At 46.7% G+C, this 72,089-nt stretch overlaps 1 protein-coding gene across 1 annotated transcript; it reads left to right on the forward strand.

Annotated features, from left to right (window-relative positions):
• The first annotated feature begins 25,258 nt into the window (after positions 1-25,258).
• Positions 25,259-32,036, forward strand: LOC125543894 (coatomer subunit beta-2). The gene is made up of 4 exons (XM_048707391.2): positions 25,259-27,411; positions 28,190-28,699; positions 31,302-31,387; positions 31,483-32,036. The coding sequence occupies exons 1-4, from the start codon at positions 25,360-25,362 to the stop codon at positions 31,685-31,687; spliced, it is 2,853 nt and encodes a 950-aa protein (XP_048563348.2). The 5' UTR covers positions 25,259-25,359; the 3' UTR covers positions 31,688-32,036.
• The last annotated feature ends 40,053 nt before the right edge of the window (positions 32,037-72,089 follow it).

Here is a 72,089-nt window from a genome sequence, read left to right on the forward strand (position 1 = left end):
GCTTGCTGCTCCTACTTGCAATTATTATGAGAGAGGAACTATATCTCCACCTCTCTATGTTTCTAATATGACAAAATTGCATGAAACTGTTTATACTATGCATTGGCCTTTACTATGTGTGCATGAATTGTTCTTTTATGACATGCCGATGCATAGGAAGAGAGTTAGACTTCGTCACTACATGATACATGTTACCTTGTGCTCACCACTAAATTACAAATCATTGTTAATTAAAATTGGCTTTGATATACCTTGGGATCCGGGTGGATCCATTACTTGAGCACTATATGCCTAACTTAATGGCTTTAAAGAAGGCGTTGCCAGGGAGACAACCCGGAAGTTTTCGGGAGTCATTTATTTCTGTTGAGTGCTTTCATATAGTTTAAAAACAACAAAAATAAAGAGGGGAACCCAAAACTTTTTCAAAAAGGAAAGCAAAAGTGAGTAAGACAAGCATTGTTGAAGTGGGAGCTAGCCCTGAACTTTGTTCATGCTCACGGAAACTTTGTGAATCTTGATTACAGAAACTTTTCAATAAAAATAATTATCCCCTTGTACAATTCCATTGTATTATAAAAATAATGTGCCAAGGTTTGCCTTTAGGATGTTTACATTTGCTTGATGATTTGTACGATGCAGGACAGAAACTTTGGCTGTAGTGCGCGATTTTACATTTTTAGCTGGAACGTCAAATGGTTCTGATTATTTTTGCACTGTCTTCCTATACAAATTTTTTATTTTACCTAATTTTGGTAGAATTTTTCAAGTATCGGAAGTATGGTGAATGTTCAGATTATTACGGACTGTTCTGTTTTAGACAGATTCTATTTTTGATGCATAGTTTGCTTGTTTTGATGAAACTGTCAATTTATATCAGTGAATTAAGCCATGAAAAAGTTATATTACAGTAGACACAATGCAAAAACAAAATATGAATTGGTTTGCAATAGTACTTAGAGTAGTGGTTTTCTTTATTATACTAACGGATCTTACCGAGTTTTCTGTTGAAGTTTTGTGTGGATGAAGTGTTCGATGATCGAGAAGGTCTCGATGTGAGAAGAAGGAAGAGAGGCAAGAGCTCAAGCTTGGGGATGCCCGAGGCACCCCAAGTAAAATATTCAAGGAGACTCAAGCGTCTAAGCTTGGGGATGCCCCGGAAGGCATCCCCTCTTTCTTCAACAAGTATCGGTATGTTTTCAGATTCGTTTTGTTCATGCGATATGTGCAATCTTGGAGTGTCTTTTGCATTTAGTTTTCATTTTTATTTTATGCACCATGCTGGTATGAGATAGTCCTTGGTTGATTTATAGAATTCTCATTACACTTCACTTATATCTTTTGAGTATGGCTTTATAGAATGCTTCATGTGCTTCGCTTATATCATTTGAAGTTTGGATTGCCTGTTTCTCTTTACTTAAACAACCGCCATTTGTAGAATGCTCTTTTGCTTCACTTAGATTTGTTAGAGCATGGGCATATCTTTTGTAGAAAGAATTAAACTCTCTTGCTTCACTTATATCTATTTAGAGAGATGACAGGAACTGGTCATTCACATGGTTAGTCATAAAATCCTACATAAAACTTGTAGATCACTGAATATGATATGTTTGATTCCTTGCAATAGTTTTGCGATATAAACATGGTGATGTTAGAGTCATGCTAGTGGGTAGTTGTGGATTAGTAGAAATACTTGTGTTGAGGTTTGTGATTCCCGTAGCATGCATGTATGGTGAACCGTTATGTAATGAAGTCGGAGCATGAGGTTTTATTGATTGTCTTCCTTATGAGTGGCGGTCGGGGACGAGTGATGGTCTTTTCCTACCAATCTATCCCCCTAGGAGCATGCGCGTAGTACTTTTTTTCGATGACTAATAGATTTTTGCAATAAGTATGTGAGTTCTTTATGACTAATGTTGAGTCCATGGATTATACGCACTCTCACCCTTCCACCATTGCTAGCCTCTCTAGTACCGCACAACTTTCGCCGGTACCATAAACCCACCATATACCTTCCTCAAAATAGCCACCATACATACCTATCATGGCATTTCCATAGCCATTCCGAGATATATTGCCATGCAACTTCCATCTTCATCATATACATGACTTGGGCATTCATTGTCATATTGCTTTGCATGATCATAAGATAGCTAGCATGATGTTTTCATGGCTTGTCCGTTTTTTGATGTCATTGCTACGCTAGATCATTGGACATCCCGGTACACCGCCGGAGGCATCCATATAGAGTCATACTTTGTTCTAGACATTGAGTTGTAAGTAAATAAAAGTGTGATGATCATCATTATTAGAGCATTGCCCCAGTGAGGAAAGGATGATGGAGACTATGATTCCCCCATAAGTCGGGATGAGACTCCGGACTTTACAAAAAAATAAAAGAGGCCAAAGAAGCCCAAATAAAAGAAGAGGCCAAAGAAGCCCACCAAAAAATAAAAAAATAAAAAAAATGAGAGAAAAAGAGAGAAGGGGTAGTGCTACTATCCTTTTTCCACACTTGTGCTTCAAAGTAGCACCATGTTCTTCATATAGAGAGTCTCTTGAGTTATCACTTTCATATACTAGTGGAAATTTTCATTATAGAACTTGGCTTGTATATTCCGATGATAGGCTTCCTCAAATTCCTCAGGTCTTCATGAGCAAGCAAGTTTGATGCACACCCACTTAGTTTTAGTTAAAGCTTTCATACACTTATAGCTCTAGTGCATCCATTGCATGACAATCCCTACTCACTCACATTGATATCTATTGATGGGCATCTCCATAGCCCGTTGATACGCCTAGTTGATGTGAGACTATCTTCTCCTTTTTGTCTTCTCCACCATCATATTCTATTCCACCTATAGTGTTATGTCCATGGCTCACGCTCATGTATTGCGTGAAAGTTGAAAAGGTTTGAGAACGTCAAAAGTATGAAACAAATTGCTTGGCTTGTCATCGGGGTTGTGCATGATGTGAATATTTTGTGTGGTGAAGATGGAGCATAGCCAGACTATATGATTTTGTAGGGATAACTTTCTTTGGCCATGTTATTTTGAAAAGACATGATTGCTTTATTAGTAGGCTTGAAGTATTATTGTTTTTATGTAAAATGACAGATTATTGCTTTGAATCACTCGTATCTTAATATTCATGCCATGATTAGATATGTGATCCAGATTATGCTAGGTAGCATTCCACATCAAAAATTATCTTTTTTATCATTTACCTACTCGAGGACGAGCAGGAATTAAGCTTGGGGATGTTGATACGTCTCCGTATCTATAATTTTTGATTGTTCCATGCCAATATTCTACAACTTTCATATACTTCCAAACGGAATAAAAACTGACGGAGATTTTTTTTGGAATATATATGATTTTGGGGAAGAAGAATCCATGCGAGACGATGCTCGAGGGGCCCACGAGGTAGGGGGCGCGCCCTGTGGAGGCAGGCGCGCCCCTGACCCTCGTGGCCACCCCGTAAGGCGGTTGATGCCCTTCTTTCGCCGCAAGAAAGCTAATATCTGGATAGAGATCGTGTTAAAATTTCATCCCAATCGGAGTTACGGATCTCCGGGAATATAAGAAACGGTGAAAGGGTAGAATCTGAGAACGCAGAAACAGAGAGAGACAGAGAGACAAATCCAATCTCGGAGGGGCTCTCGCCCCTCCCATGCCATGGAGGCCATGGACCAGAGGGGAAACCCTTCTCCCATCTAGGGAGGAGGTCAAGGAAGAAGAAGAAGGGGGGCTCTCTCCCCCTCGCTTCCGGTGGCGCCGGAATGCCGCCGGGGGCCATCATCATCACCACCAACACCTCTGCCATCTTCACCAACATCTCCATCACCTTCCCCCCTCTATCTACAGCGGTCCACTCTCCCGCAACCCGCTGTACCCTCTACTTGAACATGGTGCTTTATGCTTCATATTATTATCCAATGATGTGTTGCCATCCTATGATGTCTGAGTAGATTTTCGTTGTCCTATCTGTCGGGGATATACCCCGCGGTATGACCCTGCCGGAATCATGACCCGGCCGGGCTTGGCGACTCACCAAAAACCTGGCTGGAGCTTGGCGACTCACTGGCGATCCGCCCGGACATGGCGGTTTACATGTAACCCGCTTGGACATTGTGACTCACTGGAGACCCGGCGGGCGGATCAGACGGACGACAAGGCCCAAGACCCAGCAGGCCAACTTATACTCTGGTGGGCCGGCTTAAGAGGAAAGGGATGACGAATATTTCCTTTATGAGGAAGCAAGACCCGGACTTGTATTCAACTTATGAGAAAGGATAGACTAGTCCTAGTCCTACTAGGACTCCACATGTAACCCGCCCCTTCAACATATATAAGGAGGGGCAGGGCTCCCCAAAGAGGGACAAGAAAATAATTTCTAGGGCTAGACACAAAGAGCCGGCTTACCGGCAACTCCCTCATGATCATAATGAGACCTAGCCACAAACAGCATGTAGGGTTATTACCGGATGATGTTTCCCAGGGCCCGAAGCTGTCTAAACCCTTGTCTTGTGTTGCGTCTCTTGATTCCGCTCAACCCCTCTCAAGCTACCACATAGATGCATTGGCCTCGCGACTAAGTCCTCACACTAAGGACATCTGCCGTGACAATTCCACGACAGTTGGCGCCCACCGTGGGGCTCGCGCACTGTGGTGTTGAGTTCTTGAAGGGATCTTTTCTAGGGTTCGAGAAGCTCGCAATCATAAGGATAATGAAGAACCGGCGCTGAAAGTTGCACATCAACAAACAGATTTTACGTGTTCGCTGTGAAGATTTATACAGTCAACGAGCCGTCGGAACAAGGTTTAAAAAGATCAAGTTCAAGAGAAGCTAGGGTTTCATTGTTTAGCCGACAAAGGTGACGAGATCCGTCAAAACCACCCCTACGCCAAGTCCGAGATCAACAAGAAGTTAATCTGTTTTATGTGTGTGGTCAAAATGCTGCAAGGTTACGGCTGGATCTGTTGAGTTCTGTCTGTCGTTTTTTTGCTATCTACGAGATCAAGTTTCACCAAAAAAACAAAGACCAAAAACAAAACAGAAGGAGGCCACGACCGGGAAGACACGGAGAGTCAAACCGACAGCGACCGAGAAGAGGATGTGGATAGGGATTGGACTCGAACTCCACCATGACCGATCTTGAGCCACCGGCCGCCGTCGTCACCTACACAGCTGCTGCCGCCTCATCGCGCTGTGCTGAGCCGCCGGTCACCTCCGCACCGTTCCACAGTTGCGGCCTCTTCCGACGCATCAAACCGCTACGGCGGCGTCGCCTGGAGACGCTTCCTTCTCGTGTTATCTCCAGGCCGCCTCACATCAACCTGCCGTTGTGGCATGTCCCGGCGCGATTCCACGGGCGAGTTTGCTGGTCTCCGTCAAGTCGCCGGCGCGCCTCTATGTCACTCCGAACAGAGCTGCCACACTCCAGCCGCCTAGCGCCAAGCTGCTGACGCCCGTCTGTACCCCGAGCGGCCCTGCCATAGGTGCTTTGACCCACCTCTATGAGTCGCCGCAATTGCGACCTTGCTGAGCCGACTGCGGCCTCGTTTTCCTCCAGAGCAGCCGCTACGGTCCTTGCATCTGAGTCGGCTCTCGCTACCCCTTACGGGCGGACTCCGAGTCGCCCCGGCCGGATCACCGCCACCGTGTCCAGATACGACCCGCGTACGACCCCCGCTACTGGCTCACCGTGCTTCGCTCCTGTTTCTGCTCTCCTCGTTTCTGCCCGGGCTAGGTACCAGCTTTCTTATAGGTCAGCTGGCCGTCGTCTTGTCTCGCGCGTCGCGGCTGGCTATGATGGTGACTCTCTGTCGCAAAGATGCCCTTGCCATGAGTAGTTGCAGCAGTTATGCATCGCGTCATATCCATCCATGTCAACATTCGTGAGTTTTGCGAAGACCAAATCCTAGGCGGCTCCATAAAGCATCTGCTAAATTGCTGCAGTCGCTGTCGTGGTTCTAAGTATGATAGTAGAATGGGGAGTAGGAATGCAGAGGCAAGATCCTAGCTATGGAGGAGTTGTACACGCGAGTTTTACAAGTTCAGGCCCTTCTCGGAGGAAGTAACAGCCCTACGTCTCGGAGCCCGGAGGTGGTCGACTGGATTATGCGCGTGTGTGTTACAGGGGGTGCGAACCCTTGTCCCTGAGGAGGGGGTGGCTTATATAGAGTTCGCCAAACCCCTCCCGCCCTCAGTTACAAAGGGTTTAAGGTACATAAAGGCAGAGACGTTACTGGTAACGCCTGTAATAAAAGTATATAAATGACCATTAAAGCTATGACTTAAGTCCCGACCGTTGCAGAGTGAGTGGCTCTTAGTCTTCTGGTAGTCGAGTGATTGTTTGTATGGTCGAGTGTCTTCAAGACTGTCGAGTGGAACGTGGCTTTATGGTCGAGTGAACGACGATTTTTCTTCGACTGCTTCTGGTTCTTTAAGGGATGTCCTTGGGGAGGGTATCTTGATCAGATCCATGACCCTACCCTAGGTACGTGAATTCATCATTAGCCCCCGAATGGATCAGGGTTTGAGTGAGGAAGGAGTTGAGAACACTTCCGACTAATTCTTCGTGCTATGAGTATATCTTGCTCTAGATCAATGAACTGAGGGAATAACATCAACTTCTTTTTCAGTTGCCTTGGTCCATTCTTAGTTTTTGTCGAGTGAACTTTCACGGTAGAGTTCCGAATGACGATTTGGAGGATGTTTTCCGTCTGACAAGTTGCTCTGCTCTCTGCGGATTTCATGGGGTTCGAATTTTGGGAAGCGCGTCGAACGGGTGAGGCCGTGGTAATCGGAACGGATTAGGCAGGTCGCCTCGATCCCCGCGCCACCTTTTTTGCCACGTATCGTGTGCGTGACTATTGCGGGATTTGTTTAGATCGTCTGGGCCTACAAGTCAGTCACTCGGGAATGACCTTATAAAAGACACCGGGTCGGGCCTTTGAACTATGCGCTCTCATTCTCTTCCTTCTTCCTCAGACTTCTCCGCCGCGCCCGCTTCCGTTCTCGGCGTCGCAACCTCGGTCGGACTCGATCCGCCGCCATGGGAAAAGAGAAGATGGTGGCATTGGAGCGCGCAAAGAAGGCGACCGCGAAGGCGAAGGGCAAGAGGACCAATCGGGCGGATCCTCGTCCAGATCCAGCCTACCGCCGGGCTGGATCCAGGGTGACTGGATCCGCTCGACGATCAGCCAGGACGACCTCGACGACATGGTGGAGGGGGGACTGATCCCCCACGAATCGGCGCGGCTCCCGGGGAACGAGACTGAGCCGCAGTTGCGAGAGGGTGAGTGCGTTCTCCTTGCCACTCACGTCGACCGCGGGTTTTCTTTGCCTCCCCATCCTTTATTTCGTGGCTTTTTGAACTTCTTCGAGGCTCAACTCCACCACTTTACTCCAAACACCATAGTTTATCTGGCTGCCTTTGTGTCAATGTGCGAAAATTTCTTGGGTTGTCGACCGCACTGGGGTCTCTTCAAACACATATTCACCTGTCGCTCCCAGTCGGTCAGAAGGCCAATCCGAGTGATGAGAGGACGCACGTGATCCAGATGTGCGGGGGCCTCGGGATCCAGATGAGGAACAAGAGCACCTTCCCAGCGATGATCCTTCCCGACTCGGTCCGGGGCTGGCAGTCGACTTGGTTTTACTGTAAGGACCAGCCGACCCCGGGTCAGTCGACTGGACTTCCCCCCTTTTTCCTGGCTCGAGTGGAGAAGCCCTCCTCCTTGAGGGTGATCCCAGAAGAGAAGGCGCAGGTCAAGGCGTTGGTCGAGCGGGTCGTCCAACTTGTCCGTGATGGAGTGACTGGGATGGACCTGCTGGAGGTCTTTCTCAGTCGACGCATCCAGCCGCTTCAGGCCCGTGATCATCCGATGTGGATGTACTCGGGACTTGAGGACTCCACTCAGATCCACCCGGAGGACGTCAGCGAAGACACGGTGGAGAAGTGGCTGAGGGGAATCACCACCAACAAAGACAACCCCCGGGGGTCTAGGAGGGTGATTCCATTCGACCACTCGCGCCAGCCGGAACAGGTATGATTCCACTTTTCCAAGTATCTTCTTGATTCACTTTGTGCACCTTGTTGATGGTCGACTGTATTTCCTTTGCTCGTTGTCCTTTCAGGCCCTCATTGATATGTACTTGATGCCCAATGGAGTGAAGGAGCAAGGCGTCGAGGAAGGAGCGAGCGGGGGCGAGAGCGGCGAGTGGCACTCGGATGCCGAGGAGGACGGGGAGAGCGACGACTCGAGTGATGACGAGGAGGTCGACTCGCCTCCTCACAGAGAGAGAAGATCCAAGCACGCTCACAACCCGGCGAGCACCCCGGTCCTGGCGACCGCGCCGACTGGGCAAACTTTGAAGCGCTCCCGGAAGCCTTCCCCAGCGCCGATTGAGAAGGCTTTGAAGCAGCTCAAGGTCGTGCTGCCTCCTACGCCAAAAACATCGAAGGCCACCACCTCCAAACCACCAAAGGCTTTGCCCAGAATCAAAGTGACCATCTCCGAGTAATCATCTGACCTGTTCTTTTCGTCGATTCGAGCAACAGAACGTAACCGACTGAGTGCGAACATTTGCAGTGCTGCTACATCAGGAACCTCTTCCTATCAGTACCGAGTCGAGGAGATGGAAGATGCGGTTACCTCCAACCCAGGTAAAAACTCTTATGATCTTGTTCTTGATTACTTGGTCGATTGAATTCTAGCGGATCACCTGGGGTCGACTGAACTTCTCTGCAGCTCCACCCAACGTCGTCGATCTCCTAGATGACGACAAAGACGTGGCTCCCAGGCCCAGAAAGAGCAAAAAGGTAGCGGCTGGTAAGACGTCTCAGCAGGGACCAACGACAACACCAACCGTCCGTCAATCTAAAGACGCGGGCGGGGCCTCTGTAACTTTCGTTGTACCCTTGTCGAGTGAGCGCCCCGCACCGTCGACTGTACCAGTGTTCCCTTCAGTCGTCCAATCTCCCGCCCCGGAGCTCCAAGATGTTGCACCTGGGTCGTTTGCCTCCTTCTTCACTAGCTACCCTGTTCCAGAAAGCCAGTCGGATGTGGCTGCGGAAGCCATCCATCAGGCTAACGTGATGATGGAGCGGATGAAGATGGTGCATGAGGTAGCCAGGCTGCTTACGATGCCAGCGCTGCTCTCCGGGCCAATGTCCAAGTAACTAGACTTTCGACTGACCTTGTTCTATTAGGATATGCTACCCAAAATATCTTCTTCCATACATTCTCCTGTTGTTTGCGTCGAATCTGTACACCCACTGGGTGTTTTATTGTCTTTGGTATTTGCGCTCGTTCACTCGGTCTGGGCGAGTAGGATCTGAACCGGTGGGGGCGCGCTAAGTGCACCCACTAGGTGTAGTCCCCGAGACCGCAGTCGACTGCTGGCAGTCGACTGGGGTCTGAGTTCTTTCTTCCTTTCTTTTCTTCCACTCGACCCAGACGGACCGGTCGAATGAGATCTGAACCGGTGGGGGCACGCTAAGTGCACCCGCTGGGTGTAGTCCCCGAGACCGCAGTCGACTGCTAGAAGTCGACTGGGGTCTGAATAGTTTTTTTTACTTGACCCGGGCGGACTGGTCGAGTTGGGTCTGAATCAGCGGGGGCACGCCAAGTGCACCCGCTGGGTGTAGTTCCTGAGACCGCAGTCGACTGCGTGCAGTCAGCTGGGGTCTAAGTGAACTCTTTAAGTTTTGTTCACTCAAAAGTAAATAACCTTTGATCTTGTCGATTGACACGTCTTTTGCCTCCTGCAGAAATCTTGTACTCTCATTTCCAAGTTCCCTGAACTTGAGGAGAAGCAGAGGCAACTCAACCTCGACTTGGAGCTAGCCCAACAGAATTTGAAGAAAGCTCAAGATGAAGCTGCTGGTATGGAAGGTAATTGCCTGTCGACTGTTCACGTCGATCGTCTTTTAAAATATTTCTTCAATCTCTTGTTTGATCCGATTGCTTCTTTTGTAGAGAAAATGAAGTTGGCTCTGGAGAAAAAGGACTCGGACCTTGCAGCTGCACAGAAGGAAGCCCAGGATAAGACTGCCCTTGCAGACCAGAAGCTGGCTTCAGTCGGAGCGCTGGAAGGGGAGGTGAACAAACTGAAGTCCTATCTCAATGAATCTAACCAAGAAGTGAGTCGTCTGAAGAAGGATAAAATTGCCCTGAATGAAAAGCTGGAGTCTGCGGTCCACAAGAGGAATGACACGGAAGCTTATCTGAGAACCCTTGCCAAGAAGCTCTATCTTAGGCTGGAAGGGACTTCTTTTAAACCGACTGTGTTGATGCTTGCAAACGAATCCTGTCCGGTCGACTCACTAATTTTTTGACTGCAGAATTCTATCAAGACTTTGACGAGGAAACCGGAAAGGTCGAGACGGGTCTGGACCCTATCGCTTCTCCAGTTTGCGACGAAACTGCTATGAACGTGCTCCGACTGGAGTCTCGTGTCGCTAGCGTCACAAGTTACCTTGCACGTCTGAAGGTGGCAGTCTCACGAGTCGACTCATTGCTCTGGCCACGGGCGACGCTTCAAAATGACCTGGAATCTATGATGGCTCGACTCGACGAAATCCCCGATCGAGTGCAAGAATGGAAGAAGTCCTCTGCCCGGTGTGGTGCTGACGTGGCGCTGTCCTTGGTACGAGTCCACTACAAGGAAGCCCGTGAAGACAAGCTGGCGGCGATCAAGGTCGCCAACACCAAAAGGCATGACTTCCAGTCCTTTATGGTGACTTTCATCGCTGCTGCCACTAGGATCGCAGATGGGATCAACTTGGACGAGTTCGTCGAACCAGCCAGCCCTCCTCCTGCCGAGTGAACAAACTTGCGAGATTTGAATCTGTCTTAAATTTGCCTCGGAATGCCGAGTGATTGCTATAACCGTTAAACTCCTTTGGGCTTGATGCTCGAATACTTTTGATTTGATGCTTGGAACTTTAGAATTTATCCGAATTGCTTTTGAGGTCTGCTCCATTGTATATGTGGCGTAGCTCAGAGGAGAAGGCTACAGTCGACCTGCGCTTCGCCGTCCTTGCGGACAAGGATGGAGCGTACGTTGTAGTTGTGGCGTAGCTCGGAGAAGAGGGCCGCGGTCGACCCGCGCCTCGTCGTCCTTGCGGACAAGGATGGAGCGTATGTTGTACTTGTGGCGTAGCTCGGAGAAGAGGGCCGCGGTCGACCCGTGCCTCGTCGTCCTTGCGGACAAGGATGGAGCGTACGTTGTACTTGTGGCGTAGCTCGGAGAAGAGGGTCACGGTCGACCCGCGCCTCGTCGTCCTTGTGGACAAGGACGGAGCGTACGTTGTACTTGTGGCATAGCTCGGAGAAGAGGGCCGCGGTCGACCCGTGCCTCGTCGTCCTTGCGGACAAGGATGGAGCGCACGTTGTACTTGTGGCGTAGCTCGGAGAAGAGGGCCGCGGTCGACCCGCGCCTCGTCGTCCTTGCGGACAAGGATGGAGCGTACGTTGTACTTGTGGCGTAGCTTAGAGAAGAGGGCCGTGGTCGACCCGCGCCTCGTCGTCCTTGTGGACAAGGATGGAGCGTACGTTGTACTTGTAGCGTAGCTCGGAGAAGAGGGCCGTGGTCGACCTGCACCTCGTCGTCCTTTCGGACAAGGATTTTATAAACTTAGGTGAGTGCTGGACTGTGCTAAGCCTCCCGAGTGGGAGGATTGCTCACCACTTGGTAGGATTTTACAAACTTAGACGAGTACTCGACTGCAGCTAAGCCCCCGAGTGGGAGGATCGCTCACCACTCGGTAGGATTCAACAAACTTAGGCGAGTACTGGACTGCAGCTAAGCCCCCGAGTGGGAGGACCGCTCACCACTCTGTAGGATTTTACAAACTTAGGCGAGTACTGGACTGCAGCTAAGCCCCCGAGTGGGAGGACCGCTCACCACTCGGTAGGATTTTACAAACTTAGGCGAGTACTGGACTGCACCTAAGCCCCCGAGTGGGAGGATTGCTCACCACTCGGTAGGATTTTACAAACTTAGGCGAGTACTGGACTGCACCTAAGCCCCCGAGTGGGAGGATTGCTCACCACTCGGTAGGATTTTACAAACTTAGGGGAGTACTGGACTGCAGCTAAGCTCCCGAGTGGGAGGATTGCTCACCACTCGGTAGGATTTTACAAACTTAGGAGAGTACTGGACTGCAGCTAAGCCCCCGAGTGGGAGGATTGCTCACCACTCGGTAGGATTTTACAAACTTAGGCGAGTACTGGACTGCAGCTAAGCCCCCGAGTGGGAGGATTGCTCACCACTCGGTAGGATTTAACAAACTTAGGCGAGTACTGCACTGCAGCTAAGCCCCCGAGTGGGAGGATTGCTCACCACTCGGTAGGATTTTACAAACTTAGGCGAGTACTGGACTGCAGCTAAGCCCCCGAGTGGGAGGATTGCTCACCACTCGGTAGGATTTTACAAACTTAGGCGAGTACTGGACTGCAGCTAAGCCCTCGAGTGGGAGGATTGCTCACCACTCGGTAGGATTTTACAAACTTAGGCGAGTACTGGACTGCAGCTAAACCCCCGAGTGGGAGGATTGCTCACCACTCGGTAGGATTTTACAAACTTAGGCGAGTACTGGACTGCAGCTAAGCCCCCGAGTGGGAGGATTGCTCACCACTTGGTAGGATTTTACAAACTTAGGCGAGTACTGGACTGCAGCTAAGCCCCTGAGTGGGAGGATTGCTCACCACTCGGTAGGATTTTACAAACTTAGGCGGCTAAGCCCCCAAGTGGGAGGATTGCTCACCACTCGGTAGGATTTTCTTTCGAGCTTAGGCGAAACGGATTCGCGGCTAAGCCTCCCGAGTGAGAGGCTTGCTCATCACTCGGTAGGATTTTCTTTCGAACTTAGGTGAAACGGATTCGCGGCTAAGCTCACCCACTGGGGGATTTTAGAGGTAAGTAAAAACAACAACAATCGTGCGTCAAGACTGAAAATCTCTTGTCTTTGATGAACAAATTACAAAGGTACTTCTTATTACATTTTATTCAAACAAGTGCTTAAGTGTAAAAGGGGTGAAGAAGCTCCGCGTTCCAAGCCCGTGGCTCGTCCTTCTGATGCTCAACGCTGTAAAGATGGTATGCTCCATTGTGGAGAACTTTTGCGACGATGAAGGGGCCTTCCCAAGCCGGGGCAAGCTTGTATGGTTTCTGTTGATCCACTCGAAGAACCAGGTCTCCTTCTTGAAAGGTTTGACCCCTCACGTTTCTGGCGTGGAATCGACGCAAGTCTTGCTGATAAATGGTCGACCGAATCAAGGCCATCTCTCTTTCCTCCTCTAAGAGGTCGACTGAATCCTGCCGGGCCTGCTCTGCTTCCTCTTCGGAGAAGAGCTCGACTCGGGGTGCGTTGTGGAGCATGTCACTTGGGAGAACAGCTTCGGCTCCATAGACCAAAAAGAAAGGAGTTCGTCCAGTCGATCGATTGGGAGTTGTCCTCAAACCCCAAAGAACTGACGTCCATCGACCCAAGCGCCTGCTGCATGTTTGAGATCATGCATCAGTCGGGGTTTTAGTCCTTTGAGAATTAGGCCATTCGCTCTTTCTGCTTATCCATTCGACTGCGGGTGAGCGACTGAAGCATAGTCGACTCGTGTGCCTTGAGAAGCGCAGAAAGCTCTAAACTCATCAGAAGCGCAGAAAGTTCCTTTCTGAGGATGTACGCAATGTACGGCACTGTCCAGTCGGGAGTAATGACCAGAACCTCCATGATTAGGTCGACCACGGCTGGGACCTCAACTTCAGTCGGATCTGTGGCGCTCTTAGGCTGTGGGGGCTCTTCAGTAAAAGGATCTTCTTGAACTATCAATGTGTGAATATGTTCCAAAAACACATTGCTGGGAATGGCTTCTCTCTTGGAACCTATCTTTGCCAAGTCATCGGCTGCTTGATTTTTCAGACGGGGTATGTGATGGATCTCTAACCCCTCAAACTTCTTTTCCAACTTCCTCACCGCATTGCAGTAACCAGTCATGGCTGGGCTTCTAACGCCCCATTCTTTCATCACTTGATTGACCATCAAATCTGAGTCGCCATAAACCATAAGGCGACGGACGTTGAGTGAAATGGCCATACATAACCCATATAGGAGTGCTTCATATTCTACTTCATTATTGGAGGAATCAAAGTGAATCTGGAGGACGTATCTGAGCTTGTCTCCTCGGGGGGATACCAGTACCACCCCAGCACTGGACCCATTCAGCATTTTGGACCCATCAAAGAACATGGTCCAGTGCTCCGGGTGAACTTGAGTCGGCAGTTGCTGTTCGATCCACTCGGCGAGGAAATCTGCTATCGCTTGGGACTTGATAGCTTTCTTTGCCTCAAACTTGACATCTAAGGGAAGGTGTTCAATTGCCCACTTTGCCACTCGACCAGTTGCATCTCTGTTGTGCAGAATCTCCGACAATGGAGCATCGCTGACGACTGTAACAGAGTGATCAGAGAAATAGTGTGCAACCTTCTTTGTGGTCATGTAAATCCCATAAACAAGCTTCTAATAGTGTGGATATCTTTGCTTTGACGGAGTCAGAACTTCAGAAATATAATAAACCAGGCGCTGAACTTTATAAGCTTTTCCCTCTTCTTTCCGCTCGACCACAAGTACTGTACTGACGACTTGTCCAGTGGCTGCTATATAAAGCAGTAAAGGCTCTTTGCTGATTGGGGCAGCAAGCACCGGCTGGGTGGAAAGCAGGGCTTTTAGCTCTGCAAATGTTGCATCAGCTTCAGGAGTCCACTCGAACTTATCTGATTTCTTCATCAGTCGGTAAAAAGGCAGTTCCTTTTCACTGAGGCGAGAAATGAATCGACTTAGGGCGGCCAAACAACCAGTAAGCTTCTAGACATCATGAACATGCACAGGGCGTTTCATCCGGAGTATAGCACCCACTTTCTTTGGGTTAGCATCGATCCCTCGTTCGGAAATGAGAAAACCGAGTAATTTTCCGCCTGGAACTCCAAATGTGCACTTTGATGGATTAAGCTTGATATCATACCTTCTGAGGTTGGCAAAGGTTTCAGCAAGGTCAGTCAGTAGATCAGAACCTTTACGTGACTTGACCATAATGTCATCCATGTGTGCTTCCACATTCCGACTGATCTGAGCGAGCAGGCACTTCTGAATCATCCGCATGAATGTGCCTCCAGCGTTCTTCAAACCGAATGGCATAGTGACATAACAGAAGCATCCAAATGGGATGATGAAAGCTGTTTTTATCTCGTCGGGTCCGTACAGACGGATCTGGTGGTACCCGGAGTAGGCATCCAAAAAGGACAAACGCTCGCACCCCGCGGTCGAGTCGACTATCTGGTCGATGTGAGGGAGAGGAAAGTGATCTTTCGGGCAGGCCCGATTGATATGTTTGAAGTCGATGCACATGCGAAGTGAGTCGTCCTTCTTTGGGACCATGACAACATTGGGTAACCACTCGGAGTGGTAAATCTCACGGATAAACTCAGCTACCAAAAGCCGAGCCACCTCTTCACCGATTGCCTTCCTCTTCTGGACGGCAGACCATCGAAGATATTCTTTGACTGGTTTCACTTTTGGGTCGACTCGCAAACGGTGCTCAGCCAGTCCCCTGGGAACACCTGGCATGTCCGAAGGTTTCCATGCAAAGATGTCTCAGTTCTCACGGAGGAACTGGGTGAGCGCTTCTTCCTATTTGGAGTCGAGTGTCGTTGAAATGTGAGTCGGAGCAGCATTGGGATCTGTCGGGTGAATGTGAATCGACTTTGTTTCGCCAGACGACTGGAATGCTGAATCCGTGGCGGGCTTCTTGGCTCGCAACAAATCACTCGGATCTGCATTTTTTTGATATTCTTGCAATTCTACTACGGCCATCTGTGCATCGGCGATCTTTGAGCCCTTTTGGAAGCACTCTTCCGCCTTCTTCCGACTACCAGTGATAGTGATCACCCCTTTGGGACCAGGCATCTTCAATTTGAGGTACACGTAACATGGTCAAGCCATAAAAGCGTGCATAAGCCGGCCTGCCCAGAATAGCATGATAGGCACTCTGGAAATCCACAACCTCGAATGTCAACTTTTCTCTGCGGTAATTATTGGAATCACCGAAAACCACGTCGAGGGCAATCTGGCCGAGTGATGCAGCCTTCTTGCCAGGAATGACCCCATGGAAACTCATATTACTTTCACTAAGTCTGGACATCGGAATGCCCATTCCTTTCAACGTCTTTGCATACAGTATGTTCAGGCCACTGCCACCATCCATCAGAACCTTAGTCAGTCGGGTGCCTTCGACTACTGGGTCGACCACAAAAGCTTGCCTCCCAGGGGTGGCTATGTGCGCTGGGTGATCGGACTGGTCGAATGTAATGGCAGTCTGGGACCACTTCAAATAACTGGGTGTCACCGGAGTGACCATGTTCACTTCTCTGTTGATGACTTTCAATCGACTTTTACTCTCAACGTCAGCAAAAATCATCAGAGTGGAATTCACATGGGGATAACCATCGTCATCCTCTTCCTCATCCTCAACCTTGTTTGCTTCTTTCTCCTTTTCCTTGGGATGTTTCTCTCGGAATTGTTGGATTAGGAGTCGACACTGCCGAGTGGTATGCTTCGGGTAAATGAAATTACCCTCTTCATCCTTTTTGGTGTGGATGTGGCATGGCAAATCCAGCACATCATTTCCATCTTGATCTTTTACTTTCTTGGGGTTCCACGGTCCCTTGGGCTTCCCCTTGAACTTTCCTTGAGTCACGGCTAAGGCTTCACCAGGAGCAGCCGGCTCGGCCTTGCGCTTCTGCTTCCGACTGGAGTTTCCTCCTCCGATTTCATGGGCGACTATTTTGTGCTTGCCACTCCGGAGTCGGCCTTCTTCTTCATCGTTGGCATATTTGGTGGCAATTTCCATCATCCGAGTCAGAGTCATATTTCCTGTCTGACCGAATTTCATATTCAACTCCCGATACTTGACGCCTTCTTTAAAGGCACAAATTGCCTGATGATCAGACACATTCTCCACCGTGTGATGCAATGTGATCCATCTCTGGATATAATCCCTCAAAGACTCATTCGGTTTCTGAACTCAACACTGTAATTCGGTCAGCACTACCGGCCGTTTGCAAGTACCTTCGAATGTTCTGACAAATACTCGGGCAAGATCTTCCCAAGTATAAATACTGCTTGGTGCTAACTGATTCAGCCATGCTCTAGCCGAGCCCTCCAGCATCAGAGGAAGGTGTTTCATGGCCACTTCATCATTGCCGCCACCAATCTGGACAGCCACTCGGTAGTCTTCAAGCCAAGTATCAGGCCTGGACTCACCAGTGAACTTACTGACTCCAGTCGCCAACCTGAAATTGGGGGGAATCACTGCAGCCCTGATGGCTCTGCTGAAGCACTCCGGACCTGAGACATGCACCCTGCTGCTGGTTGGTAGATCTCTGTCATGACCCTCTCGGTGAGCTCTGTTTCTGTCGACCAAGCCCTGAACGAGAATAGATCTCGCATTAAAGACTGGCTCTCTGGGGTCGACTGGAATCCCTCGCCCCATACTGTGAGGGCGCCTGCCATCATGTTGCAGAGGCACGTACGACCCACTCCTTGGGGGAGGTGTGGGCACTCGACGACGATCATCGCGATCGACTCGGTGATCATACTGCTCACGGTTTCTGTACTGATCTCGTCGGTCTCCACGTCCCTCACGCCTCAGGGGCGATCTTGGGCTGTGAGCCGACTGAACTGTGTCTGCAACCACGGACCTGCTATGGACCCTATTCCGCGACTGAGATACTGTTGTATTCTGCTCTCCTGCCGTACGGAGCAAAGCTCGGATTTGCACCAAACCTCAACCAGCTTCTGACTGGGAAGGTTAGATCGACTCCGCTATCCGGGCTGCAGCTGCGAGATTCTGGATCGGAGTTCGGTATACCTGAGTCGGAGGCGAAAAGAGTTGACATCGACTGGATTCAGGAGCACGCTGTCAAGCATGCTCGTCGAGTGCGCGCTGGAGATTCTCCAGTCGAGTGCGCTCAGCCAAGTTGGCCAGGCGCGCCTCCTCCAAAGCCTGGGCCTTAGGGGTTTCTCCAACGATAGGAGTGTGAAGTGCATCCATGTTTCGGCGGCGAAGCTCCTCTCTCCGCTGCGAGGAGAGGGGTTCGGGGCGGTACTCTTCATGAATACACGACGGATCGCCGCCCCCATCACCTCCGTCTTCACGGGTGAAGCCAGGAGGACTGCGCGGTCCATTGACCATCAAAACTTCTGCCGCGGGGTCGCTGCTATCGCACTCGGATGCAGTCTCTACGGAGCCAGTCGACAGATCAAACAGACCGTAGAGGGTTTTGTCAGGCTCGATTGCCGTGACTTGAGGGGTGGCCGACTGGCGAGCCACCGCATGCTTCACCCACCGCTGAAGCCTCGATCGACCGGAACATTTGCTCCGGTGGGCCGCAGGGAGGGGGGAAAGCCATAGGAGCCGACCGATACTAGGTCGACGGCTGCCGCAGGAGGACGCCGCGGACGCACGCGCGAAAGTGCGTTGCCCCGCGGACGGGGAGTGCGTCGACATCGAGTGGAGCCTCCTGAAGCCAAGCGGAGTCGTCGGCGACAAACACGAGCGCGCCGAGACGGATCTCGCGGCCCTCAGCCAAACCTCCGCCTGAAACCATGATGAAGGGGATCGGAAAAACTGCAACTTCTCCAAAAAGTCGCTAAGACACCTGCCCCAAGGTGGGCGCCAACTGTCGTGGTTCTACGTATGACAGTAGAATGGGGGGTAGGAATGCAGAGGCAAGATCCTAGCTATGTAGGAGTTGTACACGCGAGTTTTATGAGTTCAGGCCCTTCTCGGAGGAAGTAACAACCCTACGTATCGGAGCCCGGAGGCGGTCGACTGGATTATGCGCGTGTGTGTTACAGGGGGTGCGAACCCTTGTCCCTGAGGAGGGGTGGCTTATATAGAGTTCGCCAGACCCCTCCCGCCCTTAGTTACAAAGGGTTTAAGGTACATAAAGACAGAGACGTTACTGGTAACGCCTGTAATAAAAGTACATAAATGATCATTAAAGCTATGACTTAAGTCCCGACCGTTGCAGAGTGAGTGGCTCTTAGTCTTCTGGTAGTCGAGTGGTTGTTTGTATGGTCGAGTGTCTTCAAAACTGTCGAGTGGAACGTGGCTTTATGGTCGAGTGAACGATAATTTTTCTTTGACTGCTTCTGGTTATTTAAGGGATGTCCTTGGGGAGGGTATCTTGATCAGATCCATGACCCTACTCTAGATACGTGACTTCATTAGTAGCGCCGTTCCACATGAGTACTAGTTCTACTTCTAGTACGTACATGTGTGTGTGTGTTACTGTTCGTATAAAAACACCAAAAGGAGAATATGAGTTACTGAGCCGCCAGGGTTTATACATTTGCCAAAGTCACGAGGGAGCTACTCCTCATGGATGAGTTGAAGCCTGTATATGGGCAACCAAACCAAACATATGCATCTGGCAATAAGGCATCAAGTATTCACCTGGAAGATCAAGTCAAAAGGTCAACTATATTGTCAGGATGTGTGCATTGGCAGTTTTTTGATGGAACGATCACATACATGACTACTGTCAGAGAAGATGCTAGCCGTACCCGGGATGGATTTAATATTGATCAGTGTATACATACCAAGAATTGCGAGCATCTACGACCCGCCCGCGGTTGACTTCAGCTTTACCACAATGATCATCAAATTCTGCTGTGGATAATTTCCGGCAAAACGTATCAGGTGAAATTAATCCGGCATATTTTCATTGATACATCTTTCTTTTAAGAACAATTACTTGGTCTATGATATTTTTTCACAGGACCATTATTCCTTTCAAAAAGGTGTTGCAAAAGGGGCGTGAGCAAATATTATTTTTGCACTAGCGCTCATCCTGCAAAGGTTGCTATCCCCGCTACATGAATACACGTGATTAACTTATTGTCCGCCCCCACGGCCGATTCTCCCGCCCGCACCGGTTTACAATGCCGCGGTCGACTCTCCCGTCCACACCGGTTTAAAATGCCACGGCCGACAGATCTGTCAGCACCCGCGGCCGACTCGGCCATGATTGATTTCAGTTTCACCATGGTGATCATTAACTATCGGTGGTTTGATGAATTGCTATGATTGATTTAATTTTCTTGTGGTTATGTTGCTGTCCTTTGGTGCCCATCATATGATTGCGCGCGTGGATCACACCATAGGGTTAGTTGTATGTTGATAGGACTATGTATTGGAGGGCAAGAGTGATAGAAGCTTCAACCTAGCATAGAAATTGATACATATGGGATTGAAGGGGGACCAATATACCTTAATGCTATGGTTGGGTTTTACCTTAATGAACATTAGTAGTTGCGGATGCTTGCTAATAGTTCCAATCATAAGTGCATAGAATTCCAAGTCAGGGATGACATGCTAGCAGTGGCCTCTCCCACATAATACTTGCTATCGGTCTAGTAAAGTAGTCAATTGCTTAGGGGCAATTTCACAACTCCTACCACCACTTTTCCACACTCGCTATATTTACTTTATTGTTTCTTTATCTAAACAACGCCTACTTTTTATTTACGTACTCTTTATTATCTTGCAAACCTATCCAACAACACCTACAAAGTACTTCTAGTTTCATACTTGTTCTAAGTAAAGCGAACGTCAAGCGTGCGTAAAGTTGTATCGGTGGTCGATAGAACTTGAGGGAATATTTGTTCTACCTTTAGCTCCTCGTTGGGTTCGACACTCTTACTTATCGAAAACTGTTGCGATTCCCTATACTTGTGGGTTATCACAATCTCGCCGATAGTAAAGTCGTGGATCCACCTGTCCTTCCAGAATAGGATTTTGTCCCCAACTCCCAGTGTGATCTTGATGAGGTTGTTAAACACGAGCTTGGCCTCCTTGTCTTCTACCATTGGAATACCCTGCCATGGCCTAGAGAGATCCGATCTGCGTAACCACTCCCATCTAACGCGCAAGGCAATAGTCTTCAATCGGAGATCCTTCACTCCCAGCCCACGAAGGGATGTGGGAGACACACCGTGTCCCAAGCAACAGAGCACACACCACCATTGACCTTCTCCTTCCCTGCCCAAAATAAGGTGCGCATCCAAGTGTTAATCTGCTCGAACACCCAAAGCGGGGCGTTGAGGACCAGTAGCTGGTGTATTGGCTTCACGGAGATCACTGATTTGGCTAAGATCAAACATCACGATCTTTGAATGAGTCTGTGTTGCCAAGCTGGTATGAACTTCCTCACTTGGTCCAGCAGTGGCTGCCAATCCACCCGCGACAGTTTCTTGATGGCCAGCGGGATACCCAGGTACGGCAGGGGAATTCGCCCAATCTATAGTTCAGAATTTTCGTGATTCCGGCTGCATCCACTTCGGTGCCCCTAATGATGGTGGCCGCGGATTTATTGTAGTTGATTCTAAGGCCCGAGGCACCTACGAAAATGTCTAGCAGCTCTCGGATGCAAATCAGGTCCGTCCTCTATGGTTTGATGAACATAGCCATGTCGTCGGCATAGACGGACAACCGCTGCAGAGGACTGATTCCACGGAACGAGCTCATTGCCCCTTCGACCGTGGCCTTGCACATGATTGAGGATAGAGCGTCCATGGCTATCACAAATAGCGGGGGGAGATCATGTCCCCCTGCCGCAGTCCTTGGGCATGTGAAATTGATGTTCCTGGAGCCCCGTTCACAATTATTTGGTGCTCGCCTCGGCCAGAAGGGTGGTCACCTAGAACCTCCATTTACTGCCGAACCCCCATGCCCTCAACACCTCCATAAGGAATGGCCAAGATAGGGAGTCGAAGGCCTTAGAGATGTCAAGTTTGAAGAAAATTCTGGGCACCTTGGAGCGTGAATTTTTCGCGCCACTTAACATACCAGCAAATAGTTATCGTGGATGCTCCTGCCTTCGAAGAATGCCGACTGGTTGACGCACACAATCTCATGCATCTTCTTGCGAGCTCTCATCGCTAGCGCCTTGGCAAACAGTTTGGAGAAGCTATGCGGGAGGCTGATCGGTCTGTAATCACCAACATCCATCGCCTTATGCCGTTTTGGGGATAAGCACGATATGCGCTTTGTTTAATTTGCCAAAACCCCGCCCATCGCCAACGAAGAGCTTGAGTAGGGCTGCCATGATATCATTCTTTATCACATGCCAAGCTTTGTGGTAAAATATTCCAATGAATACGTCCGGTCAGGGAGCTCTATCCGGAGGTAGTTCTTTGATGACTTGCCAGATTTCGTTTTCTGTGAAGATCTCCTGAAGCTCAGTGAGGTCAAGTTGGGACATGCCCAAGTAATCTAGATCAAGAGTGTGATCCCGCGCAGTTGCCTTGCCCAGCAGGTTGTCGTAAGCCTCCAAGAAAACCTCCACAATTCTACCTTGCTTAGTAATGATCTCCGAGTCGTGTCGTACTTTAGGAATGAAGTTTTTAGTTCTTCGACCATTGGCCACTGCCTGGAACAGTTATGTGTTCACATCTCCCTCTTTGAGCCATTTGACGTGTGAATGTTGTCGATCGATAGTCCTTTCTAGTGACGACAATCCGAGGAGCGCTAACTTGAGGGGTCTCCTTAGCCATAGTTCCTGACCAGTAAGATGCTAAACTTCTTGTGTTTGGTCGAGCCTAAGTATCACCAAGTTCACCACCGCCATCAATGTCTTGATGTTTCCAACCTTGCATTGACCCCACGCTTGGAAGAACTTCGTCGTGTTTCTAAAAAGAGCGTCTAGCCTTTTGAAAGGTTCGACAATGTCGCTATCACATTGTCATGCCTCTCGGAGGGCCTCCTCAAAGCCTTCCACGCAAGAATGAAATTTTATTTTTAACTCGTACCCATTAGAGCATCTCCAATGGACGGTCCATATATATAAATAACTAACTTTTGGAGCTTCGAGAGAAAAAAACGTTGCTCCAACAAATGGTCCATATGTAAAAAAATTACATCACCGCCACCTGGAGATGTAAAATTGAAAACTTCGTGATGCAAATTTACATCATGAGATACAAGTGATGTAAAACCGCGCTGCCCGCGAAACGACCAATCGCTAGTTCATTTGCCTTCTCGCCCGCGACCCGCCCGTCCGCCGCCCCCCGCCCCCCGCCCTAGCCAGTTGCCACCGCGTCGACGGTTCCTACAAAGGCGACTAAGGCACGAGGCGGAGGAAAACGACCGGCGAATCGTGGCCGGAACCCGGCCGAAAGTGCGGCTCCACCAGCCAAAATCTCGAAGGCAACCGCGGTGGCTCGGGCCGCCGACTCGTAGCCACGGCCGGCGGCGCCCTCGAGCAGCCAAGGAGCCGTTACTTCACCTCTGCCGCTGCCACCGCCGGCCGTGGAGGAAGATGTGGCCACGCCGACGGCCACCGCCTCCAACATGTTCGATGATATGTCACAAAGGTAAAAAATTATATTTTGTGCTCTCGTTTGTTGTTTCAAATTGAATGTGATGTTGAATGTTTGTATTAGTCTTGATGATGAAGCTTGTTTGCACGTGACAAATGTGGCAAATGATGATTATTTGTCGCACGAGTATGTGTCACAAGAATATGAAACCCAATGAAGGTGCTTTCGGTCGTGCTCTCGGCAACAATACTTCACCGCTCCACAACGTCGACAAAGAAGCCGGTGATGATGATGATCGTACCACGGTTCACAACGATGGTGGTGTTAATGACCCGCATGAATGATATTAATGTGCATTTTTAATTTGTAAGCCGAAAAACTTTGATTGGGACGTTGCACTTTTGGTAGAGGGATTTCAAACTATGATGATGATGATGCACTTTTGTTATGATTTGAACTATGATGATGATGAACTTTATTTCAAATTTTAAGTGATATTTGAGTGCAAAACCACGGCTGTACAATGGTTAAACAACAACCGCGTGGTCGCCGGCCGGTTTTACATCTTTGTTTTGGATCATCTGTTGGAGTTGCTCTTTTATTTACATCTCCGTTTTGGACCATCTGATGGAGTTGAGCCTTTTTCAGAGTTGTAAAAAGCATTTTTTGATGCTCCAAATTTTTACATCACTGATTTGTAGCACCAAAATATACATCATCTATTGAAGATGTTCTTACATTTCGTTCCATACCAAACTAAACACAGCTGATGGCATAGAAAACAGGAAAAATGGAGGATTCGATGGCCATGACATAGCCAAACCTATGGATTTTTCCAGAGGTCGGACCTCATATATAAATTCCTTTGGAATCAGCACTTTGGGGGCCCAATCCTGAGGAATTTTAATGGCCCAATTCTCTGATCCAAATGTGTTCCATAGGAAATAATCCCGAGGATTGATATCCCGTGAAAATCCTCCAATCCAAAGAAGGCGTAAGGGTGGGAATGAGCTGGCTGCTTTGAGATTGTGATGGCCACGTGTTATGCATCCAGACTAAAAAAACGTGTTGTGCATCCGGATGGGTTAACACTCGCAGCATGTTTGGTTGGGGGTAGTTAGAGCTAGGGAATGGGAATTGAAGGGGTACGAGACTTCAAATCTATTGTTTGGTTAGGGGGATTGGGAATTGATAAGGGAATAGTCATGGGACTTGAGACTCCAACTCCCACCGTTTTATTAACAGGGGAGGGGGTGGGAGTTGGAAGGGAATTGTTTTAGTGAGTCAATCTTAGCCCTTCATCATAACTTACGTTAATTTTCCTTGTCTATTTCCTTGTCAATTCCCACGAACCAAACACGGGAATACAATTTCTCATCAAACTCTCACACATAATTTTCATCATGCGCCAAACAGAGGATTGGGAATAAAACGACTCATCCCATGTCTAATCTCACAGCGTGTTTGGTTCAGGGGAATTAGAGATGGGGAATGGGAGTTGAGGGGTAAGGAGATTAAAAATCCACTGTTTGATTAGAGGGAATGGGAGTTTAAGTGGGAAAGGGACTGGGAGTTGGGGAAGCCAATTCCCACCGATTTCTTCCCAGGGGGTACCCTGTTAATTCATGAGGAGAGTTTTATCCCACGCCAATTCCCATCATATGTCAAACAAGGGAATGGGAGTAAAAATCTACTTCCCATGCCTAATCCCTTCATAAACATCCTTGTGCAAACTCCCATGCCCAAGTATTTACCAAACAGGCTGTCAATACAACTCCTATATTAAACTCCCATTCCCCTTCCCATTTTTTGCCAAACACGCTGTCGAGAGATTTGGACCCGGTCTCATAGAACCCCCCCCCCCCCCCCTCTCCCGCTCCCAGATCCCGATCCACCTCCGCCGCAGATCCAACCACCAATACCCCACCCGCCATCGCCCTCCGGCGCGGGTGCACGGCAGATCCGGCGCCATGGACAAGCCGTGCACGCTGCTAGTCCACTTCGACAAGGGCTCCGCCGCCATGGCGAATGAGATCAAGGCGGATCTGGAGGGCAGCGACGTCGCCGCCAAGGTCGAGGCCATGAAGCGCGCCGTCATGCTCCTCCTCAATGGCGAGACCCTGCCGACGCTCTTCATCACCGTCGTCCGCTACGTCCTCCCCTCCGAGGACCACACCATCCAGAAGCTTCTGCTCCTCTACCTCGAGATCATTGACAAGCGCGACGCCGCTGGCCGCGTCCTCCCGGAGATGATCCTCATCTGCCAGAATCTCCGCAACAACCTGCAGCACCCCAATGAGTACATCCGGGGCGTCACGCTGCGGTTCCTCTGCCGCCTCTCCGAGCCGGAGGTGCTTGAGCCGCTCGTTCCTTCCATTCTCGAGAATCTCGAGCACCGCCACCACTTCATCCGCCGCCACGCGCTCTCCGCCATCTCGGCAATCTACCGCCTCCCACACGGCGACCAGCTCATCCCTGACGCTCCCGAGCTCGTTGAGCGCGCGCTCGCTTCTGAGCAGGACGCCTCTGCGCGGCGGAACGCTTTCCTCATGCTCTGCCTCTGTGGTCAGGAACGTGCTGTTGCGTACCTATTCTCCAACGCGGAACGTGTTACCGAGTGGCCCGATCTCCTGCAGATGGCCGCCGTAGACCTCATCCGCAAGGTCTGCCGCTCTCCAAACCGTGCCGACAAGGGCAGGTATATCAAGATCATAATATCCCTTCTTTCTTCTCCCAGCACAGCTGTTGTTTATGAGTGTGCTGGGGCGCTGGTGTCGCTCTCCTCGGCGCCCACTGCTGTGCGCGCTGCTGCCAACACATACTGCCAGCTCCTCTCATCGCAGAGTGACAACAATGTCCGGCTCATTCTCCTGGACCGTCTGAATGAGCTGCGCATGGCACACCGGGATGTGATGGTGGATGTAGTGATGGATGTGCTGCGTGCACTTTCCAGCCCGAACTTAGATGTCAAGAGGAAGGTGCTGGATTTAGTGCTCGATCTGCTCACTCCTCGTAATGTGGAGGAGGTGGTGCTTTACCTCAAGAAGGAAGTGGTCAAGACACAATCAGGGGAACTTGAGAAGGGTGGTGAGTACCGCCAGATGCTGGTGCAAGCGATCCATGCATGTGCTGTAGAGTACCCAGAGGTAGCTGGGTCGGTGGTGCACCTCCTCATGGACTTCCTTGGTGACACTAATGTCGCGGCAGCAGTTGATGTTGTTTTGTTTGTGCGTGAGATCATTGAGACTAATCCCAAGCTGCGTGTGTCCATGATCCAGAGACTGAGTGATACCTTTTATCAGATCCGTGCATCCCGTGTCTGTTCAATCGCTCTCTGGATTCTTGGTGAGTACTCCCTGTCATTATCGGAGGTCGAGAGTGCCATTACTACCATCAAGCAGTGCCTTGGGGATCTACCATTGTTCACTCTCTTAGAGGAAGGCGAGACAACTGATTCCTCCAAGCCAACCCAGCCGATGGTGAACTCTGTCACTGTGTCTTCCAGGCGGCCTGTTGTTCTTGCAGATGGCACTTACGCCACACAGAGTGCTGCTACTGAAGCCATTTCGACTCCACCAGTTACTGCTGGATCATTGGCATCGACTCTGAATCTCAGATCACTCATTCTGTCAGGTGATTTCTTCTTGGCTGCAGTTGTTGCCTGTACGCTTACCAAATTGGTATTGAGGCTGGAGGAGGTGCAGCCATCAAAGGCTGAAGCAAACAAGGCTTGTACTGGGGCCTTGCTGGTCATGACGTCCATTCTGCAGCTGGGGCTATCCTCATACCTTCCCCAACCGATTGATAATGATTCATATGACAGGATTGTGCTTTGTGTGCGGCTGCTTTGCAATACTGGTGATGACGTGAGAAAGATTTGGCTGCAGTCATGTAGGCAGAGTTTTGCCAAGATGCTTGCTGAGAAGCAATTCAGGGAGACAGAGGAGATGAAAGCCAAATCACAGATCTCTCATGCCCAGCCAGATGATCTTATTGATTTCTACCACCTGAAGAGCAGAAGGGTAAGAGAAACTTGCTTACTAGTTGTTGCTTTTGCATTATGCAAATTGCAACATTTATCTTTGTCTAATGCATGCTCGCAAGCTAGCCTATAAGCGTTCAATCATTCTGTTCTAAAATGAACAATAAATTCATTACTTGGTGCTTGCATTACAACTCTATTGACATATATTCTCAAGTTACTGCATATTACATGCAATAGGAGCATTATCTTTCGTTCTTGCATCTTGCAACAAACTGTTACATTCTGTGGCTTCTCTCATGACCTTAAATAATTTCTGAAGTTCTAAATAATAGCTGTCGTGGTTTTTCCTGTCCTTCAGTCTTACTAGTATAATTCTGGGACTTTCCCTGTGTAACCAGTTCTTAGATTTTTTTATTTCCACTAGAATCTCGTGGTGTAATATTGTGAATGTTACTTGACTAGTCTATGTTTGCGTTTTGTGCCGTTGCTCAGTTTGAGCAGCCTTGTTATAACATGAAAGGTTTTGGCATGTTTGTTGGATTTGGTTTCTCGTAGATATGTAAGATTAGTCAGATCTTCAGAAGTTTGTATCCTTGGCTAGAAAGCTTTTTTTTGTTTTGATATTTGGGCAGAGGAAAAGCTGGTAATTGTTTCAACAGCATTATGAGCATGTGTAATAGTGATAAACGTGAACCATATTGTTGCTTCAAGAATACGGATGATCTAGTAACCGTCAAAAAAAGAATATGATTTAGTAAAATGCTCTTCTATATCTGTCCCTTCTGTTCTCTAAATTGTCGATTTTTGTTTCCTAGGGCATGAGCCAGCTTGAGTTGGAAGATGAGGTCCAAGATGATTTGAAGGCTGCAACTGGTGGATTCAGTAAGGAAACAGATGATGCAAACAGGCTTAACCGCATTCTTCAGTTGACTGGGTTCAGTGATCCTGTATATGCTGAAGCGTTTGTGACAGTTCATCATTATGATATTGTACTTGATGTTACTGTCATAAACCGTACAAAGGAGACACTTCAGAACCTGTGTTTGGAATTAGCTACAATGGGAGACCTCAAGCTTGTTGACCGCCCTCAGAACTATACGTTGGCTCCTGAGTCAAGCAAGCAAATTCGTGCTAATATCAAGGTTTCTTCCACGGAGACTGGAGTCATATTTGGGAACATAGTCTACGAGACTTCCAATGTGATGGAAAGATCAGTGGTTGTCCTGAATGATATTCACATTGACATCATGGATTATATCTCACCTGCTACATGTGCAGATGTTACTTTCCGGAACATGTGGGCAGAATTTGAGTGGGAAAACAAGGTAATTGGCTTCTTTCTACAATTCAGTCATTGCAAAACCTTTTTGCAAGATGTTTTCCTTTCCAATTGCAAAATGTCTAGCTGAAGCTGTTAAATCTTTTAAAAGTATGCTCAATCAGACTTCTTACTTTTCAGTTTGGTTCATGATGTTTGTCTAGTTTTGCTTTGGAAACTGTTTGGAATAAGGGTACTGTTGTCATTGCACCTGGTTGATATGCAATTCTATGTACCTATAAATAGTTGATCCACACTAACTTTAATTCTCTCACCATGCAACTATGCGAACCCACCAATGCCACCATACATGGTAAAAGACCCACATTTAACATACACCATGCATGCTACTCATATTAAATAAGTATTCTACAACTAACTTGTATGCATTTTTGTTAGAGTACGTAATGGGCCTAATGGCCTGGGCTGCCAGTATAGCCTGTTAGTCTTAGGGTTAATTAGAGATAAGGGTCGCTTGCTTAGGGGTCAAGCAAGCCTTGCTTGGGAGTCAAGTAAACCTCTCTATATAAAGAGAGGAGATGCATCAATCTATTCAAGCAAGGATTAAGAAGGAAATCCCTTCCCTCTTGCCCGGCCGTGGGCAAAAAGGCCCCCGACCGGCCCTCTCGCGCCCTCCTTCTAGCAGTGCCATAACAATTTGGTATCAGAGCTGCCGCACTAGGCGGCCACTGCCGCTGCAGCTGCCATCCACCACCACCACCGCCCCGCCCTGGCTGCAGTGGCAGCCGCCGCTCCTGGCGGCCTCCGCCGCGCCCGGCGCTCCGCCACAGCAGCCACTGCTGCTGCCCCAGGGCGTCCCCCCGCGCTTGCCGGGCCGCTGCAGCAGCCGCTGCAGCTGCCATCCACCGCCACCACCGCCCCGCCCTGGCTGCAGTGGCAGCCGCCACTCCTGGCGGCCTCCGCCGCGCCCGGCGCTCCGCCGCAGCAGCCGCCCGCTGCTGCCCCAGGGCGTCCCCGCCGCCTCGCCAGGCTGCTGCAGCTGCCGCTGCAGCTGCCATCCATCACCACCACCGCCGCGCCCTGGCTGCAGTGGCAGCCGCCGCTCCTGGCGGCCTCCGCCGCGCCCGGCGCTCCCCTGCAGCAGCCACTGTCGGTCAGCTCCGGCCCCGCATCGACCGCGCCGGCGGGAGTCCCGATCCACCAGATCATGTTCCTGCCGTCGCCATCACCGCTTCCCCAGGGCGTCCCTATTCAGCAGATCAAGTTCCCGCCGTCGTCGTCACCGCTTCCGGCTTGGATCACTGCCCGCCACGTGTCGGCGGCAGTGAGGCTACAGGCTGCTGCGTGCGGCCTCCTAGCGTGTCGGCGTGTGCGGGAGATGCGTGGTCTGCAGCTGCCGCTCCTCCAAATTGCCCTTCGCCGCGCAAAGGACCTCGATCTCGTCCATTGCGTCGGGGATCTTGGGCATACGGTTTCCCCCACGGGCGGCGGGCATGCCGTTTTTCCTGCGGGCAGCGACCTCAAAGTCTACGACATCGGCGGTGGGGGGGGGGGGGTCCTCGTCATTCTCCATCGCAAGTCCACCACTCTTCCCTGTGCGGTGCAGACCAATAGCCGTCCGGCGGGGAGAAGGCAGGGTGTCACCGACAGGAGCACACCGCGTAGCACCACTGCATTCCGCCGCCGGCCGCCGCGAGGGCGCTTCTGTTGGTCGCTCTTGCGACCACTTCCAGGTGGCCATACACATGCACTCCTTTTGTCCAGGTGGTGTCCATGGGATCTAGGTGGCTGTACACATGCACGTCCGACATGCGGATGGTGTCCACTTTCTGTTAAGGGGTCCAAAATAAAGCGTCCCAGTCCATTTCAGGTTGAGAGTAATAAAACAAGCCGAGATGTAAAAGGCTTGTTTTTAGGTGTTAGGTTTGTGTTGCGTCGAGTCATGGTTATAAGTTGGTTAGGCTGCAGCTCGAGGACAAGCTGCATGTCCAGGTGGGGTGTAGTGTTAGAGTACGTAATGGGCCTAATGGCCTGGGCTGCCGGTATAGCCCGTTAGTCTTAGGGTTAATTAGAGATAAGGGCGCTTGCTTAGGCCTTGTACAATGGAAGGTGCTTAGAGAAATAAACCAGATTTTCCTTAAGCACCGGTGCTTATTTGTACAGGATAGACGCTTAACTAAGCGCCTTTCCTGTAGAAATAGGCACCGGTGCTTCAGAAAAACCCGGTTTATTTTTCTAAGCATCTCTCTAAGCACCTCCCATTGTACAAGGCCTTAGGGGTCAAGTAAGCCTTGCTTGGGAGTCAAGTAAACCTCTTTATATAAAGAGAGGAGATGTATCAATCTATTCAAGCAAGAATTAAGAAGGAAATCCCTTCCCTCTTTGCCCGGCCATGGGCAAAAAGGCCCTCGGCCGGCCCTCTCGCGCCCTTCTTCTAGCAGCGCCATAACAATTTTAGTTTCAGTTCTCATATTGACAATCTAATCATACAACCAAATCTAATCGAAACAATCGCAACCAATTCTCACTGCAATGCATGATGTATCATCTCTAGTTTATTGAGTTGTCTTGTCACACTGCTTCGTGTTGATGAATCTGTTGTTGCTCCTTATTTCAGTTTATATAACAACTATTTCCTTTTTGTCCAGGTTGCCGTTAATACAGTAATTCAAGACGAGAAGGAATTCTTGAATCATGTTATCAAGTCAACAAACATGAAGTGTCTAACACCACCGTAAGTTGCAGTCTTCCATCTTTATTCCAGGCTTTCTCTTCCTTATCTGATTACTGATGGAGTTACCTACTTCTGAAACGGTAACCTGATATCAGGTCTGCGCTTGATGGTGAATGCGGTTTCCTTGCCGCAAATCTTTATGCGAAGAGTGTGTTTGGAGAAGATGCTTTGGTGAACATTAGCATTGAGAAGCAAGTTGATGGCAAGCTCAGCGGTTACATCAGAATAAGGAGCAAGACTCAAGGAATTGCGCTCAGCTTGGGAGACAAGATTACCCTCAAGCAGAAGGGAGGCAGTTAAGCTGTGACACGACCTGTCGCAATTGTCATGTAGGAGATCCACTTTGCCAGTTTCATACCATCGGTACAGTGGGCTAGTAAAGATGTTTTTAATGTACAAAAGATTAAAGAGAGGGATGAGAAGAGGAAGCTCGCAAGGAAATCAGTGTTGAGACTGAAAATGGATCTTCAACTAGTATCCTGGAGAGATGCAATGATATCTCCCAACTCCCTTCCAAGATGAGGCCTTTTTTTTGACAAAAATGGTGGTGTAAGAATAGATGTGAGGTTTGTGTTGTTTATTCATGATATCGGCGGATTGAGATATTGTATTACGGGTCCCTTTTAATGTCTCGTGCTTTTGTCTTTCAGCCTTACATGTTCTACGTTGCCGTACTTTTCTTTCAGTGTTGCATGTTGTATCGCCCTTTCGCTTGCTGTCAATTTCTTTGTTATCTCTCTGATGGAACCAAACAATTTCCATTATCGATTGATGTATTCCCTCTATTTCTTTTTAGTTTGCATATAAGATTTGGTCAAAGTCAAATTTTGTAAAGTTTGATCAACTTTGTAGGAAAAAATATGAACATCTATAATACTAAAGTTATATGGTATGAAAGTTAATTTTATGATGCATCCCACAATATTGATTTCATAATGTGAATCTTGATATATTTTTCTATAACCTTAGTCAAAGTTAATAAAGTTAGACTTTGATCAAATCTTATATGCAGACTAAAAAGAAACGGAGAGAGTATTTTTATTCGTGTAGGATTCCTAATGTCATGACACTATATGCTTTCTATTAATCCTGGAAACAAAAGGCCCTTAATAGTCCGGTCAATGAGCCAGTACTCAGTCTTGTTGATTTAGTACTAAGTTAGTTCAAATTTTGAGATGGAGGAAGTACATATTTAGTGTCGCTGATTTAGTATTAAATTAGTTCAAATTTTGAGACGGAGGGAGTACATATTTTGATGACCGTTTCTTTGGCCTTGTATGCCTTGTGCTTGAATTGGCGCATCCTGTATGCTTGCAGGAGCGAGCGAGGCCTTTCCGTTATGGTGAGCATGTTGCTCATGCTTTTGGGTGGTGGAGGATGCTCTCGACAACTTCCTCTTGGAGCTTTCCTTGAAGGGGCTTGGTGCATCCGCGGTATGCTTCGACCATCTTTAAGCACTTGGTGTCTCTACCATCTTCGTGGGAGTGTAAGTGGCATGCGTTGACATCAATGTGATGAATTGCATGATTTTTGGTGCTCTGCCATATCACATGACATACTGGTAGTGTAGAGCCATGGGCTCGTTACGACTTCGGCCACTTTGGGAGTCCTTTCTTTGTACCGATGACATGTCTGGTAATGTGATTGCTTTAGCACTTTTACCTTGCCTCATTTTTGTATTCCGGTATTGGTTTTGTCATAGCCACGGAGGATGCCGCCTCTTGGGGGGTGGCATGCTTTCTTCTTGGCGTTCCCGCCTTGCCGGAGGGGCTCTTCGCATCTCGGGAAGATGCTGTCTTTTGGAGGCGGCTTACTTTCTCTCATGGGTGCCCAACTTGGTTGGCCTCACTTTGCCCGAGGGGCGTTTCACATCTTTAGAGATGCGGGTTTTGCTATGGTTTTGGGAGGTTTCCACCTCCCAGAAGTGAGTGCGCATGTCTTCGCATCTCCACTTGTCGATATGCGGTCAGTTAATATCCCTAGGGATCCCAAGGCGCTTCTTCGTGGGCAACACTATCTGGATCGCCTTCGTGGGGAGCACTACCTGGTGATGGAGTCGAATCCGACAGATCTCAGGTAGCGGGTCCCGAGCTGGTAGTCTTGGCATGATGGTAACATGACATGAGGGGGAGACGATGTTTTACCGAGGTTCACGTCCTGCTTTGTTGTACTGATTGTGGATGGGGTACATATTACAAGTTGATCTATCTTGAGATCGTGTATGATTGAGCCCCTCTCTACTATCTAAACTCCTCAGCGTATATAGACACCAGGGTACCTAGGTTTACACATAGGTCGGTTGCATCTAAAGATAAACATGCCTAAGATTGCATTTGTGCCTTGGAGTATGCGTCACGTTTTCGAAAGATTTCATCTTGATTCCTCCATGAGGCTTGACGAATGTGGCCCATTGGTTGGTCATCTGGGGGTCCTCGGCCCAACCCATGTCTTCTGGGAGTTGACAAGGTTAGCACCCATTTATCCAAGAGACCATCAGTACCCCTTGAACCGGTCTTCAAGCCAAGGACTTCCTCTGGCGGCAATCCTCCATCTATTGTTTTCGGCCTTGCAAACTGGCTCAACATATTCTTTGCGCGCCTTCTTCCAAAGCGACCAGAATCTCGCTCGAGGAATAACAGACCTCGGATGTCCGAGGAGCCCCGATCAAGCTTCCCAAAAGGTGTTTTGCTTTCATCGGATCCAAATACCCTCTCAATGTAAAGTTATCTTAGCAGCAAACTATTCCCGTGCCGGGATGAGGGTGCCGATTGATACGTCTCCAACTTATCTATAATTTTATATTGTTTCACGCTATCATAGTATCAATTTTGGATGTTTTATATGCAATATTATATCATTTTTTAGGACTAACCTATTAACCTAGTGCCCAGTGCTAGTTGTTGTTTTTTGCTTGTTTTTGGCCTTTCAGAAAATCAATATCAAACAGAGTCTAAACGGCGAAAAAACTTTGGATTAATTTTTTATGGACCAGAAGGGAACCACGAAGGTTCGGAAGAAGACCTGAGGAGTCACGAGGGAGCGACAAGCTCGGGGGGCGCACCCCCAGACTTGTGGGTGAAGGAAATATGTCCAAGAGGCAATAATAAAGTTATTATTTATTTCCTTATATCATGATAAATGTTTATTATTCATGCTAGAATTGTATTAACCGGAAACTTAGTACATGTGTGAATACATAGACAAACAGAGTGTCACTAGTATGCCTCTACTTGACTAGCTCGTTCAATCAAAGATGGTTAAGTTTCCTAGCCATAGACATGAGTTGTCATTTGATTAATGGGATCACATCATTAGAGAATGATGTGATTGACTTGACCCATTCCGTTAGCTTAGCACAATGATCGTTTAGTTTGTTGCTACTGCTTTCTTCATGACTTATACATGTTCCTCTGACTATGAGATTATGCAACTCCCGAATACCGGAGGAACACTTTGTGTGCTACCAAACGTCACAACGTAACTGGGTGATTATAAAGGTGCTCTATAGGTGTATTCGATGGTACTTGTTGAGTTGGCATAGATCGAGATTAGGATTTGTTACTTAGATTGTCGGAGAGGTATCTCTGGGCCCTCTTGGTAATGCACATCACTATAAGCCTTGCAAGCAATGTGACTAATGAGTTAGCTGCGGGATGATGCGTTATGGAACGAGTAAAGAGACTTGCTGGTAACGAGATTGAACTAGGTATTGAGATACCGACGATCGAATCTCGAGCAAGTAACATACCGATGACAAAGGGAACAATGTATGTTGTTATGCGGTTTGACCGATAAAGATCTTCATAGAATATGTAGGAGCCAATATGAGCATCCAGGTTCCGCTGTTGGTTATTGACCGAAGATGAGTCTCGGTCGTGTCTACATAGTTCTCGAACCCGTAGGGTCCGCACGCTTAACGTTCGGTGACGATCGGTATTATGAGTTTATGTGTTTTGATGTACCGAAGGTCGTTGGGGTCCCGGATGAGATCAGTGATATGATGAGGAGTCTCGAAATGTTCGAGACGTAAAGATCGATATATTGGAAGGCTATATTCGGACATCGAAAAGGTTCTGAGTGGTTCGGATATTTATCGGAGTACCGGAGAGTTATGGGAATTCGCCGGGGAGTATATGGGCCTTATTGGGCTTTAGGGGGAGAGAGAGGGGCTGCCCAGGGCAGGCCGCGCCCCCCCAAGGCCTAGTCCGAATTGGACTAGGGGGTGGGGCGGTGCCCCCTCCTTCCTTCTCTTCTCTCTTCCCCTTCCTTCTCTCCTACTCCTACTAGATGGAAGGGGGGAATCCTACTCCCGGTGGGAGTAGGACTCCCCAGGGCGCGCCATAGTAGAGGGCCGGCCCTCCCCCTCCTCCACTCCTTCATATATGGGGGAGGGGGGCACCCCATAGACACACAAGTTGATCACTGATCTTTTAGCCGTGTGTGGTGCCCCCCTCCACCATAATCCTCCTCGGTCATATCATAGCGGTGCTTAGGTGAAGCCCAGTTCCGGTAGCATCATCATCACCGTCATCATGCCGTCGTGCCGACGAAACTCTCCCTCGAAGCTCTACTGGATCGTGAGTTCGCGGGACGTCACCGAGCCGAACGTGTGCAGATTGCGGAAGTGCCGTACCTTCGGTGCTAGATCAGTCGATCGTGAAGACGTACGACTACATCAACGGCGTTGTCATAACGCTTCCGCTTATGGTCTATGGGGGTATGTAGATGATACTCTCCCCTCTCGTTGCTATGCATCACCATGATCTTGCGTGTGTGTAGGATTTTTTTTTGAAATTACTGCGTTCCCCAATAGTGGCATCCGAGCCAGGTCTATGCGTAGATGTTATATGCATGAGTAGAACACAAGGAGTTGTGGGCGTGGGTATATACATATTGCTTCCCGTCACTAGTTGATTCTTGATTTGGTGGTATTGTTGGATGAAGCGGCTCAGACCGGCATTACGCGTACGCTTACACGAGACTGGTTCTACCGACGTGCTTCGCACACAGGTGGCTAGTGGGTGTCTGTTTCTCCAACTTTAGTTGAATCGGATTCAATGAACAGGGTTCTTTCTGAAGATCAAAAAGCAATCACTATACCGCGTTGTGGTTTTTGATGCGTAGGTAAGAACGGTTCTTGCTCATCCCGTAGCAGCCACGTAAAACTTGCAACAACAAAGTAGAGGACGTCTAACTTGTTTTTGCAGGGCATATTGTGATGTGATATGGTCAAGACGCGATGAGATATAAATTGTTGTATGAGATGATCATGTTTGTTAAAGTTATCGGCAACTGGCATGAGCCTTATGGTTGTCTCTTTTATTGCATAAGATGCAAGCGCCATATAATTGCTTTACTTTATCGCTATGCGATAGCAATAGTTGCAAAAGCAATAGTTGGTGAGATGACCATGTGACGACACATTGATAGAGATCAAGATGATGGAGATCATGGTGTCATGCCAGTGACGATATAGATCATGACGGTGTTTTGGAGATGGAGATCAAAGGCACAAGATGATGATGGCTATATCATGTCACATATTTTGATTGCATGTGATGTTTATCCTTTATGTATCTTATTTTGCTTAGTTCGGCGGTAGCATTATAAGATGATCTCTCACTAAATTTCAAGGTATAAGTGTTCTCCCTGAGTATGCACTGTTGCGACAGTTCGTCGTGCCGAGACACCACGTGATGATCGGGTGTGATAAGCTCTATGTTCACATACAACGGGTGCAAGCCAGTTTTGCACACGTGGAATACTCGGGTTAAACTTGACGAGCCTAGCATATGCAGATATGGCCTCGGAACACTGGAGACCGAAAGGTCGAGCGTGAATCATATAGTAGATATGATCAATATAGTGATGTTCACCATTGAAAACTACTCCATCTCACGTGATGATCGGACATGGTTTAGTTGATATGGATCACATGATCATTCAGATGACTAGAGGGATGTCTATCTAAGTGGGAGTTCTTAAGTAATATGATTAACTGAACTTTAATTTATCATGAACTTAGTCCTGATAGTATTTGCATAACTATGTTGTAGATCAATAGCTCGCAATGTAGCTCCCCGTTTTTTTGATATGTTCCTAGAGAAAAACTATGTTGAAAAATGTTAGTAGCAATGATGCGGACTAGGTCCGTGATTTGAGGATTATCCTCATTGCTGCACAGAAGAATTATGTCCTTGATGCACTGCTAGGTGACAGACCTATTGCAGGAGCAGATGCACACGTTATGAACGCTCGGTATGATGACTGCTTAATAGTTTAGTGCACCATGCTCTATGGCTTAGAACCGGGACTTCAAAAATGTTTTGAAATGTCATGGAGCATATGAGATGTTCCAAGATATGAAATTGGTATTTCAGACTCATGCCCGAGTCGAGAGGTATGGGACCTCTGACAAGTACTTTGCCTACAAGATGGAGGAGAATAGCTCAGCTAGTGAGCATGTGCTCAGAATGTATGAGTACTACAATCACTTGAATCAAGTGGGAGTTAATCTTCCACATAAGATAGTGATTGACAGAGTTCTCTAGTCACTATCACCAAGTTACTAGAACTTCGTGATGAACTATAATATGCAAGGGATAACAGAAACGATTCCCAAGCTCTTCGTGATGCTGAAATCGACGAAGGTAGAAATCAAGAAAAGCATCAAGTGTTGATGGTTGACAAGACCACTAGTTTCAAGAAAAGGGCAAAGGGAAGAAGGGGAACTTCAAGAAGAATTGCAAGCAAGTTGCTGCTCAAGTAAAGAAGCCCAAGTCTAGACCTAAGCCTGAGACTAAGTGCTTCTACTGCAAAGGGACTGGTCACTGGAAGCAGAACTGCCCCAAGTATTTGGCGGATAAGAAGGATGGCAAAGTGAACAAAGGGATATTTGATATACATGTTATTGATGTGTACTTTACTAGTGTTTATAGAAACCCCTCAGTATTTGATACTAGTTCAGTTGCTAAGATTACTAACTCGAAACGGGAGTTGCAGAATGAACAGAGACTAGTTAAGGGTGAAGTGACGATGTGTGTTGGAAGTGGTTCCAAGATTGATATGATCATCATCGCACACTCCCTATACTTTTGAGATTAGTGTTGAACCTAAATAAATGTTATTTGGTGTTTGCGTTAAGCATGAATATGATTTGATCATGATTATTGCAATACGATTATTCATTTAAAGTCAGAGAATAATTGTTGTTCTGTTTACATGAATAAAACCTTCAATGGTCATACACCCAAGGTGAATGGTTTATTGAATCTCAATCGTAGTGATACACATATTCATAATATTGAAGCCAAAAGATGCAAAGTTAATAATGATAGTGCAACTTATTTGTGGCACTGCCGTTTAGGTCATATTGGTGTAAAGTGCATGAAGAAAATCCATGCTGATGGGCTTTTGGAATCACTTGATTATGAATCAGTTGATGCTTGCGAACCATGCCTCATGGGCAAGATGACTAAGACTCCGTTCTCCGGAACAATGGAGCGAGCAACAGACTTATTGAAAATAATACATACTGATGTATGCAGTCCGATGTGTTGAGGCTCGCGGTAGGTATCATTATTTTCTGACCTTCACAGATGATTTGAGCAGATATGGGTATATATACTTGATGAAACATAAATCTGAAACATTTGAAAAGTTCAAATAATTTCAGAGTGAAGTGGAAAATCATCGTAACAAGAAAATAAAGTTTCTATGATCTGATCGTGGAGGAGAATATTTTGAGTTACGAGTTTGCTCTTCATTTGAAACAATGCGGAATAGTTTCACAACTCACGTCACCTGGAACACCACATCGTAATAGTGTGTCCGAACGTCTTCATGATCCAACCGATCCAAGTACCGAATGTACGGAACCTCCATGTTCAGCACATGTTTAGCACGATGACATCCCTCGAGCTCTTGATCCAGTTGAGGACGAGGGAGATTTCCATCAGCACGACGGCATGGTGATGGTGATCATGAAGTTACCGGCGTAGGGCTTCGCCTAAGCACTATGACGATATGACCGAGGTGTGTAACTGTGGAGGGGGCACCGCACACGGCTAAGAAAAATCTTGGAGTGCCTTTGGGGTGCCCCCTGCCCACGTATATAAAGGAGGGAGGGAGAGAGGCTGGCCCTCCTAGAGGCGCGCCAAGTGTAGGGAGTCCTACTAGGACTCTCAAGTCCTAGTAGGATTCCCTTTCCTTTTTGGAGTGGGAAAGAAGGAAAGGAGGGAGAGGGAGAAGGAAAGGGGGGAACGCGCCCCCACCCCTTGTCCAATTTGGTTTGGGCAGGGGGGAGGCGCACGCCACCTCGTGGCCCTTCTTCCCTCTCTCCACTAAAGCCCAATAAGGCCCATTAACTTCCCCCGACGAATTCTCGTAACTCTCCGGTACTCCGAAAAATACCCGAATCACTCGGAACCATTCGATGTCCGAATATAGCCTTCCAATATATGAATCTTTACCTCTCGACCATTTCGAGACTCCTCGTCATGTCCGTGATCTCATCCGGGACTCCGAACAATCTTCGGTCATCAAATCACATAACTCATAATACAAATCATCATCGAACGTTAAGCGTGCGGACCCTACGGGTTCGGGAACTATGTAGACATGACCGAGACACATCTCCGGTCAATAACCAATAGTGGAACCTGGATGCTCATATTGGCTCCTACATGTTCTACGAAGATCTTTATCGGTCAAACCGCATAACAACATACGTCATTCCCTTTGTCGTTGGTATGTTACTTGTCCGAGTTTCAATCGTCGGTATCATCATACCTAGTTCAATCTCGTTACCGGCAGGTCTCTTTACTTGTCCCTAATGCATCATCCCGTAACTGACTCATTAGTCACATTGCTTGCAAGGCTTATAGTGATGTGCATTATCGAGAGGGCCCAGCGATACATCTCCGATACATGGAGTGGCAAATCCTAATCTCGATCTATGCCAACCCAACAAACACCTTCGGAGACACCTGTAGAGCATCTTTATAATCACCCAGTTATGTTTTGAAATTTGATAGCACATAAGGTGTTCCTCCGGTATTCGGGAGTTGCATAATCTCATAGTGAGAGGAATATGTATAAGTCATGAAGAAAGCAATAGCAATAAACTTAACGATCATTATGCTAAGCTAACGGATGGGTCTTGTCCATCACATCATTCTGATCCCGTTTATCAAATGACAACACATGTCTATGGCTAGGAAACTTAACCATCTTTGATTAACGAGCTAGTCTAGTAGAGGTTTACTAGGGACACTCTGTTTGTCTATGTATTCACACATGTACTAAATTTCCAGTTAATACAATTCTAGCATGAATAATAAACATTTATCATGATATAAGGAAATATAAATAACAACTTTATTATTGCCTTTAGGGCATATTTCCTTCAATCTCCCACTTGCACTAGAGTCAATAATCTAGTTCACATTGCCATGTGATTTAACACCAATAGTTCACATCTTTATGTGATTAATACCCATTGCCATGTGACCAACACTCAAAGGGTTTACTAGAGTCAATAATCTAGTTCACATCGCTATGTGATTAACACCCAAGAGTAATAAGGTGTGATTATGTTTTGCTTGTGAGAGAAATTTAGTCAACGGGTCTGCCACATTCAGAGCAGGATGTATTTTGCAAAATTTTTATGTCTACAATACTATACATGGAGCTACTCTAGCTAATTACTCCCACTTTCAATATGTATCTATATCAAGACTCAGAGTCATCCAGATCGGTGTCAAAGCTTGCATCGATGTAACTCTTTACGACGAACTCTTTATCACCTCCATATCCGAGAAATATTTCCTTAGACCTTTAAGGATAATTTTGACCGTTGTCAGTGATATACTCCTGGATCACTATTATACCCCATTGCCAAACTCATGGCAAGGTACACAACAAGTCTAGTATACAGCATGGCATACTTTATAGAACCTATGGCTGAGGCATAGGGAATGACTTTCATTCTTTCTCTATTTTCTGCCATGGTCAGGTTTTGAGTCTTACTCAACTTCACACCTTGCAACACAGGTAAGAACTTCTTCTTTGACTATTCCATTTTGAACTACTTCAAAATCTTGTCAAGGTATATACTCATTGAAAAATCTTATCAAGCGTCTTGATCTATCTCTATAGATCTCGATGCTCAATATGTAAGCAGCTTCACCGAGGTATTTCTTTGAAAAACTCCTTTCAAATACTCCTTTAAGCTTTCCAGAAAATTCTACATCATTTCCGATCAACAATATGTCATTCACATATACTTATCAGAAAGGCTGTAGTGCTCCCACTCACTTGTAAATACATGCTTCATCGCAAGTCTGTATAAAACTACATGCTTTGATCAACTCATCAAAGCATATATTCCAACTCCGAGTTACTTGCACCAGTCCATAGATGGATTGCTGGAGCTTGCACATTTTGTCGGCACCTTTAGGATTGACAAAACCTTCTGGTTGCATCACATACAACTCTTCTTTAATAAATCCATTAAGGAATGTAGTTTTGATATCCATCTGCCAGATTTCATAAAATGCGGCAATTGCTAACATGATTCGGACAGACTTAAGCATTGATACGAGTGAGAAAATCTCATCGTAGTCAACACCTTGAACTTGTCGAAAACCTTTTGCGACAATTCAAGCTTTGTAGATAGTAACACTACCATCAGTGTTCGTCTTCCTCTTGAAGATCCATTTATTCTCAATGGCTTGCTGATCATCGGGCAAGTCAACCAAAGTCCACACTTTGTTCTCATACATGGATCCCAGCTTAGATTTCATGGCCTCAAGCCATTTTGTGGAATATGGGCTCATCATCGCTTCCTCATAGTTCGTAGGTTCGTCATGGTCAAGTAACATGACATCTAGAACAGGATTACTGTACCACTCTGGTGCAAATCGTACTCTGGTTGACCTACGAGGTTCGGTAGTAACTTGATCCGAAGTTTCATGATCATCATCATTAGCTTCCTCACTAATTGGTGTAGGAATCACTGGAACTGATTTCTATGATAAACTACTTTCCAAATCTGGAGAAGGTACAATTACCTCATCAAGTTCTACTTTCCTCCCACTCACTTCTTTCGATAGAAACTCCTTCTCTAGAAAGGATCCATTCTTGGCAACAAAGATCTTTCATTCGGATCTGTGATAGAAGGTGTACCCAACAGTCTCCTTTTTGGGTATCCTATGAAGACACATTTCTCCGATTTGGGTTCGAGCTTATCAGGCTGAAGATTCTTCACATAAGCATCACAACCTCAAACTTTAAGAAACGACGGCTTAGGTTTCTTGCCAAACCATAGTTCATACGGTGTCGTCTCAACGGATTTAGATGGTGCCCTATTTAACGTGAATGCATCCGTCTCTAATGCATAACCCCAAAATGATAGTGGTAAATCGGTAAGAGACATCATAGATCGCACCATATCTAATAAAGTACGGTTACAACGTTCGGACACACCATTACACTGTGGCGTTCCAGGTGGCGTAAGTTGTGAAACTATTCCACATTGTTTCAAATGAAGACCAAACTCATAACTCAAATATTCACCTCCACAATCAGATCATAGAAATTTTATTTTCTTGTTACAATGATTTTCCACTTCACTCTGAAATTCTTTGAACTTTTTCAAATGTTTTAGACTTATGTTTCATCAAGTAGATATACCCATATCTACTCAAATCATCTGTGAAGGTCAGAAAACAACGATACCCGCCGCGAGCCTCAACACTCATTGGACCGCATACATCCATATGTATTATTTGCAATAAGTCATTGGATCGCTCCATTGTTCTAGAGAACGGAGTTTTAGTCATCTTGCCCATGAGGCATGGTTCGCAAGTATCAAATGATTCATAATCAAGTGATTCCAAAAATCCATCCATATGGAGTTTCTTCATGCGCTTTACACCAATATGACCTAAACGGCAGTGCCACAAATATGTTGCACTATCATTATCAACTTTGCATTTTTTTGGCATCAATATTATAAATATGTGTATTACTATGATCGAGATTCAATAAACCATTGGTATTGGGTGTATGACCATTGAAGGTTTTATTCATGTAAACAGAACAACAATTATTCTCTGACTTTAAATGAATAACCATATTGCAATAATCATGATCAAATCATATTCATGCTTAACGCAAACACCAAATAACATTTATTTAGGTTCAACACTAATCTCAAAAGTATAGGGAGTGTGCGATGATGATCATATCAATCTTGGAACCACTTCCAACACACATCGTCACTTCACCCTTAACTAGTCTCTGTTCATTCTGCAACTCCCGTTTTGAGTTACTAATCTTAGTAACTGAACTAGTATCAAATACTGAGGGGTTGCTATAAACACTAGTAAAGTACACATCAATAACATGTATATCAAATATCCCTTTGTTCACTTTGCCATCCTTCTTATCCACCAAATACTTGGGGCAGTTCTGCTTCCAGTGAAGACGTTCGACTACATCAATCACGTTCTGGTTACCACTATAGTTTTGGGGTTATGCATTAGAGACAGCTGCATTCACGTTAAATAGGGCACCATCTAAATCCATTGAGACGCCATTGTATGAACTATGGTTTGGTAAGAAACCTAAGATGTCGTTTCTTAAAGTTTGGGGTTGCGATGCTTATGAGAAAAAGTTTCGAACCGATAAGCTCGAACCCAAATCGAAGAAATGTGTCTTCATAGGATACCCAAAGGGGACAGTTGGGTACACCTTCTATCACATATCTGAAGGCAAGATATTTTGTTGCTAAGAATGGACCCTTTCTAGAGAAGGAGTTTCTCTCGAAAGAAGTGAGTGGGAGGAAAGTAGAACTTGATGAGGTAATTGTACCTTCTCCCGAATTGGAAAGTAGTTCATCACAGAAATCAGTTCCAGTGATTCCTACACCAATTAGTGAGGAAACTAATGATGATGATCATGAAACTTCAGATCAAGTTACTACCGAACCTCGTAGGTCAACCAGAGTATGGTCCGCACCAGAGTGGTACGGTAATCCTGTTCTGGAAGTCATGTTACTAGACCATGACAAACCTACGAACTATGAGGAAGCAATGATGAGCCCAGATTCCGCAAAATGGCTCGAGGCCATGAAATCTGAGATGGGATCCATGTATGAGAACAAAGTATGGACTTTGATTGACTTGCCCGATGATCGGTGAGTCATTGAGAATAAATGGATCTTCAATAGGAAGACGGACGCTGATAGTAGTGTTACTATCTACAAAGCTCGAATTGTCACAAAATGTTTTCGACAAGATCAAGGTGTTGACTACGATGAGATTTTCTCACTCGTATCGATGCTTAAAAGTCTGTCCGAATCATGTTAGCAGTTGCCGCATTTTATGAAATCTGGCAAATGGATGTCAAAACTGCATTCCTTAATGGATTTATTAAAGAAGGTTTTGTCAATCCTAAAGGTGCTAACAAAGTGAGCAAGCTCCAGCGATCCATCTATGGACTGGTGCAAGCATCTCAGAGTTGGAATATATGCTTTGATAAAGTGATCAAAGCATATGGTTTTATACAGACTTGCGGTGAAGCCTGTATTTACAAGAAAGTGAGTGGGAGCACTAGAGCATTTCTGATAAGTATATGTGAATGACCTATTTTTGATCGGAAATAATGTAGAATTTTCTGGAAAGCATAAAGCAGCGTTTGAAAGGAGTTTTTCAGAGAAAGACCTCGGTGAAGCTACTTACATATTGAGCATCAAGATCTATAGAGATAGATCAAGACGCTTGATATATTTTCAGTGAGTACATACCTTGACAAGATTTTGAAGTAGTTCAAAATAGAACAGTCAAAGAAGGAGTCCTTGCCTGTGTTGCAAGGTGTGAAGTTGAGTAAAGACTCAAAGCCCGACCACAGCAGAAAATAGAAAGAGAATGAAAAGTCATTCCCTATGCCTCAGTTATAGGTTCTATAAAATATGCTATGCTGTGTACCAGACCTATTGTGTACCTCACCATAAGTTTGGCAAGAGGTTACAATAGTGATCCAGGAGTGGATCATTGGATAGCGGTCAAAAATATTCTTAGTGGAATAAGGAAATGTTTCTCGGTTATGGAGGTGACAAAGAGTTCGTCGTAAAGAGTTACGTCGATGCAAGCTTTGAAACCGATCTGGATGACTCTTAGTCTCGATCTAGATACATATTGAAAGTGGGAGCAATTATCTAGAGTATCTCTATGCAAAGCATTGTAGACATAGAAAATTTGCAAAATACATACGACTCTGAATGTGGCAGACCCGTTGACTAAATTTCTCTCACAAGCAAAACATGATCACTCTTTGGGTGTTAATCACATAGCGATGTGAACTAGATTATCGACTCTAGTAAACCCTTTGGGTGTTAGTCACATGGAGATGTGAACTAATCACATAAAGATGTGAACTATTGGTGTTAAATCACATGACGATGTGAACTAGATTATTGACTCTAGTGCAAGTGGGAGACTGAAGGAAATATGCCCTAGAGGCAATAATAAAGTTATTATTTATTTCCTTATATCATGATAAATGTTTATTATTCATGCTAGAATTGTATTAATCGGAAACTTAGTACATGTGTGAATACATAGACAAATAGAGTGTCACTAGTATGCCTCTACTTGACTAGCTCGTTGAATCAAAGATGGTTAAGTTTCCTAGCCATAGACATGAGTTGTCATTTGATTTACGGGATCACATCATTAGAGAATGATGTGATTGACTTGACCCATTCCGTTAGCTTAGCACGATGATCGTTTAGTTTGTTGCTACTGCTTTCTTCATGACTTATACATTTTCCTCTGACTATGAGATTATGCAACCCCCGAATACTGGAGGAACACTTTGTGTGCTACCAAACGTCAAAATGTAACTGGGTGATTATAAAGGTGCTCTACAGGTGTCTCCGGTGATACTTGTTGAGTTGGCATAGATCGAGATTAGGATTTGTCACTCCGATTGTCGGAGAGGTATCTCTGGGCCCTCTCGGTAATGCACATCACTATAAGCCTTGCAAGCAATGTGACTAATGAGTTAGTTGTGGGATGATGCATTACGGAACGAGTAAAGAGACTTGCCGATAACGAGATTGAACTAGGTATTGAGATACCGACGATCGAATCTCGGGCAAGTAACATACCGATGACAAAGGGAACAACGTATGTTGCTATGCGTTTTGACCGATAAAGATCTTCGTAGAATATGTAGGAGCCAATATGAGCATCCAGGTTCCGCTGTTGGTTATTGACCAGAGATGAGTCTCGGTCATGTCTACATAGTTCTCGAGCCCGTAGGGTCCGCACGCTTAACGTTCGGTGGCGATCGGTATTATGAGTTTATGTGTTTTGATGTACCGAAGGTTGTTTGGAGTCCTGGATGAGATCAGGGACATGACGAGGAGTCTCGAAATGTTCGAGACGTAAAGATCGATATATTGGAAGGCTATATTCGGACATCGGAAAGGTTCTGAGTGGTTCGGGTATTTATCGGAGTACCGGAGAGTTACAGGAATTCGCCGGGGAGTATATGGGCCTTATTGGGCTTTAGGGGAGAGAGAGAGAGGGGCTGCCTAGGGCAGGCCGTGCGCCCCCCAAGGCCTAGTCCGAATTGGACTAGGGGGAGGGGCGGCGCCTCCTCCTTCCTTCTCTTCTCTCTTCCCCTTCCTTCTCTCCTACTCCTACTACATGGAAGGGGGGGGGGAATCCTACTCCCGGCGGGAGTAGGACTCCCCAGGGCGCGCCGTAGTAGAGGGCCGACCCTGCCCTCCTCCACTCCTTTATATACGGGGGAGGGGGGGGTACCCCATAGACACACAAGTTGATCATTGATCTTTTAGCTGTGTGCGGTGCCCCCCTCCACCATAATCCGCGTCGGTCATATCGTAGTGGTGCTTAGGCGAAGCCCTGTTCCGGTAGCATCATCATCACCGTCATCACGCTGTCGTGGTGACGAAACTCTCCCCCTCGAAGCTCTACTGGACCGTGAGTTTGCGGGACGTCACCGAGCCGAACGTGTGCAGATTGCGGAGGTGCCTTACCTTCAGTGCTAGATCGGTAGATCGTGAAGACGTACGACTACATCAACCGCGTTGTCATAAAGCTTCCGCTTACGGCCTACGAGGGTACGTAGACGATAATCTCCCCTCTCGTTGCTATGCATCACCATGATCTTGCATGTGCGTAGGATTTTTTTTGAAATTACTGCGTTTGCCAACAGTGGGCCCCTCATGGCACCTCCTGACCTAATTCCACCTCTATAAATTCCCAAATATTCCCATTATACCAGAGAGCCACCCGAAACACTTTTTTCGCTGTCATAGGTTTCTGTTCTTCCGAGATCCCATTTGGAAGCCATTTCCGGCACCCTGCCAGAGGGAGAATCGATCACGGAGGGTTTTTACATCATCCTTGCCGCCCTTCCGGTGATTGTTGAGTAGTTCACCACAGATCTATGGATCCATAGCTAGAAGCTAGATGACCTCTTCTCTCTCTTTGATTTTCAATACAATGTTCTCCTCGATCTTCTTGGAGTTCTATCCGATGTAATCTTCTTTTGCGTGTGTTTGTTGGGATCCAATGAATTATGGGTTTATTATCAGATTATTTATGAATATTAGTTGAGTTTTTTTTGTGAATTCTATTATGCATGATTGTTATAGCTTTGCATTTCTCTCCGATTGTAACATCCCAAAATTCTAAATTTTGGAATGTTATATTAAATGAATAGTTTTGATTGTTTGTTTGATTGTGGTGTGGTTGCTTGTGTGAAATTGAGTGAAATTTGAATTTTTTTTGAAAGTTGAATAAGAGGGAATGAAATGACTTTCCCAAACTTTGACCTTGCATTTAAGATCTCCATGAATTCATATTCATTTCATCACAAAACCCTAGAGTAAAGATGATATGATTTCTTCCATTTAAATAAATGAAAAGGGTTTTGAAAAGATTTGAATTCCATTTGGAAATATTTCAAATTCGGAAACTTAATGCAACTCAATGAGTTTCATGAGAGAAGATAAAATGACTTCTTCAAATGCTAAGAAAGAGAGTTGGAAGTTTCAAAGTGTCAAATTGAAAGTCCCTTTGAAGTTATTTTGAAACCCACTTTCAATTTGGAGTTATTTGGTTTTTATTCAAATTATTTTTCTCCAAAAATAAAATATATGGAAAATAGGGTAAAATGATTCCCTACAGTAAAAAAGTAGAGAAAAATGAGTTTGAAATCATTTTGGTATTTTTAATTTTTATTTGGATTTTAAATGAACCACCAGTACTATTCGCTTTATTTAAATTTTTGTCGAATTTATTTGCCGCTGAAAATATGTTCATCATTTTGGAAATCTTTTTCTGAAATTTTTTATATATAATATGCATATGTACAATTTTATTTTTATTTTCTTTATTCAGCTTTCCCTTTTCTGTTTCTATTAAAAAAAACTACGCGTGCGCCTGGAACTAACTGTTGCCCATGCGCGTAGCATAGTGGCATCGGGAGCCCCATCATTTTCTTTTTCTTCTCGCCTACATGGGCCAGGCCCAGCCGGCCATTTTTTTTCTTATTTTTTTCACTTTGGCCAATTTTCTTTTAAAAATAACTACAGCGCGCGCGGCCGGCCGAACAATTTTAGGCCCATGCGAGCGCCTCTCTTTTCGCCTCTATTTCTTTTCTTTTCGTCTACATTTAGTTCCACATTGCTAGCCTTTGACCCCTAAGCCTCTTTTTCATCTATAAATATAGAACCATAGAACCCCAAAAATCATTCACTGCGAGTTAAATCAATATTTTGGTTTGACTAGCTTCACAAAAGAAAATATATTTCTTCTCTTCGGCGGGACTTCTGAAAGTTGTCTCTTTTCTCCGAAGTCGTTTTTTCTCTATTTTATAAAGGTATTTTTCTTCATAATTTTTATACTTTCATAACTTATTATTTTTAGACTAGTGTATGGTAGAATAATTAGATTTATAAATTAGTCCCTGTATTTACATTTTAAGACTAGAATTCTTTTAACCATAACTCTTTTTCTTCCATAAAATAACTTGACTTTGATTTTTTAAATAGCCATAACTTTTTACTCGTTCATCCAAATTAGATGAAACCAACGTCAATATTTTCATCTTGATTCCACCTATCTAGTGAATCTATCAAATATTTTTTTTTACAATTTTCAAATTCAAAATTTGTTTAGATTCATACTCAAATTTCTTTCGATCATATCTTTTTATCCGTACCTTCGTTTCCGATGAACCCAACTGCATCAGATTCGTATTGAAGTAATTTTTTCATTTGCACAATTAGTGTCATCTTTCCAACATATAATTTTGATCTTATCCAGTTACTCTACTAGTCCATCAAATAGTTGTTACACAACATTCTAAACAGATTCAATGCTATGTTGAATTACTTGATCCGTTATTTTCAATCTAGTAATTCTTTTTCCTACATTTTCATATTGACTTCCTACATCCAGTAGCATCATTAGTTTCAACTTTTGATCTTTTCAAATTTGAACGATTCAAATTTGAATTCGAAGCTTCACTTGATCATATCTTGTAAACTGTAGTGCTTTTTCATTTGATTCATTTTTCAAATTGAATCCCTAGGCATAATCTAACATCTTGAGCCATCACCACACTTTTTCACCGAAATTAGGATCTAATCTTTCAAAATAATTTGATTTGGTTCTTTTGGAGTTTTTGCAATCTTCCTTTGCATTTTTTGGGTCTTTGAGTGATTGCTTATGTGTGGATAAAATTGCTTACTTACGATAGATTGATCGGAGTGTGACGAGTAGAACTATCTGGAATTATGAGTGCGAAGAATCTTCATCAACAATACAACGCAAGTTCACACTTTGATCATACTTTTCAATACCCAGTTTTTACTATGCATTAGTTTCACCCTCAAAGATTGCATGAGTAGGATTGGGAACATGTGGCCTTGCTATGCAGTTCATGAGATAGGAACCTATGATCTTTGAAACACCCCGAGAATATTCGTTGTGTCATATGTTGCTTAGCCATGCTCGTAGACGGGGATTGGTATGTGAGATTCATGCAAGTTATGAGAGAAATAATAATTAAGGGAAAGTTTAAGGTGGCAACATTAACACACATCTCGGTGGAATGGTTGGGGCACCCTGGAAAAACCAGTGGCTTGTCTGGGCACCTGCAAAAACTAGTGTTTGCCCTAGGGGATTCCGGAGGACCCGTGTGATCACCCTACGGAATGCCACCCAGGCTCAAAGGGATCATATGATATTTCATGCCTAGAAACTTCCATGTGCAGCCACAAGCCATTATGGGCTCTAGCATAGTTGAGTAAGTTGTGGGAAACCTTTCCATGATATGCTAGCAGATGTAGGGGGATTGTAGGTGTACCGACCTATCTATCGGTTAAGGGGACCTCTTCGGAAAGACTATGTCTCGATCATCCGCTTCTCAAACAACAAGCAGTGCGAGGAATTCAACGTAGGAGATCGAGTCTTGTGGGGAAAAGTGTGCAAACCTCTGTAGAGTGTACAAACTAATCATGATTAGCCATGTCCCCGATTATGGACAATTTGAGTATCTAGAAGTGAATTATTTGTTGATCTCATCACTCTATTTAATTAATGTATTGGGTTATTAATAATTTGGGATTTTTTGGGATTGAGTTGGAGGAACCTTCTCAATAATGGCATAAACTTGGTAGTGAATAAAACATTTATTCCTTTCTTGCAGGGAAAAATTAGCTTTATGCAAAATTAAACTTAGAGCCTCCACCAGCCAAATATGCATGTAGTGATAGATATTGTTCATCATTATTCTGTGGTGTGAATTTGCCAGTACATTCAACGTACTGACCTACACGGCTGCAACGTCTCATGTTGCAGGAATTATTCGATGAGTAAGTGATACGTTAGGTGCGATGACTACACTCAACTTTGCCGCTGTTGGGACTCCACAACCTTGTTGTCACTTCCGCTATATTATTTGAGGTAATAGCATTTACGTTATTTTATACATGTGATTTACCTCTGTTATAAATCCTCGAGTATTGTGTGTGTCAGCATACCGATCCAGGGATGACACTTAAGCACAGAGACTTTGATCTATCCGGGTTGGGTCGCTACACCGATCTATCTGTTTGGTTTGGCCAACTAGATTGATTTCTCTTGCAATGGGAGAGGTGCTTTTTGATGGGTTCAATCTTGTGGTGCTCCATCCCAGTGACAGAAAGGGAAAGGACACATATTTGTATTGTTTCTATTAAGGATAAAAAGACGGGGTTTATTCATATTGCTTAGGTTTACTTTGTCTACATCATGTCATCTTGCTTAAGGTGTTACTTTGTTTTATACTTAATACCCTTGATGCATGCTAGATAGCGGTCGATGGGTGGAGTAATAGTAGTAGATGCAGGCAAGAGTCGGTCTACTTGTCTCGGACGTGATGCCTATATAGATGATCATTTCCTTGAATACCCTCATAACTATGCGCTTTTCTATCAATTGCCCAACAGTAATTTGTTCACCCACCGTATGTTATGTGCTCGAGAGAGAAGCCTCTAGTGAAAACTATGGCCCCCGGGTCTACTTTTATCATATATAAAAACATAAAAATACCTTGCTACACTTCTATTTATTTTGTTTTGCAATTTATCTTATTACCTACCACTACGAGATTTGATCCTTGCAAATAACCGCCGAGGGTATTGACAACCCCCTTTTTTGCGTTAGGTGCAAATTTGCTTTTGTGTGTGTGCAGGTGCTGCTAACGAGGTTCTGTGTGGTTCTCCTACTGGATTGGTAACCTTGGTTCTTAACTGAGGGAAATACTTATCTCTACTGTACTGCTTCTTCCTGTCCTCTTCAGGGAAATCCCAACGCAGCTCATAAGTAGCACTGATTCGGTTGCGTTCTGGCAACTTTGACCAAATCTGAAACACCACCATGTACTGCAAAACTGATAAGTCCTTTTAGATGTCATTATAACGTGTTAACACAGCTCGAGGCCACTCCCATTGGCATGTCTCACTAATAAAGAGTCCGTGCCCTGGATTTCTAGTGATATTACCAGCAAAACCCCTCGATTCGCGCACGCATGTAACACATATCACATTGAGAACTCGTGCAATTACTACCACACAGTACGCTCCTTTGGTGTTTTTACCAGCCCATAAAAGGCACACGACAAAGTGAATCAATATTCACACCTTACTCCTTGCTCTCGCTCTCATCATCCCCGAGCTCCAACGCCCGAAGAACAGAGCACAAACAGCCTCCTACCCCGTTTTTCCTCTTCCCAATTGATGGAGTCCTGGACTAGGGGGTTCTAACCACGTCGGCCTCCGGGTTATGGGCCGAGCCGAGGACCCCCAGACAACCAACAAATGGTCCATGTTTGCCATGTCGCACGACATACTCAAGATGGAATCCTCCGAAGACTTGGCACATACGACAAGTTTATCCCTTTATGTAACCGACCTGCATGTAACCCTAGGTACCCTCGGTGCCGTCAACGGGTTTTAGATGTAGGGTTAGATTCACTCACATATGATCTTGAGGTAGACCATCCTATACTTTGTACCCCATCCAAATCAATATAACAAGAGCAGGACGTAGGGTTTTACCTCTTCGAGAGGGCCCGAACTACGTAAAGCATAGTGTCCCTTTTGTCCTGTTACCATCAAGCTAATAGCACCAGCTCAGAACCCCCTACCCGAGATCCCCCGGATTTGACTACGACATTGGTGGTCCATACAGGTCCCGTTGTGTGGTCAAAGCAGCTCGATGGCTCACCTTCGGATTGATGACAACATTGGCTATGGGAAGACCATCTTCCTAGAAAACTTTTTGTCCTCGACAGCGTCATGCTCTACACCGATTCGACTAGCCACCTCAGCTAGATCAAAAAAACTTCGCAGGCCAGACCATCAACTTTGGAAATCTAGAGTACGCTATGGATTCCTGCAACGAGCTTGCGTTTTCAGGCTGGGTGTCATACTAGTCCAAAGACCTCGCTGACGCCTTCGTCCTGATCTCAGATTCAATCTCCGACCAGGACCATGACGCAGATCACACCTGAGATCTAGCTTCGAGCCTAGAATCGAGCATTGCCTCGACGGTTAGACGAAGTTTGACCGATGAAATTCCCAAGGCCATGAAAGATGGTATCTCAGGCAAGCTTCACCTAAGCCCAACCTTCAGTCAGGATATGGGTGAGGCCATCAAAGCGCTTCTGAATGAGATGTTAGATTAGATTTAGAGTCTCACAATCTCAAACGATTGGACCTCGATTTATGATCAGATTTGGGAGAAATATGGAGAAGCAGGAATTTTCAACCACCCTCCACCCACCTAGTCGCTACCATCGAGGATTTAACCAACATCTTAGCACACACCTTCGAGGAGGCAACCGACATGGATGAAGATGTCGGCGAGTTGTCACACTCTACTTTGTCGCCTGCTGCTACCCATACCGGCAAGTGGGCAGATATGTCGACCTACGATGTTTTACATGCTAGACACTCCCAAGGATGGAGAAGGAAGTGGAAAACCCCCCAAGCACCGACGTAGGGGCTACTGTAACAGAGGCAACGACAATGGTGACACGAGTAATAGTGGCACCAGAAACGGTGGTACCACCAACGGAGATGCCGCCCAAGATGGCAATGAGAACCAGAACACCATGAATGATGTCAGCGCTGATAATAACAACGGCGATGATATGATCAATGGGGATGAAGATGACCCCAATGATGGCGATTACGACCCGGATGCCGAGGAGGATAGAAGCCTCGACCCTGACGAGTACGATGCTTTCAAACAACCCTTCGAGGAACCTTGAATCGAAATGCTCTGCAGGCGATTGGCCAGTACGGTCAAAAGCATCAAGCAAAAGTCCCAGTGGATTAGAACCGAATAGGACGAAATGAATGACAGATGGGTCGAGCTCCTTAGGGCCGAGTAGGCACTTGAGGACAAACTCGAGCAAACTGGGGCTAAGAAGTTTTCCCCCCAAGGAAGTTACTTCTAGATCTCGACGAGGAGGCCAAGGACAACGTGCTATCTAGGCGCGAGTTGGCCGAGAAGCCCGGCCGCTCTCCTTGGGGCTGAGATAGGCCAGCAAGCGGGTACAAGAATATTACCGAAGCCCCATGGTGCCAAGGTGGAGTAGGTCCACCTTGGCCCTTGAAGAAATATGATCTGAGGGAGAAAAGACGTTAAGGCCAGAAGCTCCACCTCGATCAATCTATAAATCTAGGGAGCGTCCACCTATTGGACAGGTGGGATACCTAGCTTGATTAGCTAAGAATGGCGATGTTCTTGATTACACGCATGATTGGAGAGTGAACATGTCCAACGTGCGTCATTCCACTACCACGATCCGAGGAGGTACCCACCCCATGTGCTTCACAGACGAGGTCATGCAACACAAGTTCCCAGAGGGGTTTAAACCCATAAATATCGAGCAATATGATGGTACAACAGACCCCGCCATATGGATTGAGGATTTCCTCATGCTCATACACATGGCCAATGGCGATGATCTCCATGCCATCAAATACCTACCCTTGAAGCTCAAAGGATCCACTCATCACTGGCTTAATAGCCTCCCCGAGGACTGAATTGGAGTCTGGGAAGACATCGTGGATTTGTTCTGAGCAAACTTCCAAGGTACTTATGTCCGACTCATGGATGCCAATGACCTTGCTCATGTCGTGCAAAGGCCAGTGGAGTCGGTCTAAAAATTCAGGAATCGGTTTTTGACCAAGAAAAATCAGATAGTGGACTACCTGGATGCCGAGGTGGTACCCGTGCTACTTGTGAGCTGCGTTCATATTTTCTGTAAGAGGAGAGGATGATGCAGTACAATAGAGGTAAGTATTTCCGTCATTTAAGAACCAAGGTTATCAATCCAGTAGGAGAACCACGTGAAACCTCGTTAACAACACCTACACACACGAAAGCAAATACTTGCACCCAATGCGATCAAGGGGGTTGTCAATCCCCTCGGCGGTTATTTGCAAGGATCAAATCTCGTAGTGATAGATAGATAAAATAAAATAACGGTAATAAAATTACAGCAAGGTATTTTTGGATTTTATATATGATAAAAGTAGTCCTGAGGGCCATAATTATCACTAGAGGCTTCTCTCTCGAACAAAAAGCATACGGTGGGTAAACAAATTACTGTTGGGCAATTGATAGAAAAGCGCATAGTTATGACTATATTCAAGGCAATGATCATGTACATAGGCATCACGTCCGAGACAACTAGACCGACTCTTGCCTGCATCTACTTGTTGGGGAACGTAGCATGCAATTTCAAAATTTTTCCTACGATCACACAAGATCTATATAGGGGATGCATAGAAACGAGAGGGGGAGAGTGTGTCCACGCACCCTCATAGACCGAAAGCAGAAGCGTTAGGTTAACATGGTTGATGTAGTCAAACATATTCGCGATCCAACCGATCAAGTACCGAACGTACGACACCTCCGAGTTCAGCACATGTTCAACTCGATGATGTCCCTCGAACTCTTGATCCAACAGAGGGTTGAGGGAGAGTTTCGTCAGCACAATGGCGTGGTGACTGTGATGGTGATGTGATCCCCGCAGGGCTTTGCCTAAGCACTACGACGCTATGACCGGAGGAGTAAACTGTGGAGGGGGCACCACACACGGCTAAGAGAACAACTGTCGTGCTATGGGGTGCCCCCTACCCCCGTATATAAAGGAGGAGGGGAGGAGGCCGCCGTCCTAGAGGGGGCGCACCATGGGGGGAAGCCGAATAGGATTCCAAGTCCTATTCGGCCCCCTTCCTTTCTTACGGAGGGGGAAAGGGGAAGGAAGAAGGAAGAGGAGAAGGAAAGGGGGGCGCGCCCCCACCCCTAGTCCAATTCGGACTCCCCATGGGAGGGGGGCACGACCACCCTTTGTGGGCTGCCTCCCCTCTCCCCTATGGCTCATGTAGGCCCACTACTTTCCCCGGGGGGTTTCGGTAACCCCTCGGTACTCCGAAAAATACCTGAACCACTCCGAAACCATTCCGGTGTCCGAATACCATCGTCCAATATATCAATATTTACCTCTCGACCATTTCGAGACTCCTCGTCATGTCCGTGATCTCATCTGGGACTCCGAACAATCTTCGGTCACCAAAACACATAACTCATAATACAAATCATCACCGAACGCTAAGCGTGCGAACCCTACGGGTTTGAGAACTATGTAGACATGACCGAGACACATGTCCCATCAATAACCAACAACGAAACCAGGATGCTCATATTGGTTCCTACATATTCTACTAAGATCTTTATCGGTCAAACCGCAATGAGAACATACGTCATTCCCTTTATCATCAGTATGTTACTTGCCCGAGATTCAGTCGTATGTATCATCATACCTAGTTCAATATCGTTACTCATTCCGTAATGCATCATCCCACAACTAACTCATTAGTCACATTGCTTGCAAGGCTTATGATGATGTGCATTACCGAGAGGGCCCAGAGATACCTCTCCGATACTCGGAGTGACAAATCCTAATCTTGATATATGCCAACCCAACAAACACCTTCGGAGACACCTGTAGATCATCTTTATAATCACCTAGTTACGTTGTGATGTTTGATAGCACACAAGGTGTTCCTTCGGTATTCGGGACTTGCATAATCTCATAGTCAAAGGAATATGTATAAGTCATGAAGAAAGCAATAGCAATAAAACTTAATGATCATTATGCTAAGCTAACGGATGGGTCTTGTCCATCACATTATTCTCCTAATGATGTGATCCCGTTCATCAAATGACAACACTTGTCTATGGTCAGGAAACTTAAGCATCTTTGATTAACGAGCTAGTCAAGTAGAGGCATACTAGGGACACTTTTTTGTCTATGTATTCACACATGTACTAAGTTTCCGGTTAACACAATTCTAGCATGAATAATAAACATTTATCATGATATAAGTAAATATAAATAACAACTTTATTATTGCCTCTAGGGCATATTTCCCTCAGTCTCCCACTTGCACTAGAGTCATTAATCTAGATTACATTGTGATGATTCTAACACCCATGGAGTCTTGGTGCTGATCATGTTTTGCTCGTGGAAGAGGCTTAGTCAACAGGTCTGCAACATTCAAATCCGTATGTATTTTGCAAATCTCTATGTCTCCCTCCTGGACTTGATCGCGAATGGAGTTGAAGTGTCTCTTGATGTGTTTGGTTCTCTTGTGAAATCTGGATTCCTTCGCTAAGGCAATTGCTCCAGTATTGTTAGAAAAGATTTTCATTGGACCCGATGCACTAGGTATTACACCTAGATCGGATATGAACTCCTTCATCCAGACTCCTTCATTTGCTGCTTCCAAAGCAGCTATGTACTCCGCTTCACACGTAGATTGCGCCACGATGCTCTGCTTGGAACTGCACCAACTGACAGCTCCACGATTCAATATAAATACTTATCCAGTTTGTGACTTAGAGTCATCCGGATCAGTTCAAAGCTAGCATCGACATAACCATTTACGACAAGCTCTTTGTCAACTCCATAAATGAGAAACATATCCTTAGACCTTTGCAGGTATTTTAGGATGTTCTTGACCGCTTCCCAGTGATCCACTTATGGATTACTTTGGTACCTCCTTGCTAAACTTATAGCAAGGCACACATCAGGTCTGGTACACAACATTGCATACATGATAGAACCTATGGCTGAAGCATAGGGAATGACTTTCATTTTCTCTCTATCTTATGCAATGGTCGGGCATTGAGTCTGACTCAACTTCACACCTTGTAACACAGGCAAGGACCCTTTCTTTGACTAATCCATTTTGAACTTCTTCAAAACTTTATCAACGTATGTCCTTTGTGAAAGTCCAATTAAGCATCTTGATCTATCTCTACAGATCTTGATGCCCAATATATAAGCATCTTCACCGAGGTCTTTCATTGAAAAATTCTTATTCAAGTATCCTTTTATGCTACCTAGAAAATCTATATCATTTCCAATCAACAGTATATCATCCACATATAATATTAGAAATGCTACAGAGCTCCCACTCACTTGTAAATACAGGCTTCTCCAAAAGTTTTTATAAAACCATATGCTTTGATTACACTATCCGAACGTATATTCCAACTCCGAGAGGCTTGCACCAGTCCATAAATGGATCGCTGGAGCTTGCACACTTTGTTAGCACCTTTAGGATCGACAAAACCTTCTGGTTGCATCATATACAACTCTTCTTTAAGAAATCCATTAAGGAATGCAGTTTTGATATCCATTTGCCAAATTTTATAATCATAAAATGCGGAAATTGCTAAGATGACTCGGACAGACTTAAGCATCGCTATGGGTGATAAGGTCTCATCATAGTCAACTCCTTGAACTTGTCGAAAACCTTTCACAACAAGTCGAGCTTTGTATACAGTAACATTAACATCAGCGTCAGTCTTCTTCTTGAAGATCCATTTATTTTCTATGGCTTGCCGATCATCGGGCAAGTTAAACGAAGTCCAGACTTTGTTCTCATACATGGATCCCATCTCAGATTTCATGGCCTCAAGCCATTTCGCGGAATCTGGGCTCATCATCGCTTCCTCATAGTTCGTAGGTTCGTCATGGTCTAGTAACACAACTTCTAGAACATGATTACCATACCACTCTAGTGCGGAACGTACTCTGGTTGACCTACGAGGTTCGGTAGTAACTTGATCTGAAGTTTCATGATCATCATCATTAGCTTCCTCACTAATTGGTGTAGGCATCACTGGAACTGATTTCTGTGACAAACCACTTTCCAATTTGAGAGAAGGTACAACTACCTCATCAAGTTCTACTTTCCTCCCACTCACTTCTTCTGAGAGAAACTCCTTCTCTAGAAAGGATCCATTCTTAGCAACAAATATATTGCCTTCGGATCTGTGATAGAAGGTGTACCCAACAGTTTCTTTTGGGTGTCCTATGAAGATGCATTTCTCCGATTTGGGTTCGAGCTTATCAGGCTAAGCTTTTTCACATAAGCATCACAACCCCAAACTTTAAGAAACAACAGCTTAGGTTTCTTGCTAAACCACAATTCATATGGTGTCGTCTCAACGGATTTAGATGGTGCCCTATTTAACGTGAATGCAGCCATCTCTAAAGCATAACCACAAAATGATAGTGGTAAATCAGTAAGAGGCATCATAGACCGCACCATATCTAATAAAGTACGGTTATGATGTTTGGACACACCATTATGCTGTGGTGTTCCAGGTGGCATGAGTTGCAAAACTATTCCACATTGTTTCAAATGAAGACCAAACTCATAACTCAAATATTCGCCTCTGCGATCAGATCGTAGAAACTTTATTTTCTTGTTATGATGATTTTCCACTTCACTCTGAAATTCTTTGAACTTTTCAAATGTTTCAGACTTATGTTTCATTAAGCAGATATATCCATATCTTCTCAAATCATCTATGAAGGTCAAAAAATAACGATACCCTCCGCGAGCCTCAACACTCATCAGACCGCATACATCGGTATGTATTATTTCCAATAAGTCAGTGGCTCACTCAATTGTTCCAGAGAACGGAGTCTTAGTCATCTTGACCATGTGAAAGCACAAGTGCTCCCCTGGTGATTTTGGTAATTAATGTCAACATATCTCTTGTTGCACTAATACTTTCATCTAGCATATTTCAGATAAGTCCAACAGTGGAGTGGCATGGACTAGAGGATGTGGGAACCCTTCAAGATGATGAAGACAAATGATTGGCACAAGATCAAAGCTCAGGACTCTACTTCTTTCATTTTAGTCATCCAAGATCACATTGAATCCATAGGAAAGCCAATACTATTAAGAGGGGATGAGGTGTTGCTTAATGGCTTGCTTGCTTGAAGTGCTTAGTGATATGCTCCAAAGCCCTCAACCACTTTCTCATATCCACATTTGTCCCAAACCAAAAGTCAAACTCGGCCCCACCAAAACTTTCTATCCGGCGCCACCGAGTTCACTTGACATAGCCACTGCCACAAACCCTAGTCTTTTCGGTCCCACCGATAGGGATCTCGGTCTCACTGAGATGGGATTGTAATCTCTCTATTTCCCTTCGTAACGTTTTGGTCCAACCGAGATGAGCGATTGGTCCCACCGAGATTGCAACACAAACTCAGTGTTTCCCTTTTGTAACGTTTCGGTCCTACCGAGAGAGTGAATCGGTCCCACCGAGATTGCCTGACCAACTCTCTGGTTAGTCCGTTACCAAAATCAGTCTCACCGAGTTTGTGTAACCGGTCTCACCAATATTACGTTATGACCTAACCCTAATGATATCGGTCCCACCGAGTTGACATGTCGGTCCCATCGAAAACCCTAACAGCCACATTATGAACTAAATCGGTCTGATCGAGTTGTATGATTCGGTCCCACCGAGTTTGGTGATTTGTGTGTAATGGTTAGATTTTGTGTGGAGGCTATATATACCCCTCTACCCACTCTTCATTCGTGGAGAGAGCCATCAGAACATGCCTACACTTCCAACATACATTTTCTGAGAGAGAACCACCTACACTTGTGTTGAGGTCAAGATACTTCATTCCAACCACATAAATCTTGATCTCTAGCCTTCCCCAAGTTGCTTTCCACTCAAATCATCTTTCCACCAAATCCTATCCTATGAGAGAGAGTTGAGTGTTGGGGAGACTATCATTTGAAGCACAAGAGCAAGGAGTTCATTATCAACACACCATTTGTTACCTCTTGGAGAGTGTCATCTCCTATATTGGTTAGGTGTCACTTGGGAGCCTCCGTCAAGATTGTGGAGTTGAACCAAGGAGTTTGTACTGGCAAGGAGATCACCTACTTCGTGAAGATCTACCCTAGTGAGGCAAGTCCTTTGTGGGCGATGACCATGATGGGATAGACAAGGTTGCTTCTTCGTGGACCCTTCGTGGGTGGAGCCCTTCGTGGACTCGCGCAACCGTTACCATTCGTGGGTTGAAGTCTCCATCAACGTGGACTAGCAAAAAGGCCCGTGCTTTGCAATGGGAGAAAAGAAATCCTCTCATATCGCTAGATGGGTGCGTGGCCGGTTGGCAGATTATGAGATCGAACTCTTCCATGGGCAATTTTATTTTTTGCCAGCTCTTCGGACCTGGGCCATAGTGCGCCGACAGGTGGGCTTCCTGCGTTGGGCCAGAACGGGTGGCAACTAACTAAACAAAATAGCGTATGTGAAATTAATTGAAGCGGGACCAAACAAAGCGGGACCAAACCAAGAATATCACCTCCTTTTAATAGTAGGTATAGATGTACGATAGCACCACCTATCGGAACCACGCCAAAAATCTCCATGTCTCCAATTGCGTTTGCACACTCCAATCCACCATCCCTTTACATTCTTGCAACTTGCATGATTTACTTTCCGCTGCTCATATACTCTTGTCATGCTTGCTTGATATGTATTGTGAATGTTCAAACTTGTGCCAAAACTCCACTTCAACTTAAAGAAATTAAGAACTACAACTTTTCTTGCCAAGAGTCTATTCACCCCCCTCTAGACACCTCTTCTCGATCCTGATTCTGTTGATAAAGGGGTGTTGAGGCAGCTGAAGGTACGCGACGAAGGGGTTGCTCCTCACGAGCCACCGGGGCCCTGAGCCTCGGGAGGCTCTGGGGGTCCAGACGGTTCCTTGAGGACCGTCGCCATCTCCGCCAGGACTACGTGATACCTGTCCTCCCGACCCGCCATGATGCTCCGCAGGTTGCGCTGGAAGGCAGCAGCCACGCTCGGCAGGCCGAATGGCATGTGAACGTAGCTTTGTGGTGGGTCCTCGCAGCGTCCCACACGCGAAGGCCAGAAGAGCTCCTGAGACACGGCCCCGTTGAGCCCTGGGATGTCGATGCAGACGCGCAGCTCACCACCCTCGCCTGGGTGGGGAGCGACGCCAGATGGGCGGCGGTCGCCGCGAATCGCTCTTGCTTCCTGAAACTCCTGAGTGGTCTTGGTGATGAACTCTTGAGTGCTGGGCGCTCCTCGCCCCGTGTCCTCCCGAGGGAAACGTGTTAGGAAGCACGCCTCCAAATGGTGACCGAGGGCCTCCCTCGTAATGTTGGCAAGGTCAGAGGCCCTCCAGAAGATAGCCCCCGAGCCCTGCCCGAGGAGGGCGCCGGGCACACATTCCTATGAGATAGAGGGAGGCGCCCCAGGTGCGGGCGCTGATCCTGACGTGGTGCCACTTGCAGCGCCGTTCTCCTGAGGCCTAGTACGGAGTAGCTGCTTCTTCTTGGGGATGGCCTTAGGAGGGTACTTGCCCTTGCTGTTGGGGTCGTCGATTGCTGCAGCTTGAAAGGCACGCTCGAGGGAGCACACCGCGTCTCTTTCTTCGCAGGGGACTATGATGATGCCGCCGCTTCCTGGCATCTTGAGGATGTTGTAGCTATGGTGGGTCACCGCCATGAACTTTGCTAGGGATAGATACCCGAGGATGGCATTGTACGACAGGCGGATGTGGGCGACGTCGAAGTCGATGAGCTCGGTGCGGTAGTTGTTGCGCTTTCCGTAGGTGACTGGGAGGCGGACCTGACCTATCGGGGTGGTGGAGCCATCGGTTACTCCTGAGAAAGGCTTGGTAGGCTGAAGCTAATCATAGGGCACTTGAAGGTTGTCGAACATCTCGACGGACAGGACGTTAAGCCTTGCGCTACCGTCAATGAGAGTCTTGGTGACTTGCACGTTGCTGATGACTGGTGAACTGAGCATCAGGAGAGCGCCAGTGGTGGCCGCGCACTTGAGCTAGTCTGCCGAGCTGAAGGTAATAGCGCACTTGGACCACCTGAGTGGGCATGTAGCCTCGAGCTTGGGAAGGTCTGCGTTCACCTCGCGAGCGAACTGCTTGAAGATACGCTATGAGGCTGGGGCTTGAGCTCAGCCCAAGATGCAGGCAATAGCACGCGGCTCCTGGAAGCCCCCAGCCCCCTCGTCTTGGTGGTGGTGGTCATTCCTTCTTGGTGGTGGCAGAAGTGGAGGAAGCCCAACATTACCCTGAGGACGGTCCTCGCGAGGCTGATCCCTCCAGGCACCTTCACGAGGCTGATCCCGCCAGCGGTCCTCACGAGGCTGGTCGCGCCACTCCTGGCGTGGGCCTCGGTCATCCCAGCGTCCTCCGCCACGTCCTCCTCCTCGGCCGTAGCCTCGGTCGTTGCGCTCGGGCGTCGACCGAAGCGTCCATCGTGAATGGCCCTGAGCTCTTGACAATCGTTGGTGTTGTGGCTGTGCATGTTGTGGAAGGCGCAGAACGGTCGGCTGCTCTTGGATGACTCAGGCTGGTCCCTACCGCGCTTCGTGTCCGGCTTTACCGCGAGTACGGCCGCTCCCTTGCACTTCACATCCTTGGCCTTGGCTTTCTCCTCTTCCAGGTCGGCAGCCAGGATCTCGAGAAGGGAAAGGTGCCCTTCCTCAGCTCTTGCACACTTGGTCTCCAAGTTGAACAACTCCAGGGATGTGCACAACTCCTCGTGGATGGCGAGCTCCTCCTTCATCTTGACGTTGCGAACGCCATCGGAGAACGCAGAGATGATGGCCTCGTCCGTCACCTTGGGGATCTTGAGACGAACGTTGTTGAAGCGCTGGATGTACTTCTGGAGGGTTTCCCCTGGTTGTTGCTTGACGCGGCGCAGGTCACCCGTGGCCGGTGGGCGGTCGCGAGTGCCCTGGAAGTTGGCGACGAAACGGCTGCGCATCTCATTCCAGGAAGAGATGGAGCCTGGAGGCAGATTCAGGAGCCACGAGCGTGCGCCATCCTTGAGAGCCATGGGGAACCAGTTCGCCATGACTTCATCGTCGCCGTTGGCCGCCTCGATGCTTAGCTCGTATAGCTGCAGGAACTCCGCGGGGTCGGGGGTGCCGTCATAGCACGAAGGTAGGTCTAGCTTGAACTTGCCTGGCCATGCGACACTATGCAGCTCGGGGTGAAAGCGCGGCAGCCCGCGGTAGCCACCGGGACCCTTTGCTGATGTGGAGCCTGGCCCTGACGCCCTCGCACCGCCATCACAGGCGGCGCAAGGTCTTGTCGCAGCAGCGTCGGGAGCGCATGAGCGTTTTCTTGCGGACGAGGGACTTCTTGGCAGCTTCCTTCTTCGCGTACGAGCGCCCGACGTGGCGGATCACGCTGGGGGGCCGCACGCCTTGGCGCCAGGGCGCCTTCTTGGGGCAGAGGTGGTGGAGGCGCTCCATGAGCCACGTCGCCCGCAGCTGGTGGAGGGCGAGGCAGCAAGAGGGACGACACAGGGGAGCCCCCTGCGACGCTGACAAGCTCGGCGATGCAGTCGATCCAGTCCTCGTAGAGGTCGTCGATGGGGCGGAAGTGCAGGAGTTCGCACGCCATGCACAGCGCGGCCTGCGTGTCCGTGGGAGCGCGACGGGCATGAGACGACGAGCCGGCCGGGTCAGCGATGGAGTGGCGGTGTGGCCGCCCCGCCGCACCGGGGGGTGCAGCGAGGAGGCTTGCTTCTCATTCCCCACCGAGCCGGTGACGGCGTTGGTGGCAGGCGACGGAGAACGACGGGGTGGCCCGCCGATGGGAGTCGTCTAAACGATGCGGGCGGCGAGGGCGGCCCGGCGCTCAGCGCGAGCTCGGCGAGCGTCCGACATGGAGGTGACGAAGCGACGGGACGCGGAGCGACGGAAGGAAAGCTTCGGCGCACCCCTACCTGGCGCGCCAAATGTCAGATTTCGGGTTCCGGCAAAAACCTCAAGGTTCGAACACTGGGGTGCGTGCAAAGATCTCCCCCTACCAACTCACGCCCTCAAAGGCAAGCTCGATGAACTCGCAACACAAGGGACACAAGATTTATACTGGTTCGGGCCATCGTTGTGGTGTAATACCCTACTCCAGTGTGGTGTGGTGGATTGCCTCTTGGGCTGAGGATGAACAATACAAGGGGAAGAACAACCTCCTGAGGCGAGGTGTTCTTGTGCTTGGTGGGTGTGAGATTAAGGATGGAATGGATCCGATCCAAGATGAGGTCGATCCCCTAGCTTTGGTGGTGGCTAGTCCTGTTTATAGAGGCCCTGGTGTAGGATCGAAAGTATGTCTAGAGGGGGGGTGATTAGACTACTTGACCAAATAAAAACTTAACCTTTTCCCAATTTTAGTTCTTGGCAGATTTTAGCTATTGTAGGACAAGTCAAGCAATCATCACACAATTCAAGCAAGCATGCAAAGAGTATATTGGCAGCGGAAAGTAAAGCATGCAACTTGCAAGAATGTAAAGGGAAGGGTTTGGAGAATTCAAACGCAATTGGAGACACGGATGTTTTTCCCGTGGTTCGGATAGGTGGTGCTATCCTACATCCACGTTGATGGAGACTTCAACCCACAAAGGGTAACGGTTGCGCGAGTCCACGGAGGGCTCCACCCACGAAGGGTAACGGTTGCGTGAGTCCATGAAGGGCTCCACCCACGAAGGGTCCACGAAGAAGCAACCACCCACAAAGGGTCCACGAAGAAGCAACCTTGTCTACCCACCATGGCCATCGCCCACAAAGGACTTGCCTCACTAGCGGTAGATCTTCACGAAGTAGGCGATCTCCTTGCCCTTACAAACTCCTTGGTTCAACTCCACAATCTTGTCGGAGGCTCCCAAGTGACACCTAGCCAATCTAGGAGACACCACTCTCCAAGAAGTAACAAATGGTGTGTAGGTAATGAACTCCTTGATCTTGTGCTTCAAATGATAGTCTCCCCAACACTCAACCCTCTCTCATAGGATTTGGATTTTGTGGAAAGAATATTTGAGTGGAAAGCAACTTGGGGAAGGCTAGAGATCAAGATTCATATGGTAGGAATGGAATATCTTGGTCTCAACACATGAGTAGGTGGTTCTCTCTCAGAACATATGAGGTGGAATTGTGTATGTGTTCTGATGGCTCTCTTTACGAATGAAGAGGAGGTGGAGGGGTATATATAGCCTCCACACAAAATCCAACCGTTACACACAGTTTTCCAATCTCGGTGGGACCGAATCAACAAACTCGGTCGGACCGAAAAGGTAAACCTAGTGACCGTTAGAGATTTTCGGTGGGACTGACAGCAACTCGGTAGGACCGATATGGTTAGGGTTTGGGCATAACGTAATCTCGGTGAGACCGATTACACAAACTCGGTGAGACCGAATTTGGTAATTAGCTAACCAGAGAGTTGGTCAGGCAAACTCGGTGGGACCGATTTGCTCTTTCGGTGAGACCGAAAAGTTACAAAAAGGAAACACTGAATTTACATTGCAATCTCGGTGGGAGCGATCCGCTCTTTCAATGAGACCGAAAAGTTACGAAAGGGAAACAGAGAGTTTGCAATCCCATCTCGGTGAGACCGAGATCCCTATCGGTAGAACCGAATTGCTAGGGTTTGGCAGTGGCTTATGACAAGTGAAACTCGGTGGCGCCGGATAGAAATAATCGGTAGGACCGAGTTTGGCTTAGGGTTTAGGTCATATGTGGATATGGGAAAGTAGTTGAGGGTTTTGGAGCATATCACTAAGCACATGAAGCAAGAGGCTCATTAAGCAACACCTCATCCCTCCTTGATAGTATTGGCTTTTCCTAAAGACTCAATGTGATCTTGGATCACTAAAATATAAAATGAAGAGTCTTGAGCTTTTGAGCTCGAGCCAATCCTTTGTCCTTAGCATTTTGAGGGTTCCACTTTCACCATCCATGCCATGCCAATCATTGAGCTTTCCTGAAATAATGATCTTGGAATAGCATTAGCTCAATGAGCTATATGTTGTTATGAATTACCAAAACCACCTAGGGATAGTTGCACTTTCAATCTCCCCCCTTTTTGGTAATTGATGACAACATATAGATCAAAGCTTTGACAAATGATAATAAGCATGAAATATATCGTCGCTTTGAGAAGTATGTGACAAGTAAGAGCTCCCCCTAAATTTGTGCATATTTAAAATTTGCTTTGGACTGCAAATGCACAAGGAGTTAGAGTCATGGGTTACTCTTCCATGTCACATACATCTTGGTGGAGCGCTTAAAATGATAAGAATGAAATACATGCACTCATCACCAAGAATAGTGAATGATCACATAAGATAGATAAGATAATAGCATTAAGCAAACATTAAGTGTAGCTTATGATCAAACACATGATCATCAATGTCTCACAGATAATGACGTAGTATCTCAAGCACTCAAAAGCAAACAAAGTTCGAAAAACCACCAAATAAAGCAAGAGAGAAAAAAGCAACACTCTCTCTCTGGAAGCCTATGATCTATACATTTTCTCCCCCTTTGGCAACAAGTTACCAAAAAGTTCCTAGAAAATGCATAGTGTTAAGTCGACGCTCAGGCTTGATCTTCAGGTGGTGGTGGAGTCTGGATCACTCCAAGGACGAAGGCTTCCGTAGACGCTGAAGTAGACGCTGGAGTTGGAGCTGAAGTAGACGCTGGAGCAGGTGGAACTAAGGCTGTAGCTGGTGCAGAAGTGGTGGCTCTGGGGTCAGTAACTGGCACTGCAGACGACCTCGGACCTCGTGGCACTCTGGCAAAGGCATCAGTTGTAGTCCTGCCTCTCCTCTCCTGCATGTCATCTTGGAGCTGCTCCACTGCAGTCTGAATCTCTGTCACCTTGACATCCAAGTCATAGAACTTTTGTTCCATGATTCTCTCTAGGCTTGCCTGGTTCTGAGTTAGGGTGGCTAGACCTTTCTCAATCCGCAGGGTGGATGCAATCAGGTAACCAAGCTGCTCTTGTTTGGTTTTCAAGAAATACTCAGATGCCTCCTCTTGAGTTGGCATCTTGGCAGCTTTCTCCTTCCTTGCCTTCTCCTTCTTGGCTTGTGCTTGGGCAGATGATGGCTCATTCTCAGTCATGTCAACTTGATTATCCTCAAAATCTGGACGGATGGGCAAGTGTTCCTTGTCCAATAAGTATATGCCCGTGCCCATCTTGGAGTTAATGAGCTCCTGAATTTGTGGGGCATACCCAGAACTCCTCTTCTGGTCTGCCGCTGTCCTCTTGATTGTCTCTACCATGAGGCTCATCACCTTAAACTTCTGTGGCACATCAAAGATATGTAGCAAGTTGATTGCATGGCCTCTGATCATCTTGTGATCTCCAGACTTGGGCAAGAGAGTGTGCCTCAATATCCAATTGATGGTTGGCAGCCCTGACAGAAGATAGTGCACAGACCCAAACTTGAAAGTGTCAAGTGCCTCGTTTGGAATTTCCTTGTACATGTTGGACATAGAGTTGTGGTCTTGGCATAAATGTCCAAGTCATCCTCATGCTCCTCTGGGGCATTGATGAGTTGTGCCCATTCAGCAACTGTTGACTGATATCTGGTTCCTTCTGACATCCATGTTATCCTACCATCTGGATAAAAATGTGCTGTGGAGTAGAACTGCATGATAAGCTCCTCATTCCACTTTGTGAGCTTCTGCCCAACAAAGTCTGCTACTCCACAAGCATTGAAGCTGTCATACACTCCAGGGTAGTACTCTTCGTTTTCCTTGATGTACCCCCAATCAACCCATCTCATGTCACAAACTATGGGCTTCTTATCAAGTAGCACTATCTGATAGAAGTCCTGCTGTTCCTTGGTGTGAAATCTGTAGTCCACAACAGTTCTTCTCCTTGAAGCATACGGGTCTGCTTCTCTCCACTTCCTGATCCCTGAATCTCTCCTGAGTTTCATATCCTTAGCCACAGGATGAGCATCGTTGTGGTCTGGGATCTTGGGCTTGAGTTTTCTGAGAACTTGCTCTTCATCATCTTCTTCAACAATAGTCTCAGGCACTGGGGCCTTGTTCTTCTCAGTTGCAGGTATGCTCCTCGTATTTCTCTTTGGTGCAGACTTGGGCTTGGAGGCAGCTTTGGGTGCTTCTTTGGGCTTAGATGTGGCAGCCCCTGATCTTATAGCATCACCCATAAGCTTAGGTGCCTTAGGTGCTGGTGCAGCAACCTCTTCTTCTTCCTCTTCTTCCATGATGGAAGCCTTTCCAAGCACTCTGGCTACGGTCTTCTTGACCCTTTCCTTCCTTTTCTTGCCTTCAGCAGCAACTGGCTCTTTGGGAGTGGGCTTCTCAGTTGAAGCTCTGGCCTTTGACATAGGCTGCCTGCCTGCTAGCCTTTTGACTTTCAACCCTGGCTTTGTGCCTTGAGCTGACTCAACTCTCTTTGAAGTGGCTTCCTCTTCCTTTGCCACATAATCTTCATCCTCAGAATCTGAAGTTCTCTTCTTCCTCTGTCTGGTGACAGCTTTTGGCAAATTGCTAGGGGTGCTCCTGCTGCCTTCATCAGAAGAACTGGAGGGACTAGTGCCCTCACTCATGTGCACTTGCTTTTCTGACACATTCTGGCTGTCACTTTGGTCTGACATGATGAACAAGCTGACTGCTGACCCTGTGAATAGTTTATAGATGAGGTAGAGTGGATGAGCATCACAAAATGCAGAGATTTTTGCAAAAGAATGATCCAAAAACTTAGTTTTAGTTTCCCACTGAAATCATCTCGGATCTACCGATTTTTAAACTCGGTGATACCGAAGCAGTTTTGGCACCTAAACTAGTGAACTCGGTCAGACCGAGTCACAGTTCGGTGGCACCGAGACTGCTAGGGTTTCACAAAGTTCCAAAATTGGTCAAACCGATAAGTAATTCTCGGTCAGACCGAGTCTCACTTGTGCAATGGCATAAGCCAAATCGGTGGGACCGAGTTTTTCAACTCGGTGGGTCCGAGATGGTTTCGGCGGAAACCTAACCCTAAAATTTTCGAATCAAACCTAATCTACGAGCGCATTGACTGGATAGGAGTGTTTCAATCGTGGCAAGAATCATGATGATCACAATGTGCTAAGAATCGGATTGGAGAATAGCACAAAGATCGAGTCCATACCCTAGTTCGGCGGAGACTCGCTACAGCGGCAACGGTGGGGTAGAATTCCGTTGACGGTGATGGAGACCAGCGACTGGAGGCGGTTGGTGGCGAGGAGACAATCCGGAGACCACATTGGCAGAGCAGGCTATCGCGCGGGCGAAGGGGTTCGGAGAAATTTCCAAAATTTTGCCCGTGACTATATATAGCCTGACCCTGTCGGTGTGACCGAGTGGAACAACTCGGTGGCACCAAGATTCATAACTGCAAGCAGTTACTGAAACTCGGTGTGACTGAAAGGTTCAAATCGGTTGCACCGAGATCGAAAACCTAGATCAACTTAATGATCTCGGTAGGACCGAAAGTGGGGTATCGGTCAGACCGAGAATCATAAAGAGGTTTTGGAAGTTTAAGACTATGACGAATCGGGGACTCCGAGCGCTCCTCACACAGAGTGGTTCGAATCTGACTTGATCAAATTTTGTGATGTAGCATGAATAGAGTTTGAGACGAGAAAAGCACAGATAGCTAGAGGAGGTTCTTAGGCATTCTTGTCCATCCACTTGGCAAAAGGAAATAAAACCAAACAATCAAAACAACAAGTGGATGTCCTCGAATGAGTAAAATATTCAACCAGCATGCTCACACAATAAGATGGAAAATGAAATATGTGACAAGGCATGCACAACCAGTTCTAGCATCTATCAAGCAATTTGCGATGACAAGGTCATCTATATATGAGTATATTGACTTAGGAGTCAAGTGAGAACACTTGATCGTAGGTCATACTCATCGTTTAAGCTCAAGTGGGGTTGGCACTTTTACATAAAGCATTGTTGTGTTCACATCTTTAGAGTGGCTTTAGCTCAAGTCTTAGAGTAAAGCTCCCCCTAGATGTGATATCCCCCCTTAGAGGGATGAACTAACCTCGGGTTTTGTCGATGATGACTTCATGTAGATGTTGAAGATGTGGATGCTCAATGTTGATGTAGATCACTTGGAGCTATCCATTTGAGTGAATTGCACTTTCAATACCTACATGGGTTAGTCCCACAAGGAACAAACAAGGATATCCATAGACATAGAGTGATGCACACACAAGATGATGTCCATGAAAACTTTTAGGTTACCTTGTCCCTTGTCTTACCAACAAGAGGGTTTGTGACTCCTTGAACTAGTGCAAGATGTGGAAGTTGATTGCACTTGTTCTTGCCAAAATGATAAGAGTGAAGTATGTTGGTGGAGTCACCCTCAAGAACTCTCTAGTTCTTCTTCTTTTGGATCCACACCATCTTGATGGGAATCCTTGGAGTTGTAGTCGTACTTGATGAAGTGGAACTTGAAGTAGTCTTGGGAATCCACTTGACTAAGGTCTTAGGAGCTTCTTCAAATGCATCAATTTCCTCTTGAAGCTTGTCCTTGCCTTTTTGCTTGTAGTCTTGTGGTGGAAGATCATCTTGAGCTTGTGTCCCCTTGAAAGAAGTATCATACTTCTCTTGTTGAGGAACAAACTTTGTCTTGGGGTATTGATCTTCTTCCCACTCAACTCCATTGGCATTGAACTTTCGTTCAAAATCAACACCTTGATTCTTCCGGTGCATTCCTTGCTTGCGCACAATTTCCTCGAATTGCGTACTCCCGGCAAGGCTTTTGTACACTCCTTTCTCTATAATTCCCTTCAATAAGGTATTTTCTTGCTCAAGTGTAACTTGGCTAAGAGAATCATTAGTGGAATCAAGAGAACTACTAGAAGCAACAATATTGGATTTAGCATGATCATTGTTACTGCTACAGGAAG

This window comes from Triticum urartu, chromosome 3A, assembly GCF_056163025.1.
Source record: "Triticum urartu cultivar PI428250 chromosome 3A, HENAU_Tu73, whole genome shotgun sequence".
In the NCBI taxonomy this organism is placed as follows: domain Eukaryota; kingdom Viridiplantae; phylum Streptophyta; class Magnoliopsida; order Poales; family Poaceae; genus Triticum; species Triticum urartu.

Coding starts and splice junctions, on each gene's coding strand:
- LOC125543894 (XM_048707391.2), top strand. CDS start 25,360: ATGGACAAGCCGTGCACGCTGCTAGTCCACTTCGACAAGGGCTCCGCC. Junction 27,412..28,189: donor ACCACCTGAAGAGCAGAAGG/GTAAGAGAAACT, acceptor TTTGTTTCCTAG/GGCATGAGCCAGCTTGAGTT. Junction 28,700..31,301: donor AATTTGAGTGGGAAAACAAG/GTAATTGGCTTC, acceptor CTTTTTGTCCAG/GTTGCCGTTAATACAGTAAT.